Source organism: Triticum urartu, chromosome 3, assembly GCF_003073215.2.
Source record: "Triticum urartu cultivar G1812 chromosome 3, Tu2.1, whole genome shotgun sequence".
In the NCBI taxonomy this organism is placed as follows: Eukaryota; Viridiplantae; Streptophyta; class Magnoliopsida; order Poales; family Poaceae; genus Triticum; species Triticum urartu.
In genome coordinates this window covers 233,231,071-233,303,159 of record NC_053024.1, presented here as the reverse complement: position 1 = coordinate 233,303,159, position 72,089 = coordinate 233,231,071, and positions in this window count along the sequence as shown.

Below are 72,089 nucleotides of genomic sequence, written 5' to 3'. Positions count from 1 at the left end.
GTTCTGTTGCTAATATTTGCAACTCGAAATAGGGACTACGGATTAAGCGAAGATTGGCAAAGGACAAGGTGATGATGTGCGTGGGAAATGGTTCCAAAGTAGATGTGACCGCGGTCGGCACGCTACCTCTACATCTACCTTCAGGATTAGTATTAGACCTAAATAATTGTTATTTGGTGCCAGCGTTAAGCATGAACATTATATCTGGATCTTGTTTGATGTGAGACGGTTATTCATTTAGATCATAGAATAATGGTTGTTCTATTTATATGAGTAATATCTTTTATGGTCATGCACCCTTAAAGAGTGGTCTATTCTTTTTGGATCTCGATAGTGGAGATACACATATTCATAGTATTGAAGCTAAAAGATGCAGAGTTGATAATGATAGTGCAACTTATTTGTGACACTGTTGTTTAGGTCATATTGGTATAAAATGCATGAAGAAACTCCATTCTGATGGACTTTTGGAATCACTTGATTATGAATAACTTGGTACTTGCGAACCGTGCCTCATGGGCAAAATGACTAAAACGCCGTTCTCCGGAACTATGGAGCGAGCAACATATTTATTGGAAATCATACATACTGATGTATGTGGTCCGATGAATATTTAGGCCCGCGGTGGGTATCGTTATTTTCTCACCTTCACAGATGATTTGAGCAGATATGGGTATATCTACTTGATGAAACATAAGTATGAAACATTTGAAAAGTTCAAGGAATTTCAAAGTGAAGTGGAAAATCATCGTAACAAGAAAATAAAATTTCTACGATCTAATCATGGAGGAGAATATTTGAGTTACGAGTTTGGTCTTCATTTGAAACAATGCAGAATAGTTTCACAACTCACACCACCTGAAACACCACAGCGTAATGGTGTGTCCGAACATCGTAATCGTACTTTACTAGATATGGTGCGATCAATGATGTCTCTTACTTATTTACTGCTATCGTTTTGGGGTTATGCTTTAGAGACAGTTGCATTCATGTTAAATAGGGCACCATATAAACCGTTGAGAAGACTCCTTATGAACTGTGGTTTGGCAAGAAACCAAAGTTGTCATTTATTAAAGTTTGGGGCTGCGATGCTTATGTGAAAAAGCTTCAACCTGATAAGCTCGAACCCAAATCGAAGAAATGTGTCTTCATAGGATACCCAAAGGAAACTGTTGGGTACACCTTCTACGATGAGACCTTCTCACCAGTAGCGATGCTTAAGTCCGTCCGAATCATGTTAGCTATTTCCGCATTTTATGATTATGAAATTTGGCAAATGGATGTGAAGACTGCATTCCTGAATGGATTTCTAGAAGAAGAGTTGTATATGATGCAACCTGAAGGTTTTATCGATCCAAAGGGTGCTAACAATGTGTGCAAGCTCTAGCAATCCATTTATGGACTGGTGCAAGTTTCTCGGAGTTGGAATAAACGTTTTGATAGTGTGATCAAAGCATATGGTTTCATATAGACTTTTGGAGAAGCCTGTATTTACAAGAAAGTGAGTGGGAGCTCCGTCACGGATCATCATCTTTCTAAAGGGTGTATCTGATCTTGAATGCCTTCACGAAGATCTGCATGCCACCACGGGGATGTCTTCCGAATCCTTGCACCATGGGGGCAGTGGACTCATGGGTGATTCACTCCGTAGGTGTGGGGCGAGCTGCCACGACAAGGGTCTTGCCGGGTTTGCTAAAACCGCCTCCCGGCAAGGATCTTGCCGGGGGGGTCCACTTCGTCCCCTTTTCTCTTTGTGGTCTTGGTCTTGGTGTAGTTCTGCTTCTCCTGAGCTTCGGCCTTACCTTGGCTCACCTCCCTTGCCTTGCTCAGTGTGGTGGTGCCCGTGGCTCAGACTGCTCACCTCTTCATCTCCTCCTTCCTTTAGCTTCTGCTCTCCCCTTCCATCCGCCATGGAGAGAGGGAATCCTGGTCCTTCAACGGTGGCGGCAAGGGTCGCCGCTCGACAACGCATCCCTCCTTCTCCTACACCCGCGGTGGCAGAGCCAGCGGCGAGGGGAAGGGGGCGAGGCCGTGGGCGAGGCCGAGGCGCTCGGGGAAGAGGAGGACGGGGCGGCGCACCTGCCTCGCCTCCGCCGGCCTCGCCTTCGCCAGCAGTTCCTCCCCCCATGGAGGGCCACGTTGGGGATGACCCTTGCGAGTTCTTCGTCAGGCTGCGCCGGCCGCCTCGCCGTCGCCTTCGTCTCCCGACCCCATTCGCGCGGGAGATGGAGCTGGATCCACCAGAGTCGTTGTGGCTGCACATGAGGGGCTGCGGGATCAGCGGCACGCGGGCCCGCGTCGACTTCCCCGCCCCTCACGTGATGTATCTCCGTCGGGGATGGAAGACGTTTGCCCATATCCACCGCTTGACAGAGGGGCTCACTCTCCATTTTAAGCTGATGGAGGGTGGCCTTCTCTCCGTCAAGGTCTTCGGGTGCTTTGGGACCCGTGCAAGGTGCTGCGTGGAGAGCTCTTCTGATAGTGAAGACTCCTCCTCGGGTGGGAGTGACGAGGAGGACAGTGGCAGCGATGACGAGGGTAGTAGGCGGTAGGATGACGGGTCCGATTAGGTGTCGAGTGCCGCTCTATGCGGCACCGGCGACCCCATCATCCGCGTCGCCGGCTCCCTGAACTTCTCGGGTCGTCTCATTGGGCGGCTGGCATTGGGAGGCTGTGGAAGAGGAAGAGGGCGGGCGGCAAGGCCGTCAAGTCGGAGTACGCGGGCACCAACGCCTTCGACGCGTGCTGACGTCCTGCCACCTCGTCTTCGAGCTCTGCTTCCGGTGCCGCCATCACCATCCAGCCCTCGGACGGCCACCAAGATGTTCTCTTGGTGTCTTTTGCCACCCGTAGCTCGCCTAGGCGCCCCTTTTGCCCTTTTCGTCTCCTTGACCTACCTCCTGAGGAGAGGGACAAGAAAGGGATTACGGGCACCTTATCTCTTTTTAGTTTGTAAGCCTTCGGGCCTTAGCTGAATTGAAAACTTGTAATCCCATTATTCATGTTTTTCATTCCCTATGGACTGTACCTGAGTGGAATGTTTTTAATGAAAAAGGGATGTTTGCCGGGTCATTTGTTTGTGGGTAGAACCCACGACAAGGAGTAAATCCTTGATATCTTTAAGACAAACATTTCCTTGCCCGGCAACAGGCCTTGCCGTCTCCCCACTTCGCTCGACCTTTCTCACACCTTTGGCGGAGGCAGGGATGAGGTGGGTTCAGGCTCCTTGTTTCATCCTCTCGCTGCCGCGACTACGACCAAACCTGGCCCCAGGAACGAGCCCTAGGGCCTAGAGTTAGGGGAGCACGGTAGCTTTAGGAAAAATGAGGTTTCACATACCTCAGTCCATAAGGGAATGCATGATAAGGGATGAAGAACTTATCTGAAGCTGTAGCCCCCGGCAACTCTGGTTTGCCATGGGTGAATCCTTGCTCTTGCAGCCCCCGGCAATACTGGCTTGCCGGGGTCTAGATGCTGGTCTGTCCCTCTTCTCTTTTCCTCCCCAAGTGGTTCGGCACGAATATCCGTGTGTCCTGTGAACCAAAGAAGACAAAAGAAAGACAAAGAGCCGCACACTCGACCTCTAAGCTAGGGGTTAGTCGCCGCTAAGCACTATTAACCCTAACCAAGGACGAGACTCAACCTAGCATGCATGCTATAACTTAGGGCGCCAGTGCTTCATTTATTTGTGCTCAGGGTCTGTGCCTGGCTTTGTACAAAGGGTTACATGCATCATCGGCAATGCTTGTACAAAAGGTGGCTTGCCGGGGGGCCCGACAAGCCGCGCCTTACGGGTAAAACTTGCGAAGATGCTCAATGTTCCAGGAGTTACTCACCGGAACTGCATCTTCGGTCTCCAGGCGGACTGCGCTGGGCCTGGTGACTCGTATTACCCGATAAGGGCCTTCCCACTTTGGCATCAACTTGTTGGAATTCTTGGCCGATTGAATGCGCCGAAGGACAAGGTCGCCTTCCTCAAGGCTTCGGGCATGAACCTTGCAGCTATGGTAGCGGCGCAGGGCTTGCTGGTAGCATGCTGCTCTCACAGCCGGCCGAAGACGATCTTCCTCAAGGAGCATTGCGTCATCTTGCCGCAGTTGCTCTTTCTCAAGCTCATCATAAGCGAGCACTCGAGGTGACTCATATATGAGTTCAGTGGGGAGAACTGCTTTTGCCCCGTATACCAGGGTAAAGGGTGTCTAGCCGGTGGCTCGATTTGGCGTCGTCCTGATCGACCAAAGAACCATCGGCAACTCATCAATCCAGCGCCTTCCACTCTTGTGCAGCCTGTCAAAGGTCTTGGTCCTTAAGCCTCGCAGTACTTCAGCGTTTTCCCTCTCAGCTTGACCATTGCTTCGTGGGTGAGCAACGGAAGCGAAGCAGACTTTGTTGCCGAGGTCTTGGATATATTGCATGAAGGTGCGGCTTGTAAACTATGTGCCGTTGTCGGTGATGACCCTGTTGGGTACACCAAAACGGCACACTAGTCCCTTGAAGAACTTGACGGCTGACTGAGCTGTGACCTTCCTCACTGCCTCCACCTCCGGCCACTTTGTGAACTTGTCGATTGCAACGTACAAGTACTCAAAGCCCCCGACAGTGCGGGGGAAAGGGCCCAGTATGTCGAGCCCCCAGACCGAGAAGGGCCAGGAGAGAGGAATGGTTTGAAGGGCTTGAGCTGGCTGATGAAGCTTCTTTGAATGGAACTGACACGATTCACACCTGGTTACTAGTGTCGTCGCACCCTGGAGGGCGGTGGGCCAGAAGAAACCTTGCCGAAATGCCTTGTCGGCAACGGCCCTTGACCCGATGTGGGATCCACATATGCCTCCGTGTATCTCTGCCAACAGTTCCAATCCTTCCTCCCGTGGGATACACTTCAATTTCACACCATTCGGCCTCTTCCTTTACAGGACGTCATCGATGAACTAGTACATGGTAGAGCGATGGGCTACTTTTTCCGCTTCATCCTGCTCTTCAGGAAGTTCCCCTGTTTGGAGGAATCAGACGGTATGCTGTGCCCACGCTGGAGCCTGGGGCTCGACGGCGAGGACTAAAGGCATTTCCTCCGCTATAGGAGCGGCTGTCTCGACGGCAAGAGCTTGACGCTCCGCCGGAGCTAGCCGTCCCATGGCGGGCTCAGTGTCCCCGGCAACATCCTTGCCGGCGGCCCCGGGGAGCTCGGCGGGAAAGTACTTGCCGGGTCCTGATTTCCTCCTCTTGTTCTGCTCTGTTGATGGATCAACGGATGGCTGAGTTAGCTGGAGCACAAAGGTACCTGGTTCCACAGGTAGCTTAAGGGCAGCGCGTTTTGACAGGTAATCGGGATATCATTCTCCGCTCAGTGAACGTATTCAGCCTGTATACCGTCGAAACGCTCTTCCAGCTTTCTCACTTCATCGACGTAGGCCTTCATCAACGGGCTCTGGTAGTCCTTGTTGACTTGCTTGACGACGAGCTGCGAGTCGCCCCTGACGATGAGCTTCTTGATCCCGAGGTTCGCCGCGATCCTAAGACCGGCAAGCAGCCCTTCGTACTCTGTCGTATTGTGTGTTGACACCTCCTTGGGGAAGTGCATCTGGATCACGTACTTGAGGTGCTCTCCGGTGGGCGCGACAAGCAATACGCCAGCCCCGGCACCATGTAAGGAGAAAGCTCCATCAAAGTACATGATCCAACTGCAACTTGCCTCCTTGTCATGGAGAGCAGTCTCTTGGGCTTCTTCGTCAGGCGTTGCGGTCCATTCTGCAATGAACTCCGCCAGGACTCGGCTCTGAATCGTCGAAGTACTTTCAAACTTGAGGCCAAAGCTGGACAGCTCCAGTGTCCATTCCACAATTCTTCCCGTTGCATCTGGATTGTGCAATATCCGTTGCAGAGGGAGGCGAGTGACGACAGTGATCTCGTGTGCCTGGAAGTAGTGACACAGCTTCCTCAAGGCCATAAGAAGGCTTAAGAGCAGTTTCTGCACGCCGGAGTACCTTGATCTAGCTCCCTTCAAGAGGGAACTAAGAAAGTAGACCGGGTGCTGCATCATTTTCTTCTTCGGCGGCATTTCAACTTGCCGTGTCGTCTCTGCATTGGTGATATCAGGCTCTGTCACTGCCATTACCTCGTCGTCAACCTCTCTCTGCGCCACAAGTGCGGCGCTGACCACCTGGTTCGTTGCCGCCAGGTATAGTAGCAACGGCTCCTGTGGCCTAGGCACAACTAGTATTGGCGCAAAGGAGAGCTACTTCTTCAAATCTTGCAATGTTGCTTCGGCTTCTGGCGTCCACTCCATCGGGCCTGCCTTTTTCAGGATCTTGAAAAAGGGAAGGGTGCGCTCGGCAGACTTGGAAATGAATCTGCCCATGGCGGCGACGCAACCAGCAAGCCGACGCACATCCTTAATTCGCTTGGGTGCTTCAATCTGCTCTATAGCTTTGATCTTGTCCGGATTGGCCTCTATCCCACGCTGTGACACAAAGAACCCGAGAAGCTTGCCGGACGGGACGCCAAAGACGCACTACTCAAGGTTGAGCTTGAGATTGATCTTGCGTAGGTTTGCAAATGTTTCTTGCAAATCCGGTATGAGGGTTGCCCTGTCCTTGGTTTTAACCACTATGTCATCCATATAAGCTTCCATATTTCTATGGAGCTGGGGTTCAAAACCAATCTGGACCACCCTTGCAAACGTCGAACCAACACTCTTCAGCCCAAAAGGCATTCGCATGAAACAATACATACCACATGGGGTGATGAATGTTGTTTTCTCTTCGTCTTCTCTTGTCATGAAGATCTGGTGGTAGCCGGAGTAGGCATTGAGGAATGACAACAGATCACACCCAGCCATGGAGTCAACAATCTGGTCGATGCACGGAAACGGGAAGGGGTCCTTAGGACAAGCCTTATTGATATCTGTGTAATCAATACACAGCCTCCACTTCCCATTAGCCTTGCGCACTACGACCGGATTGGCCAACCACGTTGGATGGAGCACTCCTCTTACCAAACCCGCTGCTTCCAGTTTCCGGATCTCCTCTGTGATGAACTCTTGTCGTTCCAAAGCTTGCTTTCTGACCTTCTGCTTGACAGGCCGCGCATGAGGACAAACAGCAAGGTGGTGCTCAATCACCTCCCTGGGAACGCCGGGGATGTCGGAAGCTTGCCATGCAAACACATCGACATTCGCCCGCAGGAAGGTGACGAGCGCGTCTTCCTATTTGTCGTAAAGGGTGGACCTTATGGTGAAAGCCCCTCCCGTGCTGTCCTCATTGACAGAAACCTTCTTGGTTCCCGGCGGTATGGCCCTGGGCTTCTTGTTTCCGTTGGTGGAGCTCTCTGGCACGTCCTCGACGGGAGCGCTACACTCCGAAGAGGTGCGCTTCCCGGAGTGGGTGTCCGAGGTCTCACCGGTCTTCTTCTTTTTCTTCCCTCCCTGGGTCCCAGCGGCAGGAGCAAGTGCCCTAGTGGCGGCAGCTGCTGCAACTGCTTGCTGGTATAGTTGGTCAGCATAAATCAGCGCATCTTTCTTATCGGAGGGGATGGTGATGATCTTCATAGGTCCTGGCATCTTCAGGGTGTTGTAGGCGTAGTGTGACGCCGCCATGAACTTGGCCAGCGCTGGGCGGCCAAGGATCCCGTTGTAGGGCAAGGGGATCTTGGCAACATCAAACACGATCCTCTTCGTCCTGTAGTTCAGATTGCTTCCAAAAGTCACGGGCAGCATGACCTTTCCCTTAGGTTGGCTTCTTCCCGGGTTGACCCGCTGAAACGTGCCCGTCTCTTTGAGGTCTCCATCAGGAATCTGCAGTTTCTCGATCACGGCAGGCGAGATCAAGTTCAGACTGGCCCCGCCATCGACTAGCATCTTTGTCACCTTGAGGTTGCGTATTGTTGGTGAAACCAACAATGGCAAGCACCCGACCACAGTAGTGCGATCAGGGTGATCCTTAGTGTCAATAATGATAGGTGTGCTGGACCACTTCAGCGGCCTTTGGGCATCAAACGACGGCTCTGCCGCAGTAATCTCTCGCGCCCACTGTTTAAGCTGGCGGTGAGAAGTATGCAGCGAGGCGCCGCCGTCGATGCACATGGCCTCTATTGCTTTCTGAAACTCTTGGTCACCGGATTCGTTGTCCTCTTCGTGATCGTCGTCTTCTGGCTTTTTGTCACGGCCCTGGGCGGGCCTCTCCTGTTGTTTATCCTTGCCGCGACGGCCTTCCTGGTCGTCACGCTTCTTGCCGGACCCCTTAGCACCGTCTTGGCCCTTCTCCTTGTCCTGCCTCTCATATTCAGCCCTCTGCTTCTCAGCGAGGATCTCAACCTGTCGGAAGTCTTGGAGAGCATGGCCTTTGGTGCGATGGATCTTGCAGTATCGCTTGTCGGAGTTTCCTGGCTTCTCGGCAACCGCCAAGGCTCGGCAGGCGACACATCCGGCAATTTCCTTGCCGGGGTCATCTGCCTTGGTTTTCTTGGTGGAGTCGGTGTCATCAGATCCCTCGACGGCAAGCACGACTTTACCTTTGCGCTTCCTGTTGTGGCGCCGGCCCTTCTTCGCCGGGGCGGCAGTATCTTCATGTGAGGAGTCGGTTTCCACGCCGGCGTCTTCGCCGAGGTACTTCCTTCCCTCTTCAGCCCGGGCACATCTGTCAGCAAGAACATAGAGTTCTGCTACATCTTTCACCTTGTTCATTGCCTGCTCTTCGCCCATCTTGCGGTTACGCACGTTCTGATGGAACGCGCTGATGATGGCGGCAGGATGAACATCAGGGATATTGTACTGTATCCGGCTGAACCTCTGTATATACTTGCGGAGACTCTCGCCTCCCTTCTGAGGAATGACGTGCAGGTCGCTCGCTTGGCCATGGGCTTGGTGGCCTCCAGTAAAGGCGCCCACAAACTCATGGCACAAATCCGACCAGGAGGAAATAGAGTCTACAGGCAAGTGCAACAACCATGACATGGCGTTGGGTTTAAGAGCCAACAAAAAGTAATTCGCAAGCACCTTATCGTCGCGGGCTCCGGCAGCCTGCATCACAATGGTGTAGATGCTGAGGAACTCGGACGGGTGGGTCTTGCCGCTGTACTTTTCACCCACGTCAGGTTTGAAGGTGCGATGAGTGGGCCACTGGAGCTTCCGCAGCTCACGGGTAAAAGCCGGACAGCCTACCTCGTAAGGTAGGCCTCCAGGGCTCTCCGGTGCCGGGTGGTTCACAGCAGGCCCTGCTCGCCTGTCTGACTGGTGGCGCGCTCCGCGCCGGTGCTCGATAGTGGTTCGAGCGTCTTCATGTTCTCGTTCCCGAAGGACTTGGCACTGGTCACACTGGGTCCACGGGCCGGACGACACTATGGAGATTTCGTCGCCCATAACGTCGCAACGGGATGGCGTCCGCGGTACCGGGCGAGGAGGAGGCGAGTGCACCATCGTCGCAGCGCTGCCGGCTTTCCTGCCACTGGTGCGTGGGACTCCGTCGGAGCGTCGACCCGGGGGCTCCACCGGACTCGGTTCGTCTTTGTTGGCCACCGCAACAAGGCTTCGGATAGTGGCTCTCCATTCGTCGAGTTTCCCCGTAGTGGGAGGAAAATCGAGGAGCAACTGCGCGCGTGCCAGGGCTTCTGCTGGCGTTGGTGGCAGTGAAACCTGCACGGATCGCGGCGCGCTTCGACTTCTGACCATGTCAGAAGGAGCTCTATCACGACCCCGTGGTCGCATGCCATCTTCACCAGCGCTTCGGCGAGCGGGCAGGTCTTCTACCTCCCGGGAGTGGCGCTCGGGGCTCTTCCCGCGGTGATGCCCGAGGTCTTCGGCGTGATTACGCCGTTTGTCGCGCGCCGCTTGAGAGGAGCGCGCCGTCGGCGGCGGCGTGGGAGTCTTGGAGGCCCTCGCATCGCCTTCGGGCGGGGTGGCAGCGATCTTGGAAGGCCCCGCGCCACCCGCGGAGGGCCTGGCTCCGTCTTTGGATTTGGCGGCGTGTGGCCCGTTGCCAGGCGCACGAACATCGCCGCCTCCCAAACTCCGGCTGCTGGGACGGTATTGGTGTTCGCGAACGGCGCCCCGGGTCCTCTCTGTGACCGGTCCGCTGCAAGCCCGCGTCGGGACGGGATGCCCGGCTTCCGTTGGGCCAACCGCCACCGTCGTCTTCTTCTTGGGCGCCATGACGATGAAGAAGCGTTGAACTAACTGCTAAAGTCGATTCTCACAACCGCGCCCCTACCTGGCGCGCCAAAGATGTTGGTGGGAACAACACCTATGGGATCACAAGAATCCCTACTACGGTTGTGGGGCGCGGGGTTGTGAGAAGAGCGGATCAAACTGATAGCACACGGTTCGTTTATCCAGGTTCGGCCGCGAGGATGCGTAAAACCCTACTCCTGCTTTGGTGGATTGTATATCTGTGTTCTTGAGCTAGCTATGGGGCGTGAGGAGCTCCAAAAAGCCGAATCCCCCTCCTGGTCGCCTCGGGCCTCCTTCTATAGGAAAAGGGTTGCCACAGTGGCACACAAGAGGTGGAAAGGGTACAGTGATGTGAGGTTATACCTCGCATTATATGACAAGGCGCATTTAATGTGTCTTGCCCAGGTGTCCTTGTTTTATCAGGGACGGGGGAGAGCCCTGTCTCATCCGTCGCCGCTCCCTCTCGTGTCGACACGCGCCCTGGCCAGCAGCACCCGCGGTGCCATGTAGGCAGGCAGGTAGCTGAGGTGGCGCAGCGGTGGGTCTTCAAGAAGATCCGCATGCCGCCACACAGGTGCCTGCCCAGCTGGTTGGGTCGGCAGCTGCATGCGAACGACGGTGGAGGTTTGACTGGCGTGGGCCTGATGGTGGACCTACGGGTGTTCTTGGCAAGGGCCTTGCCGGGGCCCCGGCAAGGGTCTTGCCGTGGCGCCTTCTGTCATCCCCGGCAAGGCTCTTGTTGGGGGCCTTGTGGTCCTCCTTGGCTGGGATCTCGTCAAGGATCACCATCTTTCTAAAGGGTGTATCTGATCTTGAATGCCTTCACAAAGATCTGCATGCCACCACGGGGATGTCTTCCGAATCCTTGCCCCATGGGGGCAGTGGACTCAAGGGTGACTCACTCCGTAGGTGTGGGGCGAGCTGCCATGGCAAGGGTCTTGCCGGGTTTGCTAAAACCGCCTCCCGGCAAGGATCTTGCCGGGGGGTCCGCTTCGTCCCCTTTGCTCTTTGTGGTCTTGGTCTTGGCGTCGTTCTCCTTCTCCTGAGCTTTGGACTTAACTTGGCTCACCTCCCTTGCCTTGCTCAGTGTGGCGGTGCCCGTGGCTCAGACTGCCCGTGCACAGTTATAGGGGTACAAAAAGTGTACCCCTCTTTTTGTACACCGTCAAGGCAAGGCACCGCCACACTGAGCAAGGCAAGGGAGGTGAGCCAAGGTAAGGCCAAAGCTCAGGAGAAGCAGAACGACGCCAAGACCAAGACCACAAAGAGCAAAGGGGACGAAGCGGACCCCCCCGGCAAGATCCTTGCCAGGAGGCGGTTTTAGCAAACCCGGCAAGACCCTTGCCGTGGCAGCTCGCCCCACACCTACGGAGTGAGTCACCCTTGAGTCCACTGCCCCCATGGGGCAAGGATTCGGAAGACATCCCCGTGGTGGCATGCAGATCTTTGTGAAGGCATTCAAGATCAGATACACCCTTTAGAAAGATGATGATCCGTGACGGGATCCTAGCCAAGGAGGACCACAAGGCCCCCGGCAAGAGCCTTGCCGGGGATGACAACAGGCGCCATGGAAAGACCCTTGCCGGGGCCCCGGCAAGGCCCTTGCCAAGAACACCCGCAGGGCCACCATCAGGCCCACGCCAGTCAAACCTCCACCGCCGTTCGCATGCAGCTGCCGACCCAACCAGCTGGGCAGGCACCTGCGTGGCGGCATGCGGATCTTCGTGAAGACCCACCACTGCACCACCTCAGCTGCCTGCCTGCCTACATGGCACCGCGGGCGCCGCTGGCCAGGGCGCGTGTCGACATGAGAGGGAGCGGCGACGGACGAGACGGGGCTCTCCCCCGTCCCCGATAAAACAAGGACACCTGGGCAAGATGCATTAAATGCGCCTTGTCATGTAATGCGAGGGATAACCTGACATCACTGTACCATTTCCACCTCCTGTGTGCCACTGTGGCAACCCCTTTGCTATAAAAGGAGGCCTGAGGCAACCTGGAGGGGGATTCGGCTTTTGGAGCTCCTCACGCCCCATAGCTAGCTCAAGAACACAGATATACAATCCACCAAAGTAGGAGTAGGGTTTTACGCATCCTCACGGCCCAATCCTAGATAAATAAACCGTGTGCTATCTGTTTGATCCGCTCTTCTCACGACCCCGCGCCCCGCAACCGTAGTAGGGATTCTTGTGATCCCATAGGTGTCGTTCCCACCGACATCTTTGGCGCGCCTGGTAGGGGGCGCAGTTGTGAGAATCGGCTTTAGAAGTTAGTTCGACGCACCCAAGAAGAAGACGACGGTGGCGGTTGGCCCGTCGGAAGCTGGACATCCCGTCCCGACGCGGGCGAGCAGCGGACCGGTCGCAGAAAGGACCCGGGGCGCCGTTCGCGAACACCAACACCGTCCCAGTAGCCGGAGTTTGGGAGGCGGCGATGTTCGTGCGCCTGGCAATGGGCCGCACGCCGCCAAATCCAAAGACGTGAAGCGCTGGCGCCCTAAGTTATAGCATGCATGCTAGGTCGAGTCTCGTCCTTGGTTAGGGTTGATAGTGCTTAGCGGCGACTAACCCCTAGCTTAGAGGTCGAGTGTGCGGCTCTTTGTCTTTCTTTCGTCTTCTTTGGTTCACAGGACACACGGATATCCATGCCGAACCACTTGGGGAGGAAAAGAGAAGAGGGACAGACCAGCATCTAGACCCCGGCAAACCAGTATTGCCGGGGGCTGCAAGAGCAAAGATTCACCCATGGCAAACCAGAGTTGCCGAGGGCTACAGCTTCAGATAAGTTCTTCATCCCTTATCATGCATTCCCTTATGGACCGAGGTATGTGAAACCTCGTTTTTCCTAAAGCTACCGTGCTCCCCTAACTCTAGGCCCTAGGGCTCGTTCCTGGGGCCAGGTTTGGTCGTAGTCGCGGCAGCAAGAGGATGAAACAAGGAGCCTGAACCCACCTCATCCCTGCCTCCGCCAAAGGTGTGAGAAAGGTCGAGCGAAGTGGGGAGACGGCAAGGCCTGTTGCCGGGCAAGGAAATGTTTGTATTAAAGATATCAAGGATTTACTCCTTGTCATGGGTTCTACCCACAAACAAATGACCCGGCAAACATCCCTTTTTCATTAAAAACATTCCACTCAGGTATAGTCCATAGGGAATGAAAAACATGAATAATGGGATTACAAGTTTTCAATTCAGCTAAGGCCCGAAGACTTACAAACTAAAAAGAGAAAAGGTGCCCGTAATCCCTTTCTTGTCCCTCTCCTCAAGAGGCAGGTCAAGGAGACGAAAAGGGCAAAAGGGGCGCCTAGGCGAGCTACGGGTGGCAGAAGACACCAAGAGAACATCTCGGTGGCCGTCCGAGGGCTGGATGGTGATGGCGGCGCCGGAAGCAGAGCTTGAAGACGAGGCGGCAGGACGTCAGCACGCGTCGAAGGCGTCGGTGCGCGCGTACTCCGACTTGACGGCCTTGCCGCCCGCCCTCTTCCTCTTCCGCAGCCTCCGAATGCCAGCCGCCCAAGGAGCCGACCCCGAGAAGTTCAGGGAGCCAGCGACGCGGATGATGGGGTCCCCGGTGCCGCACGAAGCGGCACTCGACACCTAATCGGACCCGTCATCCTGCCGCCTACTACCCTCGTTGTCGCTGCCGCTGTCCTCCTCGTCAGTCCCACCCGAGGAGGAGTCTTCACTATCAGAAGAGCTCTCCACGCAGCACCTTGCACGGGTCCCAAAGCACCCGAAGACCTTGACGGAGAGAAGGCCACCTCCATCAGCTTAAAATGGAGAGTGAGCCCCCCCGTCAAGCGGTGGATATGGGCAAACGTCTTCCATCCCCGACGGAGATACATCACGTGAGGGGCGGGGAAGTCGATGCGGGCCCACGTGCCGCTGATCCCGCAGCCCCTCATGTGCAGCCACAATGACTCCGGCGCATCCAGCTCCATCTCTCGCGCGAATGGGGTCGGCGAGGCAGCCGGCGCAGCCTGACGAAGAACTCGCAAGGGTCATCCCCAATGTGGCCCTCCATGCAGGGAGGAACTGCTGGCGGAGGCGAGGCCGGTGCGCCGGCCCGTCCTCCTCTTCCCCGAGCGCCTCGGCCTCACCCACGGCCTCGCCCCCTTCCCCTCGTGGCTGGCTCTGCCACCGCGGGTGCAGGAGAAGGAGGGACGCGTTGTCGAGCGGTGACCCTCGCCGCCACCATTGAAGGACCAGGATTCCCTCTCTCCATGGCGGATGGAAGGGGGGAGCAGAAGCTAAAGGAAGGAGGAGATGAAGGAATGCGGGACGCCATCCCCCCTCCCGCTCCTCATAAAGGAACGGGGTGGGGGCTCGGCCGCCCTACTCAGCCAATCAAGACGCGGAAGGCGCAGGGAACTGGGACCGACCCGCCGCCCCAGCCCGCGGCGGCCCGGTTTCCTGCCTCCACCGTTCGCCACCCCAAGCGCATGAGAGCCACGTGGCAGGCGTGCAGGACCGAGGCGGCGGGTGAGGCGACCTCTCCCCACCCCGTGATCGTGGGCAGTGGATTCCTTGAAGACCACGCCTCGGCCCCGTTCAGTAAATGGGCCGCGTGTGACGCCCCACTACCTTTTTTTGTCGTTGCTAAGGTCACCGAATCCAGGGACGCCAAGTACCACGCCCGGTGAAGACCAAGACGGAGACCTTCTCGAGCAGGAACGTTTTGGGATCGTCAAGGCCACCTCAAGTACGCATACGTTTTGCCGCCTCGACCGAGACCAACAAGTACCACGACGACGCGTCATGTTCATCTACCGCCGTCTTCGGAACCGCTAAGAATGGCAAGTACCTCGGCTAGTACCGTGATGCCCGATGCATAGAACAAAGACCGTCGCCGAAGAGCCGGGTAGCAAAACGTCAAGTACCTACGACCGAAGAACGGACATGTACCACTACGCCCGGAGACTTCGAACCCGCCAAGTTCGACAACGATTGTGTACAACTACCGACGACATGCATGTTGCCAAGTACCCTCTTCGGATCGTCATGTTCGACTACCGATAAGCATGTACCACTACCGTCGCCGAGATCGCGAGGACCTCTACCGTCGACCCTAGAGCATGAGAGAACAACCACTTCAACTACCGTCGCGGAACGTCTACTTCCCCTACTCCGCATCAAACTCGAATCCCTCCGATAACGCACGCTTCGAAGGTATAACCGCCAGAACGACGTCCGTGAACGAATGCATGTGTGATGTATGAGTTGCTCGTGCTTGCTCCGTGCTCGAATTGTGGGTGCATGTTGCCCCTCTTTTGCCTTGTCACCATCGTCGACTCATGGGACACCCGGTATCCGGGAGCGCCCCACCTTCTTTTGCTCGCTCCCGCCACTTCCTTTTGCACCGGTATCTCTATGAGCTACCGTACCGATATATTGCCATGGCATCACTTCCGGATTCGTTGTCGTGGCACAACTTTCGTTTCCACCATGATGACAAATGCCTCATATCTTTTCATGCCAACATTTTCATAAATATTGCATAAAACTTTCTCATGTCATGCGCATCATGATAATAACATTTAAATGTATAAACTTGTTGTTGTACCAAGTTGATAAATGCATATGGGGATTTACCGGGTTGGTTGTTTATTATATCCGGCCCCATTTAAAATTGTTTAGGTGGTTTAGTCTTGTTATGTTTCACCTCTTGCCATGTTAACCAACATTTAATATTGTTGGGTACATAAACAAGATCGAACTAAATACGTTATGTGGTGTTTTGGCAATATGCACCCCGATGCATATTGAGCTCCACTTAATTTGTAGGATTGTTTGTGCACTTTGCCATGCCATGCTTCATTAAACCGGACATGCACCATACTTGATTGTGCATCATGCCATGATTATGTGATGGTTGTTTACCATGATTGTTTGCTTCTTTCCGGTGTTGCTTCTTCGGGTTGGTTCCGTTGACGTCGCGTTTGTGAGGACCCGTTCGACTACGTCTGTTTGTCTTCTTCATGGACTCGTTCTTCTTCCTTGCGGGATTTCAGGCAAGATGATCATACCCTCGAAATCACTTCTATCTTTGCTTGCTTAGTTGCTCGCTCTTTTGCTATGCCTATGCTGCGATACCTACCACTTGCTTATCATGCCTCCCATATTGTTGAACCAAGCCTCTAACCCACCTTGTCCTAGCATACCATTGTTTGGCTATGTTACCGCTTTGCTCAGCTCCTCTTATAGCGTTGTTAGTTGTAGGTGAAGATTGAAGTTTGTTCCTTGTTGGAACATGGAGATGTTGTTCCTTGTTGGAACATGTTTACTTGTTGGGATATCACAATATATCTTATTTAATTAATGCATCTATATACTTGGTAAAGGGTGGAAGGCTCGGCCTTATGCCTGGTGTTTTGTTCCACTCTTGCCGCCCTAGTTTCCGTCATATCGGTGTTATGTTCCCGGATTTTGCATTCCTTACGCGGTCGGATTATAATGGGAACCCCTTGACAGTTCGCTTTGAATAAAACTCCTCCAGCAAGGCCCAACCTTGGTTTTACCATTCGCCACCTAGCCTCTTTTTCCCTTGGGTTAGGCCAGCCCAAGGGTCATCTTTATTTTTAAACCCCCCGCCCCCCCGGGCCAGTGCTTGTCTAAGTGTTGGTCCGAACTGAGTAGATTGCGGGGCCACCTCGGGGAAACTTGAGGGCTGGTTTTACTCGTAGGATGTCTCATCCGGTGTTGCCCTGAGAACGAGATATGTGCAGCTCCCATCAGGATGTCGGCGCATCGGGCGGCTTTGCTGGACTTGTTTTACCATTGTCGAGGATGTCTTGTAGAACCGGGATATCAAGTCTAATCGGAATGTCTCGGGAGGAGGTCTATTCCTTCGTTGACCGTGAGATCTTGTGATGGGCTAAGTTGGGACACCCCTGCAGGGATTTGAACTTTCGAAAGCCGTGCCCGCGGTTATGGGCAGATGGGAATTTGTTAATGTCCGGTTGTAGAAAACCTGAAGTTGACCTTAATTAAAATACATCAACCGCGTGTGTAACCGTGATGGTCTCTTTCCGGCGGAGTCCGGGAAGTGAACACGGTGTTGGAGTTATGCTTGACGTAGGTTGCTATAGGATCACTTCTTGATCATACTTTTATCGACCGTGCTTTGCCTTCTCTTCTCGCTCTCATTTGCGTAGGTTAGCCACCATATATGCTAGTCGCTTGCTGCAGCTCCACCTCATACCTTTACCTTACCCATAAGCTTAAATAGTCTTGATCGCGAGGGTGCGAGATTGCTGAGTCCCCGTGACTCACAGATACTTCCAAAACCAGCTTGCAGGTGCCGATGAGTACGTGCAGATGACGCAACCCAGCTCAGGAGGAGCTCGATGAAGATCTTGTCCTTTGTGTTGTTCCGTTCTAGTTGATCAGTAATGGAGCCCAGTTGGGGTCGATCGGGGACGTTTGTCGCATTTGGGGTTCTTCTTTTATTTTTGGTTCCGTAGTCAGACCCTGATTGTATCTGGATGATGTAATGCTTTATTCATGTAATTGTGTGAAGTGGCGATTGTAAGCCAACTATGTATTTTTTCCCTTATGTATTACATGGGTTGTGTGAAGATTACCTCACTTGCGACATTGCTTTCAATGCGGTTATGCCTCTAAGTCGTGCTTGGACACGTGGGAGATATAGCCGCATCGAGGGCGTTACAAGTTGGTATCAGAGCCTTCCCCAACCTTAGGAGCCCCATTGCTTGATCGAATTAGCGGACGAGTTGAGTCTAGAAAAAATGTTTTGAGTCATTTAGGAATTATATATCGGAGAGTCTAGGAATTCTTTTTACTTCCCAGTCTCCTCATCACTCTGGTAAGGCATCCTGACGTAGAGTTTTGACTCTTCTCTTCTCAAATTTCACTAAATTTTTTTTAGGATCACGCGGGTATCTTGGAATCGTTCCAATGGTTTTGTGACGAGAACATTGTCTTGGTGCCTCCTGTCAGGGGTTTTGTGGCAGTGTCCCGGGGAGTTGAGCTCCAAGGTTTTCTCGTCACAATTTTATCGTTGCAGTTCTGGAATACCTGAGTTTAGTGCGCCGACATCGAAAATCTCTTTTATGCAGTTCGTTGGTGAGATAACCTCAACGCCACCCAGTACTGGGGCGGGAGTTCGGGAGTATTGCCATAACTTGTATAATAGATTCTTTTCGAAGGTTGAGGTAGATGATTTCCGAAGGTTTCTCTGTTATGTGTTGAAGGATGGATACAGCTGGATGTAGGATTTGTTAGTTTGGGTGAGATATTATGCTTCCCCTGTATCCCCAACACCTGATTGCATAACCGGAAAGGTTTGGGAGTTTCATAGGTGGGAATTCAAGTAGCTCTTAGGACATCTTTCCGACGGATATATGATATGAAATTCGGGTTCGACGTCTAGTGGTCCGCCTATTCACGGTCAGTTTTACAGTGGTCTCATTGTGTCTTAAAGAGTCCTTGGCTATGCCGACTCGGGGACGCTTCATATGTCATGTGCACTGCCTTGTACATGATGGTGCTATACGATCGAGCCCGTGTAGGCCCCACCACGAAAACTTCGGACGAAATCTCTATCATATGTTTGTTCCGGCTTATTCTGCAAGCCAACCCTTTGTTTTTGTTTTGAGTTGTGGTATTTGAGTTGCTTCGAAGTCAAATGTTGATTCCATACCTTTTCCAAGCGGTGTTCTCATATTTCTATGTGAACAGAAATCCTTCTTGATCACCAAGATTGTCATCTAAATTCCTTCTCTACCGGCATGTTTCTCTTCAATTGGATCCGATCACTTCAACATTTGCAAGATCAATTATCAGTTCTTCTCAACGGTGTTTGCTTCATCCATTCCAAGTTGTCTTTGTTTTCCCACCCTCCCACCCTTGTTTCTTCAAGGACTCAGATTTCTTAATCAAGTATCTTTTTATTCATGTGAAGTCTCTCCATTCTTTTCCTTCATGTTCTTACCCGGTGATTCTCATGAAGATTCTAACGGAGCTTCAAATTCGTCACTCATTCTCTTCTTCGGTGGTTTCAAGTCAAGCTTTGTTGATCATACCCTTCCTCATTTCAATGCTTTCTCATGCCGGTGCACCTCTTAATCATCCACTTCTCGCTATTCAATTGTTCCGAAGTGCTCAAGAAATCTCACAAGATTCGTGTTTCCATTCTGCTTTCGTAATCCTTTCAAGCTCTTTCGAGATTGTTCTCATTCTAGTCTTTTAATTCAACCGGTGCAATCTCTCTTTTCAAGTAATCTTTTCAACGGTGTATCTTTTGAGTGGGCCCTAACCCACAGGTCTTTTCCCAGGATCTTACCTGACTCTTCTAACTCTCCTAGAGCCATCCTCAAAAATTCTTTTTGAAGTTTGATGTAAGAATGAATTATCATCAGTTTTATGTTTTTCCCCAAGACCTGTCGAATTCTTTTCATCATTAGCTCAACCTCTTTGTTTTGATTCTTCCGGAGTGCCTCTACAATTATTGGTGGTGTTTCTCATCGTCATTCTCTGCATTTGAAGACCAAAAGAAGAGTTTCTCTTAAATCTTGCTCCATTCTCTTCAAGATTTGTGATTCTAGCTTGTCGCCATCCTCTCATAATTGTTTTCGATTGTGAGATATTCTTTTCATCCATCCGAAGCAATTTAGGAGTCTTTTCAGCTTGTGCCTCCGAAGGCCATCATTTCGGAAGGTTTATTCATTCTCAGCAAAATATATCATTCTCCAATCTTGCCGGTACATCGTTCAAGTGATCTCTAATCAGTTTGTGATCTCTTCGTTCTCATGTATCTAAATCCTAGCAAGTATTTTCGTTCATTTGCTAATTCCTCCCGGTGTTTCTTTATGTTCTCTTCATTCATTTTTTAATTCTTACAGTGGTTCGTTCAAGATTTCTCTTCCTTATCAATTCATTCGTTGTTTCAATTCTATCGGTGGTTCGTTGAAGACCTTCCTCAAGTTTGCACTATATCTATATTAATCCTTTTTTACGAGAATGAGTAGTATGCCAAATACGTTGATCGTCATCAATTTAATTGGTGAATGATAATCATAATGTAATTCTCATTCTTGTTTCATCGAGTGAACTCAATTTCCTATTCCGGAGGCTCATCAAATTCTCATCTTCATTTGTTTCATCTTTCTTTTCCGGAGTTCTAGTTTTCTGCTTTATTTCATCACGAAGTCCATCTAAATCATTACAAGGTTTCACCTTGTGTTTCGAACTTCTCTTTATTTTTGTTATTCTTTTGTTTTACCGGAGTTCTTCATGAAGGTTCTACATGATGGTTCATAACGGATGTTATTTCTTCTCCAAGTTTTTCATCGAGATTTTTCTAAGAAGCTCAAGCTTTCTTCATATCATAATCCGAAGTGCAATTCTTTCTTCCGTATCATTGGATATGGTATTATGTCATTCTTGATAATTTGAATTCATGTTTCATGATTCACATGTTGTCATGAATGAGGTATTTTAAATCCATCAATCTCGTCATTGGAGTTATCTTGGGTTCTATTTCACCTAAAGCCTTCTCTAAGGTTTGTTGCTATTATGGTGCTTATAAATGACCCAAGTTCTTCTTTCATCCTTCCTGTGAAATAAGCTTTCTCGTCTCCTTGTTCATACAAATCCAATTCTTTTCCCGTGAGTGGCAGGTTGCCACCTCATAATTTGGGATGTATTCCTTAAGACCATATCAAGCTCATCTTTTCGTTGTTGGTGTTCCAACAACTCCGCTCGACCCGTCTCCTAAGGATGCCTTCTCAAGCTCTTTTGTGGCATAAGATGGCATTTTCTTCTCCATTCTTTTATTTCAATTATCTATCTTCTATTCTTTGGTTCTGGAGGCATTGAGATGTTGTTCTTTTCACCCATCATCTCGTTCTGTCAAGATCATGTTCAATTTCTTCCATTTACAGTCGAAGTGCTGTCCAAATTATATCATTCTTATCCCTTCTCTATATTGTTTAACCGGAGTGTCGTGTCCTCTGCTCAAGTTCTTTTCATCGTATCAAGTCTTGCAAACCTTCTCAACAGGAGTACTGCCCAAAGTTATTCTTCCTTGTTCCTCTTTGCTAACAGAGTGTTTTCAACTTCATTTATCTCTGTTGTATTCTTTCCTTGAAATGGTTTAACCTTTTTCAAGGTTCTTTGGTCTCACTCGTTTGTCAAAGGAGCAACTTAGTTTTACCTCTTCTCTTTCTCCTCCGTTTTCCCTCCGGTGCCATTCTAGATCTCGGGACGAGATCCTCTCGTAGTGGTGGAGTGTTGTGACGCCCCAAGTCCGGAGCTTCAGATGCCTTCCAGGGTTTCCGGGTTTCGTCATGTGTTTTGTTTGGTTCGTTGGATCATGTCATCATGTCATCATCTCACAAATCTTTTGCAACTCAACTAAATAAACCGTATGGATCTTCGATCCATTTAAACCGAGGGAATTCACATGGTGAGTTCTCTTTATAACATATCATCCCAGTATTTAGGGACCTACTATAAATATTCCATTAGTTTGGAATTAACCGCAAACACACTTGCAATCTAAACTCTCAAGTGTCTTCTGCTTCAAGTTTCACCTCCAAACTTTGCCAACAATTCTTTTCCCTTTTATCGAGACTCTTCCTATTTTCCCGACATTTTTGGACTCTTAAAAAACCTTGAGTTTATTCAAACCATTTGAATTAAATTCAAATGTATTTGAATTTAAATCTTTCAATCATGCCACTTTCATTTTCCTAGATCGAGCCCAGTTTTGTGACTCTGAAAAAAATACCCCTTTGCCTAAGTCCCTTCTCTTCCCCTTTTTATTTTCCTTTCCTTTCTTTCTTTCCTTTTTTTCTTTCTTTCTCTGGTACGAGAGAATGAGGGAGAGAGTAGAACCCTAGTGCAGCCCAGTCAGCCAGTTGGGCCTCCAGCAGCCTCGTCCCACTAGTGGCCCAAGGCCCATGCAGCGCCCGACCCACCTCCCTCTCCTTCGTTCCCCTACTCTCATCTGTTCCTCTGCTCTGCCTCCTTGCCATGGCACCCCGTCGGCCGGCGAGTCCACCTTGCCGCCGCGCCCGCCGCTGCAGTTCACAGCGCCTCCGTCTCCGGCGTTCACCAGCGTCCGGCCATGCCCACGCCTTGTGCCCCGCCATCACTGGAGCGAGCTCGTCGCCCCACCTCCTGCGGTTGACCTCGGATCGCTGCTGCTCTGTTGCCGACGAGCTTGCCTCCACCTCTACTCCTGCTGCTGCTTCCCTTGCTTTGACGCCTTGCCTCGCCTCCTGCCTCCAGCATGCCCCGCTGGAAGTGTGTGTGCCCGCGCCCAGCGCCAAGACCTCCCCTGCCTCGACATGTCTAGGACGAGGAGGAAGAACTGCATCACCTCCTGCCTGTGCTTTGCCTTCCGTTCGCTGCCCCGCTGCCTTTTTTTGTCGTTGCCAAGGTCATCGAATCCAGGGATGGCAAGGCCGCCTTCGGAGATCCTTTTTGCCAAGTACCATGCCCGGTGAAGACCAAGACAGAGACCTTCTCGAGCAGGAACATTTTTGGGATCGTCAAGGCCACCTCAAGTACGCCTACGTTTTGCCGCCTCGACCAAGACCAACAAGTACCACGACAACGCGTCATGTTCATCTACTGCCGTCTTTGGAACCGCTAAGAACGGCAAGTACCTCGGCTAGTACCGTGATGCCCGATGCATAGAACAACGACCGTCGCCAAAGACCCGGGTAGCAAAACGTCAAGTACCTATGACCGAAGAACGGACATGTACCACTACGCCCGGAGACTTCAAACCCGCCAAGTCCGACAACGATTGTGTACAACTACCGACGACATGCATGTTGCGAAGTACCCTCTCCAGATCGTCATGTTCGACTACCGATAAACATGTACCACTACCATCGCCGAGATCGCGAGAACCTCTACCGTCGACCCTAGAGCATGAGAGAACAACTACTTCGACTACCGTCACGGAACGTCTACTTCCCCTACTCCGATCAAACTCGAACCCCTCCGATAACGCACGCTTCGAAGGTATAACCGCCGGAACGACATCCGTGAACGAATGCGTGTGTGATGTATGAGTTGCTCGTGCTTGCTCCGTGCTCGAATTGTGGGTGCACGTTGCCCCTCTTTTGCCTTGTCACCATCGTCGACACATGGGACACCCGGTATCCGGGAGCGCCCCACCTTCTTTTGCTCGCTCCCGCCACTTCCTTTTGCACCGGTATCTCTATGAGCTACCGGAACCGATATATTGCCGTGGCATCACTTCCGGATTCGTTGTCGTGGCACCCCTTTCGTTTCCGCCACGATGACAAATGCCTCATATCTTTTCGTGCCAACATTTTCATAAATATTGCATAAAACTTGCTCATGTCATGCGCATCATGATAATAACATTTAAATGTTTAAAATTGTTGTTGTACCAAGTTGATAGATGCATATGGGGATTTACCGGGTTTGTTGTTTATTATATCTGGCCCCATTTAAAATTGTTTAGGTGGTTTAGTCTTGTTATGTTTCACCTCTTGCCATGTTAACCAACATTTAATATTGTTCGGTACATAAACAAGATCGAACTAAATACGTTATGTGGTGTTTTGGCAATATGCACCCTGATGCATATTGAGCTCCACTTAATTTGTAGGATTGTTTGTGCACTTTGCCATGCCATGCTTCATTAAACTGGACATGCACCATACTTGATTGTGCATCATGCCATGATTATGTGATGGTTGTTTACCATGATTGTTTGCTTCTTTTCGGTGTTGCTTCTTCGGGTTGGTTCCGTTAACGTCGCGTTTGTGAGGACCTGTTCGACTACGTCCGTTTGTCTTCTTCTTGGACTCGTTCTTCTTCCTTGCGGGATTTCAGGCAAGATGATCATACCCTCGAAATCACTTCTATCTTTGCTTGCTTAGTTGCTCGCTCTTTTGCTATGCCTATGCTGCGATACCTACCACTTGCTTATCATGCCTCCCATATTGTTGAACCAAGCCTCAAACCCACCTTGTCCTAGCATACCGTTGTTTGGCTATGTTACCGCTTTGCTCAGCCCCTCTTATAGCATTGTTAGTTGCAGGTGAAGATTGAAGTTTGTTCCTTGTTGGAACATGGAGATGTTGTTCCTTGTTGGAACATGTTTACTTGTTGGGATATCACAATATATCTTATTTAATTAATGCATCTATATACTTGGTAAAGGGTGGAAGGCTCGGCCTTATGCCTGGTGTTTTGTTCCACTCTTGCCGCCCTAGTTTCCGTCATATCGGTATTATATTCCCGGATTTTGTGTTCCTTACACGGTCGGGTTATAATGGAAACCCCTTGACAGTTCACTTTGAATAAAACTCCTCCAGCAAGGCCCAACCTTGGTTTTACCATTCGCCACCTAGCCTCTTTTTCCCTTGGGTTAGGCCAGCCCAAGGGTCATCTTTATTTTTAAACCCCCCCGGGCCAGTGCTTGTCTAAGTGTTGGTCCGAACTGAGTAGACTGCGGGGCCACCTCGGGGAAACTTGAGGGCTAGTTTTACTCGTAGGATGTCTCATCCGGTGTTGCCCTGAGAACGAGATATGTGCAGCTCCCATCAGGATGTCGGCGCATCGGGCGGCTTTGCTGGACTTGTTTTACCATTGTCGAGGATGTCTTGTAGAACCGGGATACCGAGTCTGATCGGAATGTCTCGGGAGGAGGTCTATTCCTTCGTTGACCGTGAGAGCTTGTGATGGGCTAAGTTGGGACACCCCTGCAGGGATTTGAACTTTAGAAAGTCGTGCCCGCGGTTATGGGCAGATGGGAATTTGTTAATGTCCGGTTGTAGAAAACCTGAAGTTGACCTTAATTAAAATACATCAACCGCGTGTGTAACCGTGATGGTCTCTTTCCGGTGGAGTCCGGGAAGTGAACACGGTGTTGGAGTTATGCTTGACGTAGGTTGCTATAGGATCACTTCTTGATCATACTTTTATCGACCATGCTTTGCCTTCTCTTCTTGCTCTCATTTGCGTAGGTTAGCCACCATATATGCTAGTCGCTTGCTGCAGCTCCACCTCATACCTTTACCTTACCCACAAGCTTAAATAGTCTTGATCGCGAGGGTGCGAGATTGCTGAGTCCCCGTGACTCGCAGATACTTCCAAAACCAGCTTGCAGGTGCCGATGAGTACGTGCAGATGACGCAACCCAGCTTAGGAGGAGCTCGATGAAGATCTTGTCCTTTGTGTTGTTCCATTCTAGTTGATCAGTAATGGAGCCCAGTTGGGGTCGATCGGGGACCTTTGTCGCATTTGGGGTTCTTCCTTTATTTTTGGTTCCGTAGTCGGACCCTGATTGTATCTGGATGATGTAATGCTTTATTCATGTAATTGTGTGAAGTGGCGATTGTAAGCCAACTATGTATCTTTTCCCTTATGTATTACATGGGTTGTGTGAAGATTACCTCACTTGCGACATTGCTTTCAATGCGGTTATGCCTCTAAGTCGTGCTTCGACACGTGGGAGATATAGCCGCATCGAGGGCGTTACACCGCGTGTAACACCCCGGATGTAACTTTCCCAATTTGTACTCCAACTCTTGCCGTTTTCGGTGTTAAGTTATTTTATTTTCTTGGGTTCGGGTCTTTTTCTCCATGTGTTGTTATTGTTGTCATGCATCTCATATCATGTCATCATGGGTATTGCATTAGCATACGTGTTCGTCTCATGCATTCGAGCATTTTCCCCGTTGTCCGTTTTGCATTCCGGCGCTTCGTTCCCCTCCGGTGGTCATTTCTAGATTTCTTTCGTGTGTGGGGATTAAACATTTCCGTATTGGACCGAGACTTGCCAAGCGGCCTTGGTTTACTACCGGTAGACCGCCTGTCAAGTTTCGTATCATTTGGACTTCGTTTGATACTCCAACGGTTAACCGAGGGACCGAAAAGGCCTCGTGTGTGTTGCAGCCCAACACCCCTTCAATTTGGCCCAAAACCCACCTAAGCCTTCTCCATCTTCTAGAGCGTTCGATCATGATCGCATGGCCGAAAACCGCACCTCATTTGGACTCTCCTAGCTCCCTCTATGGCTATAAATAGAACCCCCACGAAATTCGGATGTCCTTCTCCCCCCGAAACCCTAAAATCGCCCCGCCACCGACGGACATGTCCGCCGCCTGATCGGACGCGTCCGCCGCCGCGCCCCTCTCCGCCACCTCAAGGTCCGGCCACCGCGGCCATCGATGCCGACGAGCTTCCCCGGCGAGCAGCGTCGCCACGTCGGTTCGCGTGCCATGTACAGTAAACCCTAGATCCCGGAGGTTGTTTTTCTTCTAAGTCCTCGAAATTCCAGATCCATGTGCTCATGTTCATAGCCTCATAAATTTGCATCCGTAGCTCCGATTTGGACATATAGCATATCAAAATGTTCATATCAGAGAGTACATCATTTCATTCCATTGCATCATTTTCATTCGAGTTCATCTTGATGCCCGAAATGCTGTTAGAAGAGGGATACTTGAGATAATTCTCAGGTCTGCTACTCCATTTTGGTTTTTGTCATTTTTGCCATGATTAATGTGTGCATGATATGCCATGATGCTCTACATATGTTTTGTTAAGGGTTTTGTCATCTTTCCAGAGGTGCAACCCATGTTTTTTTATGTTTGTGGTGACTAGCACAAGCTTGCAAAGTGGTGCACTTGGTAATTCTGTTTTGAGGGACTTAGCAATTCGACCAAGTCCTTGAGCTGTTTATCTCATATTGCCATATGTTCATGTTGTTTCCTAGTGATCCGTGCCTCTTTTGAGGATGATCAGTAAGGATGTTTTGTTAATCTTGTAGTGCTATTTCCATCCATGTCTTTGTTTGCAATTATGGAGCAATCTAGCTTGAGTCAATCGAGCTCTACTTTTGCTACTTTGTGAATCTGGGCAGATTGTCAACTTGTTTGCAATTTTGCCGATGATGTTGTAGTTGATCCGTGCATGCTATGCTATTGTTCTTTCCATGTCTAGCTTGCATTTTGTGTGTTCTTGATGGGTGTATGCTTAGATTATCATGACTTGCTCCGTAATGAGTGCATCGAGCTCGTAAACATGCCTACTTGAGATCTGTTTTCAGCATGTGTCAGTTTTCACTAAGTCTGAAAACTGATTATGTTTTTGCTATGTTCGCATGCTTGCAATTGTATTTTCTGATCCCTTTTGGCTCAAGGTCACTAAGAGACTTTTATTAAGTTCTTTGAGTATCTCCATGCCATGCTTTACTTTGCCATGTTCAGGTGCTGTAGCATGTAGTTTTGTTGCTCCGAAGAGGGCTATCTGATCTGAAATTCCAGACAAGTGTTAATTTCACTAAGTCTGAAACCTGTATTGCCATATGCATTTTTGCCATGCTTGTCCGAACCTGTTAATGGATCAATTGGCCATAGCTCAATGCTAGACTTTTGTTAAGCATCTTGTATGCATCCCTGCCATGTATTTTGTTGTCATCTTTGGGTGCTGTAGCATGTTCATTTTGTTGCATTTAGATGGCTACTTGCTGTAAATCGCAGACCGATGTCATATTTGAATTGCTTGCCATTTCCAAACCGTAACTCCGATTCCGGTGTTCTTTATATCGTTTTCAAGCGATTTCATCTCATCTTTCCAGCGGCACACTTGGATTCCCAAGTTAAGGCCAGGTTCATGCATTCCTTGTCACATCTTGCATATGCATCCCACATCAGATCCCGCATAGCATATCATCCTTGCATCATATTGTTTGAGTCTTGCACATGGTGGATTGTGCCCTTGTTGTTTGTTTGTCTTGTTTGGGTAGAGCCGAGATACAAGTTCGTTAATGAGGAGCCCGTTGAGTTTGCTTTCAAGGATCCAGTCAACTCTGAAAACTGTGCAGGCAAGATGATCATACCCTCGAAATCACTACTATCTTTGCTATGCTAGTTTGCTCGCTCTTTGCTATGCCAATGCTACGATGCCTACCATTTGCTTGTCAGCCTCCCAATTGCCATGTTGAAACCTCTAACCCACCATTGTCCTAGCGAACCGTTGATTGGCTATGTTACCGCTTTGCTCAGCCCCTCTTATAGCGTTGCTAGTTGCAGGTGAAGATTGGGGGCCGTTCCTTGTTGGAACATTTATTTACTTGTTGGGATATCATTATATTGCTATGTTATCTTAATGCATCTATATACTTGGTAAAGGGTGGAAGGCTCGGCCTCTCGCCTAGTGTTTTGTTCCACTCTTGCCGCCCTAGTTTCCGTCATATCGGTGTTATGTTCCCGGATTGTTGCGTTCCTTACACGGTTGGGTTATAATGGGAACCCCTTGATATTTCACCTTGATTAAAGCTTTTCCAGCAATGCCCAACCTTGGTTTTACCATTTGACACCTAGCCTTTTCTTTCCCTTGGGTTCTGCAGACTCAAGGGTCATCTTGTTTTACCCCCCCCCCGGGCTAGTGCTCCTCTGAGTGTTGGTCCAACCTAGAGCACCGTGCGGGGCCGTCCCTCGGCAACTTGGGTTACGTTGGCTCCCGTACGCTTAGCTTATCCGGTGTGCCCTGAGAACGAGATATGTGCAGCTCCTATCAGGATTTGTCGGCACAGCGGGTGGTGTTGCTGGTCTTGTTTTAACCTGTCGAAGTGTCTTGAGTTACCGAGATACCGAGTCTGATCGGAACGTCTTGGGAGGAGGTCTATTCCTTCGTTGACCGTGAGAGCTTGTCATGGGCTAAGTTGGGACTCCCCTGCAGGGATTGAACTTTCGAAAGCCGTGCCCGCAGTTATGGGCAGATGGGAATTTGTTAATGTCCGGTTGTAGATAACTTGAACCTTAATTAATTAAAATAAGTCAACTGAGTGTGTTACCGTGATGGCCTCTTCTCGGCGGAGTCCGGGAAGTGGACACGGTGTTGGAGTAATGTTTGCGCAGGTTGTTCCTCTAGATTCTCGCTCGTGCTTTGCCTCCTCTTCTCGCTCTGTTTTGCGAATAAGTTAGCCACCATATATGCTAGTCGCTTGCTGCAGCTCCACATATATTTTTGCCTACCCTTCCTATAAGCTTAAATAGTCTTGATCGCGAGGGTGCGAGATTGCTGAGTCCCTGTGGCTCACAGATTACTATAACTCCAGATGCAGGTCCAGGTGATTCCGCTCCAGGTGACGAGTACGAGCTCAAGTGGGAGTTCGACGAGGACTCTCAGCGTTACTATGTTTCCTTTCCCGATGATCAGTAGTGGTGCCCAGTTGGGGGTGATTGGGACCGTGTCGCATGTTGGGTTCTCTTCTATTTTGGCACCGTAGTCGGGCCATGAGTGATTTGGATGATGTAATGTTATTTATGTTCTTGAATGACGTGGCGAGTGTAAGCCAACTATGTTCTTCCCTTTATTATTCACATTACATGGGATGTTGTGAAGATTTCCTAACTTGCGACATATGCCTTCAATGCGATTATGCCTCTAAGTCGTGCCTCGACACGTGGGAGCTATAGTCGCATCGAGGGTGTTACAAGTTGGTATCAGAGCCTTCCCCGACCTTAGGAGCCCCATTGCTTGATCGTTTTTAGCAGCCGAGTTGTGTCTAGAAAAATGTTTTGAGTCTTTTAGGAATTATATAACGGAGAGTTTAGGAATTCTTTTTTACTTCCCAGTCTCCTCATCGCTCTGGTAAGGCATCCTGTCGTAGAGTTTTGACTCTTCTCTTCTCAAATTTCACCAAATTTTTTTAGGATCACGCGAGTATCTTGGAATCGTTCCGATGGCTTATGATGAGAACATTGTCTTGGTGCCTCCTGTCAGGGGTTTAGTGGAAGTGTCCCAGGGAGTTGAGCTCTGAGGTGTTGTCATCATAATTTTATCGTTGCAATTCTGGAATACTTGAGATATGTTCGCCGACATCGAAAATCTCTTTTATGCAGTTCGTTGGTGAGATAACCTCGACGCCACCCAGTACTGGGGCGGGAGTTCGGGAGTATCGCCATAACTTGTATAACGGATGCTTTTCGAAGGTTGAGGTAGATGGTTTCCAAAGTTTTCTTGGTTATGTGTTGAAGGATGGATACAGCTGGATGTAGGATTTGCTAGTTTGGGTGAGATATTATGCTTCCCCTGTATCCCCAACACCTGATTGCATAACCGGAAAAGTTCGGGAGTTTCATAGGTGGGAATTCTAGTAGCTCTAGTTCTTCTTCCACGAATATTGGTTTGAGATTGGGATTTCTTACCGATTATTCGTTCTTGATCCGTACCTTGTTGATTTATTTCTCTACCTTAATTCTACGTGGCTTCTCAATTTATGGATATGTGACCATTTGAAGAGGAATGCATTCGTTCATTTTGTTCGGATGTGAAGACTATATGTTGCAATTTTCATTCTGTTGGATTCAGCTTCAATATTTATCTGTCAATGTGCTAATGGTGGTCAACCTCTTCAGGATGGCTCCTCCAACGCGCACGACTCCGAATCCTGATCCGCCACCGCCTCCACCTCCTCCAGAGGCATGGCAAGCTGTGATGGCCGCAACCAATGCAAACACACAGCTGATCATGCAAATTCTCCAAGAGCGCAATCAAGGCAGTCAAGGGAATCAAGGCAGCAATCAGAGTCACTTTGCTACACTCAACCAGTTCCTTGCTAACGGGCCAAAGACTTTCAGCAATTGTGTTGAGGCAACCGATGCTGACGATTGGCTTGTGGATCTGTGTAAGCATTTTGAGTGCAGTAATGTCAGGCCTGAGGACTTTGTCAAGTTCGCTTCCTTCCAACTCAAAGATCAAGTTGCAGAATGGTTCCAGCAGTACAGGGACTCCAGAGGTGGACGTTTTGATCACTTGGGATGATTTCCGTTGAGATTTCCGAGCTCATCATATTCCGTAGAGCGTGGTTGAAAGCAAGCGTGAGGAATTCCGCAATCTGAAGCAAGGCTCTTTGTCTGTCTATGACTACAACAAGTTGTTCCAGAAGCTTGCTCGCTTTGCCAAGCAGGACGTGCCTGATGAGAAGAGCATGATATATCAGTTCAGGGGTGGTCTCAGAGAAGATATTCAGCTCGCTCTTGTTCTCTTTGAGCCCTTGAGGTACGATGAGTTCTACAACATGGCACTGAAGGCAAGAGGCTGCTCAGTTGAGGTGTGATGCTTCCAGGAAGCGAGTCAGAGATGTTACTCCTTCTTCCTCTACTCAAGTGGCCAAGCAGCAGAAGTTTTGGCTTCCTCCTCCTCCGTTCCGTCAGCCGTATCAGCAGAAGAGCAAAGGTGGCAGTGGTTCTTCCCACCCACCCAACCCTGGCTTTCAGAACAAGACTTCGTCTCAAGCTCCAAGATCGAGTGTTCCATATCACCGTCCACTTTCAGAGGTCACGTGCAACAAGTGCCAACAGAAGGGTCACTATGCCAACAAGTGTTTCAACCAGAGGAGTCTTCCTCCTCCTCCTCCTGTCAGATCGGCAAGTACAGCTGTGGTCAAGCATAACCCCAAGCATGCCAAGGTGAATTTGATGAATGCAGCTCAGGCAGAGGACTCGTCAGATGTGATCATGGGTAACTTTCCAGTTAACTCTTTTCCAGCAAAAGTTCTTTTTGACACTGGTGCATCGCATTGTTTCATGTCAAGATCATTTGTTTCCAAGCATGACTTCGTTTCACAAATGTTGGGTAAACCTATGGGAGTGGTTTCTCCGGCTAAGTCTATGAGGGCTACTTCAATAGTTCCGGATGTTTCTGTCATGATGGGTGATTTCAAGTTTCTGGCTTCTCCAATGGTTCTCGGTGACTCGGATATTGATCTTATTCTCGGAATGGATTGGCTTTCTAAGCACAAGGCTCAGCTTGATTGTGCAGCCAGGCAGATTCAATTGACTCATTCGTCTGAGGATGTAATTGTCTTTGCCGCTCGGGATAATACTATCCGTCTGTTTTCTCTCAATGAGAAGGCTGAATTGGATGCCATCTCTCAAATTCCAGTCGTTTGCGAATATCAAGACGTCTTTCCAGAAGAGCTCCCAGGAATGCCTCCGCACCGGCCAGTTGAATTTGTTATTGATCTTGAGCCTGGCACGGAACCTGTGTGCAAACGTCCTTACAAGCTCGGACCTGAAGAGTTGAAGGAGCTGAAGAAGCAACTCGATGAGCAAGAAAGAATGGGTCTCATCCGGCCTAGTTCTTCTCCGTGGGGTTGTGGTGTTCTTTTTGTGAAGAAGAAGGATGGAACGGACCGACTTCGTGTTGATTACCGTCCGGTAAACAAGAAGACCATCAAGAACAAATACCCACTTCCCAACATCAATGAGCTGTTCGAACAACTCAAAGGTGCTCAAGTATTCTCCAAGCTTGATCTCCGTATGGGTTATCACCAGATTCGCATTCGTGAAGAAGATATTCCCAAGACAGCATTCAGAACAAGCTTTGGTTCATATGAATACACTGTCATGTCTTTTGGCCTTGCCAACGCTCCTCCGACGTTCTCTCGCATGATGAACTTCATCTTCAACGCCTACACCAATGACTTCGTTTTGGTCTATCTCGACGACATTCTGGTTTTCTCGAAGAATAAGGAAGATCATGCCAAGCACTTGCGTTTGGTTCTTGATAAGCTCAGGGAACATCAATTCTATGCCAAGTTCTCCAAGTGTGAATTTTGGCTCGATGAGGTTCTTTATCTTGGCCATATCATCTCTGCCAAGGGCATTTCCGTGAATCCTGAGAAGGTGTCCGCAATAGTGAATTGGGAACCTCCTCAGAACGTGAAGCAACTCCGAAGTTTTCTCGGTCTCACAAGCTATTGCAGGAGATTCGTTGAAAACTTTTCCAAGATCGCGAAGCCTCTCTAAAATCTTCTTCAGAAGCACGTCAAGTACGTTTGGCCTCCGGAGTGTGATATTGCTTTCAACACTTTGAAAGAGAAATTGATCACTGCTCCAGTTCTGACTCCGCCTGATGAATCCAAGACGTACGAGGTCTTTTGTGATGCCTCTCTCCAAGGTCTTGGCGCAGTTTTGATGCAAGAGAAGAAAGTTGTTGCTTATACATCTCGCCAGTTGAAGCCTAATGAGAAAAACTACCCCACTCATGATCTCGAGTTGGCGGCAGTTGTGCATGCTCTTTTGACTTGGAGACATCTTCTATTGGGAAGAAAAGTGGACATTTTCACTGGTCACAAGAGTCTCAAGTACATCTTCACTCAGCCTAATCTCAACCTAAGGCAGACTCGATGGGTCGAAATGATTCAAGAGTATAATCCGAGTATCGAGTATACTCCAGGCAAGGCCAATGTGATTGCTGACACATTGAGCAGGAAGGCTTACTGCAACAGTCTGATTCTTAAGCCTTATCAACCCGAGCTTTGTGAAGCTTTCCGCAAACTTAATCTGCAAGTTGTTCCTCAAGGTTTCCTCGCCAACCTTCAAGTCTCTCCTACCTTAGAAGACCAGATTCGCCAAGCCCAGCTTCTTGATGCTATGGTGAAAAAGATGAAGATTGGGATTGCCAAGAGTCAGTCCAAGCACAACTGCTACCGCCTTGATGACAAGGACACTCTCTTCTTCGAGGATCGTATTGTTGTACCCAAAGGTGACCTCCGTAAAGTGATCATGAACGAGGCTCACAATTCTCTCCTCTCCATCCACCCTGGGAGCATGAAGATTTATCAGGACCTCAAGCAAGTTTATTGGTGGACTCGAATGAAGCGTGAGATCGCTCAATTCGTGAATGAATGTGATGTCTGCAGAAGAGTGAAGGCAGAACACCAAAGGCCAGCAGGTCTCCTCCAACCTCTTGCCATTCCAGAATGGAAGTTTGACCACATTGAAATGGACTTCGTGACTGGGTTTCCAAAGTCCAAGCGTGGCAATGATGCTATATTTGTTGTCATCGACAAGCTCACCAAAGTGGCTCACTTTCTGCCTATCAAAGAGTCGATCACTGCAGCTCAATTGGCGGAACTCTATACCTCTCGAATTATCTCTCTGCACGGTATTCCTCAAGTGATATCTTCAGACCGTGGCAGCATCTTTACCTCAAAGTTTTGGGATTCTTTTCAGAAGGCCATGGGCACTAACATCCGCTTCAGCACTACTTTCCATCCTCAAACAAGCGGTCAAGTCAAGCGTGTCAACCAGATTCTTGAAGATATGCCCAGGGCTTGTGTGATCTCCTTCGGCATGAAGTGGGAGGATTGTCTTCCTTATGCTGAATTCTCATACAACAACAGTTTTCAAGCAAGTTCGGGCAAGGCCCCTTTTGAAATTTTGTATGGCAGGAAGTGCCGTACCCCTCTCAACTGGTCTGAAACCGGTGAACGTCAGCTTTTGGGTAATGACTTAATCACAGAAGCAGAAGAAATGTGCAAAGTCATTCGTGATAACCTCAAAGCAGCCCAATCCCGCCAGAAGAGCTACTATGATAGTAAGCACCATGATTTGGCTTTCGAGATCGGAGATCATGTTTACCTCCGTGTCTCTCCTATGAAAGGTACTCGTCGCTTCGGTATCAAAGGGAAGCTTGCCCCTAGATACGTGGGACCTTTCAAGATTGTCAGCAAGAGAGGCGACCTCGCCTATCAACTCGAGCTTCCTTCAAACTTTGCAAATGTTCATGACGTGTTCCATGTCTCTCAGCTTTGAAAGTGCTTCAAGACTCCTGACCGCACCGTCAACTTCGAGGACATTGAGCTCCAAGAAGATCTCTCTTATCGTGAGCACCCAGTTGCTATTCTTGAAGAGACTGAACGCAAGACTCGCAACAAGTCAATCAAATTTCTCAAAGTCAAGTGGTCACACCATTCCGACCGTGAAGCTACCTGGGAACGCGAGGATCACCTCCGTTCTGAGTACCCGGAGTTCTTTCAGTCCTAGATCTCAGGACGAGATCTTTTCGTAGTGGTGGAGTGTTGTAACGCCCCAGATGTAACTTTCCCAATTTGTAATCCAACTCTTGCCGTTTCCGGCGTTAAGTTATATTTATTTCTCGGGTTTGGGTCTTTGTCTCCGTGTGTTGTTTTCGTTTTCATGCATCTCATAGCATGTCATCATGTGCATTGCATATGCATACGTGTTCGTCTCATGCATTCGAGCATTTTCCCCGTTGTCCGTTTTGCATTCCGGCGCTTCGTTCTCCCCCGGTGGTCAATTCTAGCTTTCTTTCGTGTGTGGGGTTTAAACATTTCCGGATTGGACCAAGACTTGCCAAGCGGCCTTGGTTTACTACCGGTAGACCGCCTGTCAAGTTTCGTGCCATTTGGACTTCGTTTGATACTCCAACGGTTAACCGAGGGACCGAAAAGGCCTCGTGTGTGTTGCAGCCCAACACCCCTCCAATTTGGCCCAAAACCCACCAAACTCTGCTCCATGTCCTAGAGCGTTTGATCACGATCGCATGGCCGAAAATCGCACCTCATTTGGACTCTCCTAGCTCCACTTATGCCTATAAATACACCCCCTTCGTTTTCGGATCTCTCTCTCCCCAAAACCCTAGTAAAAAAAACATCTCCACGCCGCCGACGGACATGTCCGGAGCCTAGCCGGACACGTCCGCCGTGCCCCCTCGCCCACTCCCCAAGCGCCACATGGCGGGCGGACCACTTCCCCGCCGCTGGCCCGCCGAAGCCCGGGGCAGGCCCTCCCGCGCCGCCACCCGGGCCCCGACCTCGCCTCCTCCCCGCATCGTCTTCCTCCGGGACGGCCGAGCTCCGCCGCGGGAGCTCGCCGCCCAGCCGCCGCCGGCCGCCCCGACCTAGCGTCCCGGTGCCACCGCCGCCTCGGGCCGCCGCCGCCTCGGGCCACCGCCACCGACCCCGCGCGCTGCTCCGCCGCCTCGGGCCACCGCCGTCGCCCCACCTACTCCGGCCACCGACGAACTCCGGCGAGCTCCAAGTCCGGTCAACCTCGGGAGTCGCACCGTGAACAGTGCCAGATCCAGATCCAAAATCCCCCTGGTTGACGTTTGTTCCCCGAACCCTAATTGTCGAGCAAACTTTGACCTGCCGTAACTTTGCATCCGTAGCTCCGATTTGGACATATTATATATCAAAATGTTCGCCCCTGACGAGTACATCATTTCATTCCATTGCATCAATTTCATTTGAGTTCATCTTGATGCCCGAAATGCTGCTAGAAGGAGGCTTCGTGAGTTAATTGTCAGATCTGCTAGTTCATCTTAAACTTTTGTCATTTTTGCCATGTTTATTGTGTGCATGCTATGCCTGTGAGTCCTTCATATGTTTTGTTAAGGATTTTGTCTTATTTCCAGAGGTGCAACCCATGCATTTTTAGGATGTGTGTGGTGACTTGTGCAAGCTTGCAAAGCTAGAATTTTGTGCCTTATTAATGGATGTATGCTTGCCTTCCCATGACTTGCACCGTAGTGAGTGCATCGAGCTCGTTTACATGCCTTTGCGAGTTATATTTCAGCATGTCTCAGTTTTCACTAAGTCTGAAAACTGATTGTGTTTGAGCGATGTTCGTGTGCTCGTTTATATATTTTGTGATCCATTTTGGCCCCAGGTCACTTAGGGACTTTTGTTAAGCTTGTTGAGTAGCTCCATGCCATGTTCTTATTTATCTTAATCAGGTCATTTATCATGTTTATTTGCTGCTCCGAAGAGGGCTTCGTGATCTGAAATTTCAGACAAGTGTTAATTTCACTAAGTCTGGAATCTGTTTTGCCTTTTCGTTTTTGCCATGCTTGTTTGAACCTCATAATGGATGAATTGGCCATAGCTCAGTGCTAGTCTTTTGTTAATCATCTTGTGTGCATCCCTGAAATGTATTTTGTTGTCATGTTTGGTGGCTGTAGCATGTTCATTTCATTGCATTTAGATGCCTACTTGTTGTAAATCACAGACCGGTGTTATATTTTAAAACGCTTACCAATTCCAAACCGTAACTCCAATTCCGTTGATCTTTATATCGTTTTCAAGCGATTTCATCTCATCTTTCCAGTGGCACCCTTGGAATTCCATGTTGAGGCCAGGTTCATGCATTTCCTGTCATATCTTGCATTTTGCATCCCGCATCGCATCCCGCATAACATACCATCATTGCATATTATTGTTTGAGTTTGCACGTGGTTGATTGTATCCTTGTTGCTTGTTTTTCTTGTTTGGGTAGAGCTGGGAGACGAGTTCGCTAACGAGGAGCCCGTTGAGTTTGCTTTTGAGGATCCAGTCAACTCTGACAACTGTGCAGGCAAGATGATCATACCCTCGAAATCACTACTATCTTTGCTATGCTAGTTTGCTCGCTCTTTGCTATGCCAATGCTACGATGCCTACCATTTGCTTTCAAGCCTCCCAAATTGCCATGTCAAACCTCTAACCCACCTTGTCCCAGCAAACCATTGATTGGCAAAGTTACCGCTTTGCTCGGCCCCTCTTATAGTGTTGCTAGTTGCAGGTGAAGATGGGAGGCCATTCCTTGTTGGAACATTTATTTACTTATTGGGATACCATTATATTATTTTGTTATCTTAATGCATCTATATACTTGGTAAAGGGTGGAAGGCTCGGTCTCTCGCCTAGTGTTTTGTTCCACTCTTGCCGCCCTAGTTTCCGTCATATCGGTGTTATGTTCCCGGATTTTTGCGTTCCTTACGCGGTTGGGTTATAATGGGAACCCCTTAATAGTTTGCCTTGAATAAAGCTTTTCCAGCAATGCCAAACCTTGGTTTTACCATTTGCCACCTAGCCTCTTTTTCCCTTGGGTTTCCGGAGCCCGAGGGTCATCTTATTTTAAACCCCCCCAGGCCAGTGCTCCTCTGAGTGTTGGTCCAAACTGTCAGCCGCCGGTGGCTACCTGGGGCAACTCTAGGCTGGCCTACCGGAAGTTTGGACAATCTGAGTGTGCCCTGAGAACGAGATATGTGCAGATCCTATTGGGATTTGTCGGCACATTTGGGCGGTGTTGCTGGTCTTGTTTTAACCTGTCGAAGTGTCTTGAAGAACCGAGATACCGAGTCTGATCGGAACGTCTTGGGAGGAGGTCTATTCCTTCGTTGACCGTGAGAGCTTGTCGTGGGCTAAGTTGGGACTCCCCTGCAGGGATTTGAACTTTCGAAAGCCGTGCCCGCGGTTATGGGCAGATGGGAATTTGTTAATGTCCGGTTGTAGATAACTTGAACCTTAACTTAATTAAAACGAATCAACTGAGTGTGTTACCGTGATGGCCTCTTCTTGGCAGAGTCCGGGAAGTGGACACGGTGTTGGAGTAATGCTTGCGCAGGTTGTTCTCTAGTTTCTTGCTCGCGCTTTGCCTCCTTTTCTCGCTCTCTTTTGCGAACAAGTTAGCCACCGTACTTGCTAGTCGCTTGCTGCAGCTCCACATATGTTACCTTGCCTTACCTATAAGCTTAAATAGTCTTGATCGCGAGGGTGCGAGATTGCTGAGTCCCTGTGGCTCACAGATTACTATTACACCTGATGCAGGGCCTGATGATTCCGCTCCAGGAGACGCGCTCAAGCTCAAGTGGGAGTTTGACGAGGACTCTCAACGTTACTATGTTTCCTTTCCTGATGATCAATAGTGGTGCCCAGTTGGGGGTGATCGGGACCGTGTCGCTTGTTGGGTTATCTTTTATTTTGGCACCATAGTCGGGCCATGAGTGTTTGGATGATGTAATGTTATTTATGTACTTGATTGACGTGGCGAGTGTAAGCCAACTATGTTTTCTCCCCTTTTATTATTTATATTACATGGGATGTTGTGGAGATTGCCTAACTTGCGACATATGCCTTCAATGCGATTATGCCTCTAAGTCGTGCCTCGACACGTGGGAGATATAGTCGCATCGAGGGTGTTACACCGCGCCTCCACGCCTCCCTCCGTTTATGGGAAAGGCGCGAACCGCCCCCTTTACTATGACGTGACGCATGCATGTAGAGCTCAGCCCCACGCATGCCGCCCACGTCACACACGCCTCCCCACGCCGCGCCACGTGCCAGAAGCATGGGAAGCGCGGCGCGTAAAGAATCTTACCGCGGTAAAAACTGCCCCGCCTGCACGCGCACCGTTTTTTGGGCCTAGCCCAATGAGGCGATTGCGCTTACGTGAGGCCCAGGCCCGGGGGCTCCTGTCGGTGTACAAAAAGAGGGGTACACTTTTTGTACCCCTATAACTATGCACGGGCAGTCTGAGCCACGGGCACCACCACACTGAGCAAGGCAAGGGAGGTGAGCCAAGGTAAGGCCGAAGCTCAGGAGAAGCAGAACGACGCCAAGACCAAGACCACAAAGAGCAAAGGGGACGAAGCGGACCCCCCCGGCAAGATCCTTGTCGGGAGGCGGTTCTAGCAAACCCGGCAAGACCCTTGCCGTGGCAGCTCGCCCCACACCTACGGAGTGAGTCACCCTAGAGTCCACTGCCCTCATGGGGCAAGGATTCGGAAGACATCCCCGTGGTGGCATGCAGATCTTTGTGAAGGCATTCAAGATCAGATACACCCTTTAGAAAGATGATGATCCTTGTCGGGATCCCAGCCAAGGAGGACCACAAGGCCCCCGACAAGAGCCTTGCCGGGGATGAAAGCAGGCGCCACGGCAAGACCCTTCCCGGGGCCCCGGCAAGGCCCTTGCCAAGAACACCCGTAGGGCCACCATCAGGCCCACGCCAGTCAAACCTCCATCGCCGTTCGCATACAACTGCCGACCCAACCAGCTGGGCAGGCACCTGCGTGGCGGCATGCGGATCTTCGTGAAGACCCACCGCTGCGCCACCTCAGCTGCCTGCCTGCCTACATGGCACCGCGGGCGCCGCTGGCCAGGGCGCGTGTCAACACAAGAGGGAGCTGCGACGGACGAGACAGGGCTCTCCCCCGTCCCCGATAAAACAAGGACACCTAGGCAAGATGCATTAAATGTGCCTTGTCATGTAATGCGAGGGATAACCTCACATCACCTTACCCTTTCCACCAAAGCAGGATTAGGGTTTTACGCATCCTCGCGGCCCGAACCTGGATAAACGAACCGTGTTCTATCTGTTTGACCCGCTCTTCTCACGACCCCGCGCCCCGCAACCGTAGTAGGGATTCTTGTGATCCCATAGGTGTCGTTCCCACCGATAATCTGTAGATGACATATTGTTGATTGGAAATGATATAGAATTTCTGGATAGCATAAAAGGATTCTTGAATAAGAGTTTTTCAATGCAAGACCTCGGTGAAGCTGCGTACATATTGGGCATCAAGATCTATCGAGATAGATCAAGATGCTTAATTGGACTTTCACAAAGCACATACCTTGACAAAGTTTTGAAGTTCAAAATGGTTCAGGCAAAGAAAGGATTCTTACCCGTGTTACAAGGTGTGAAGTTGAGTAAGACTCAATGACCGACCACTTCAGAAGATAGAGAGAAAATGAAAGATGTTCCCTATGCTTCAGCCATAGGCTCTATCATGTATGCAATGCTGTGTACCAGACCTGATGTGTGCCCAACCCAACATTATAATTAGAATCAGCCTAGCAAAATCATGTATATCGAGGAAGTGCAAATGGTCTGTAATTTTTTAGGAAAAAAGTAAATGGGCCGCATGGATGCTACATTATTTGTTCACCCAACCCAACAAATGGACTGTAATCCAAAAAAATATCGAATTGACTATAAATTCTGAAAAAATGGGTTGAATACGTGCCACATTTTTGGAGGCTGAAATGTGGGCCAATAGGTCGAAGCCAATGCAAGTCGTTGTCAACTTAGTCAACAAATGACTGTGATATTGTTAGCCGTTGGATTTACATCCAATGACTGGCATCCATCTTCAATCTCTCGTCTTCTTCCTCCAGCGCCGTCGGGACCACCTGCTCCCGCCTCCTGCTGCTAGCAGCTCTACTTAGCACGCTTCGATGTGAAGTGCTACCCCATCATTAGCCAGGCCATCCCAGACCCCTCCACACCTCCTATTCTTCTCCATCGACTGTCGAACCACACCGCACCAGAACCGGTTAACCCTCATACACCTCTCCGTCTGCGACTCTACTCCCGCGTCTTCCCATCTCTGGCTCGTTGCTGTCCGGGGCCTCGCCGTCGTCGACCACCTTGGATGCGCTCGGTGTAGAGTGGTCAATGTGGTCAATGAACGACATCCATTAGAACTAGGCCGTGCGTGGAAAGGCTGATAGCTGGGTCCACGGCCGCATGCAAGGAAATGCCTCCTTATTACGCGCAAAATAATGATTTCTCCACCTGACAGCTGGGACCCACCAGAAGGGCCTCTGTATTTACGAAAAAACGTTCCCCCCGCTGACAGGACGGACCCACCAGCTATATCGTCGCACGCAAGGAAGTGCCTCCTTATTACGTGCAAAAAATGAATACCCCCTGCTAGCTAGGACCCACCATAGTGGGAGGCTGACTTGTGGGCCCACTAAGTTCACGGGGACGGAGGGCTTTGTCAACTTAGTCAATATGAACGATTCTAGCTCCAGTGACCGTACGATGTCCATCCAACGGCCCTAGTGCTTCTTCAACCTCTGGTCTTCTTGCTCCAGCCCCCCAAACCAGCGCCGGTCATCCCGCGTGCTCCTGCCTCACCGCCCCCTACTACTCCCACCGCTGGCCTGGCCATCCCTCTACTCACCCATACCCCATGTTATTTTGCGACGACGGAAGCCTCACACCACAGCCGAACCAGTGAACCCTCATACTCCTCTCCGCGTGGGCAACCACTGCCGCATATTCCCCGGCTCCGCGTCGTCCCCTTCCTAGGCCTCGCCGTCATCCACCGCCCTGGTGCTCTCGGGGCGGTGTGGTCAACGTGTCAAAGAATGACATCCATCGGAAGAGTACTATATGTAGAGAGGCTGACAGCTGGGTCCACGGCCGCAGCAAGGAAGTGCCTCCTTATTACACGAAAAATAATGATTCCTCCACCTGACAGGAGGGACCCACTGGACCGGCCACCGTATTTCACGAAAAAATGTTTCCCCCTGACTGCTGGGACCCACCAGCTACATCTTCGCACGGAAGGAAGTGCCTGACAATCGGGACCCACCTGGTCGAAGCGTACGTAGCGTTTTCATTCTGGTCGCAAACGTGTACGTACATACTGGTTGATGTAGAGGCGTGCATGTGTCGTAGTAGAGGCGCACACGTAGCATGTACACCTACATTCAGCAGCCAGGTTGCAAGAAAGAAAATACGGCCATGTACGTACATACGAGCGGGGTCTTGAACGCCTACTCGCGCATACGTACGGCCAGGGTTCGTGTACATGGCTGGGTCAAAACAGAGAAGCTGTGCCATCGTCGTGATCATGGGAGGCAACCGGCTGGGTCAGAACGGAATGCGTCGTCGTGTTCATCGGGAGCCAACCGGCTTGGACGAAACAACCGATGTAAATGAGGCCTGGCGTACCGCAGAACGGAGGAAATAGCCTTGTGTTTGACCAGCCACGGTGGAAATGAGATCATGTTCATCGGGAGGGGTCTGGCGTACCGCAAAACGGAGGAAATGGACCTCCTACGGTTGAAACAAGGGCCGTGTTGATCGGGAGGGGTGCGGCATACTACAAAACCGAGGGAACAGACATGTGTTGGAGCGCTACGGTCGAAACGGGGGTCCTGTTCATCGGGAGGGGTGTGGCGTACCGCAAAATGGGACTCCATGGGATACTGTTCATCTCCACCGTCGACTGCCTCCACGGGCTACTGTTCATCCACCGTCGACCTCCTCCAGCCCCCATATAACACCCATGATGCGGCTATATCTCCCACGTGTCGGAGCATGACATAGAGGCATAACCGCATTGTAGGCATGTCGCAAGACGGGTAATCTTTACACATCCCATATACTGAACAAGAAAGAGATAAAGAGTTTGCTTACAATCGCCACTTCACACAATACATGAATATAGCATTACATCATCCAGATACAATCAAGGTCTGACTACGGAACCAAATAAAGAAAGACCACCCCTAATGCAAAAGATCCCTGATCGCCCCGACTAGGCTCCACTACTGATCAGCTGGAAACGAAACAGCACAACGAACATGATCTTCATCGAGCTCCTCCTTGAGCTCGGTTGCGTCACCTGCACGGTATCATCGGCACCTGCAACTGGTTTTGGAAGTAATCTGTGAGTCACACGGACTCAACAATCTCACACCCTTGCGATCAAGACTATTTAAGCTTATGGGTAGGAAAAGGTAGTGAGGTGGAGCTGCAGCAAGCGCTAGCATGTATGGTGGCTAACTTACACAAATGAGAGCGAGAAGAGAAGCAAAGCACGGTCGTGAACTAGAAGTGATCAAGAAGTGATCCTAAAACTACTTACGTTCAAGCATAACACAAGAACCGTGTTCACTTCCCGGACTCCACTGGAAAGAGACCATCACGGCTACACACGCGGTTGATTCATTTTAATTAAGTTTAAGTTTCAGGTTTTCTACAACTGGACATTAACAAATTCTCATCTGCCCATAACCGTGGGCACGGCTTTTGAAAGTTCAAAACCCTGTAGGGGTGTCCGAACTTAGCCCATCACAAGCTCTCACGGTCAACAAAGGATATTACGTCTCCCAGGAAGACCCGATCAGTCTCCGAATCCCGGTTACAAGACATTTCGACAATGGTAAAACATGACCAGCAAAGCCGCCCGATGCGCCGACATCCTGATAGGAGCTGCACATATCTCGTTCTAAGGGCAACACCGGATGAGACATCCTATGAGTAAAACCAACCCTCAAGTTTCCCTGAGGTGGCCCCGTAGTCTACTCAGTTCGGACCAACACTTAGAGAAGCACTGGCCCGGGGGGGGGGGGGGGAAAATAAAGATGACCCTTGAGTCTGCAGAACCCAAGGGAAGGTGATAGGTTGTTAGTGCATATGGTAAAACCAAGGTTGGGCCTTGATGGAGGAGTTTTATTCAAAGCGAACTGTCAAGGGGTTCCCATTATAACCCAACTGCGTAAGGAACGCAAAATCAAGGAACATAACACCGGTATGACGGAAACTAGGGCGGCAAGAGTGGAACAAAACACCAGGCATAAGGTTGAGCCTTCCACCCTTTACAAAGTATATAGATGCATTAAAGTAAACAAGATATAATAATGATATCCCAACAGTATCCATGTACCAACATGGAACAAACTCCATCTTCACCTGCAACTAACAACGCTATAAGAGGGGCTGAGCAAAGCGGTAACATAGCCAAACAACGGTTTGCTAGGAAAGGTGGGTTAGAGGCTTGACATGGCAATATGGGAGGCATGATAAAGCATGTGGTAGGTATCGCGGCATATGCATAGCAATAGAGCGAGCAACTAGCAAGCAAAGATAGAAGTGATTTCGAGGGTATGGTCATCTTGCCTACAAAGTTCTCCAAGTAGACGAGAGCTTGATCCTCGTAAGCGTACTCAACGGGTTCCTCGATCATGAACTCATCTCCCGGCTCTACTCAAAGAAATAACACAAGCAAAGGAAACGGCAATCAACCACGTGCAATGCGCAAGCAACATGATGCAAAACATGGCATGATATGCGGGATGTGATATGCAATGCATATGCGAGCTCCGGAAGGAAAATATTGATCAAGGCATCAACTTGGCAAACCAAGAGTGCCACTGGAAATATGAGATGATTTCGGTCGAAATCGATAAAAAGATCACCGGAATCGGATGCACGGTTTGGAAATGGCAAGCAAAACAATAATGGCACTATTCTGCGATTAACAGCACGATGCCATCTAGAATGCAACAAGAAACTAAGCTACTGCACTCCAACATAGCAACAAAGCACATGGCAGTGATATACTCAAGATGCTTGACAAAAGATGAACACTGAGCTACGGCTAAAACACACAATAGCAGGCTCAAACAAGCATGACAAAAGGGCAAAAGATATCAGCATCACATACTTAGTTAAAATAACATGCCAGGAATTAACATCAGGAAGCAATGTTTAGAGCAAGATAACAACATGCTACAGGATTAGAACATAGCAATACAAGGCATGGCATGAATCTACTCAAAGCATATAACAAAAGTCCCTTACTGACCATAAGCCAAAAAGGATCAGAAGATATGATGGCACCCATGTAAATATAGCAAGTTTTGTTAACAGATTCAGACTTAGCAGAAAACTGGGGATGGCATAAACAGAATTATGAAGGCATGTTTGCGATCTCAATGCACTCAACACAAGGCATTGCATGACAATCTAAGCATACTACCAGCAAGAATACATGATCAAGAAGCTATCCATGGCAAGATCAATCTCATAGCATGCATGGATCAACTACAACAACCTTGGCAAAATTGATTAACACGTAAAGAATCTGCCAGGAACATTTTATAGCAAAAGTAGAGCAAGATTGAGTCATGCTATGGCACTCCATAAATGCAAACAAAGGCATGGATGGATAGAGCATAACAATATCTCAAAATCATCCTTACTGAACATGCTCAAAATAAGCATGGATCACTCTGTAGCAACATGAATACATGGCATAAAAATAACATATGGGAAAAGACAGAAGAATTATAAGTCCCTGAAATCAGCAACATCACGAGAGCTACTTTGCATGCTTGTGCTAGTCACCACATTGATCACAAAAATACATGGCATACACCCCTGTAAAGATGGCATGGCATATAACAAAACACATGTAGAGCTCAAGTTCATAGGAAGCACACAACAATCATGGCAAAAATGACAAATGCTCATAAACTGATAAGAAGCAGAAACTAACATTTTATAGCACTCTTGCAACAACATTTTAGGCATCAAGATGGACTCAAACAAGCATGGTGAAATGGAACAAAATGAAGAGGACAACCAGAAGAACATTTTGATATCTCACATGCCCAAAACGGAGCTACGATGGTAGAGTTATGATGCTATGAACATGGGCACAAAATGTCACAGACTTAGGGACTTAGCAGAAAAACAGGTGAGCGTAAAATAGTTAAAACTTGCATCGGGCGAAGATCTGGGGTTTGTTCACCCATGGGCTCGGCCCAGGTCGTGCAGAGGAGGAAGTGGGCTAGCTAGCTGGCCCGGAGGGATGCGATGGCCCACGGGAGAACGAGCGGGGCCCAAAACGACGCTCGTCCTCCTCCTGCCGCTCGAATAGGAGAGAGAAGCCCATGGCAGGGGCGGCGACGGCGCATAGGAACTCCGACGAGGGCTCTGAAGGCAGGGGACGCACGGGAGGCACCGGAAACAGGTAGATCGGCGGCGGGGCATCCGGATCTGGACCGGAGGCGACGTGCTCCGGCGTTGGACGGGCGGCGCACCTATGAGAGAGGAGTCCCTGGATGAGATCCGGCCTCGGAGAGGAGAAGGGAGGCGCGACGAGCGCGGTGAAGGAGCTTGCCGGCGGCGGGGAGCTCTGCGGCGAGGAACGGTCGCAGGCGGCGGGGCGGTGAGCTTCCGGCGAAGACGCCGGTGATGTACGGCGGCGGACGACGCGCGCGGGGCTCGGGGAGCCCGCGGACGAGCGGCGGCGCGGTCGGGCCTGTGTGGGCCCACGATGGGCTCGGCGGGCCGCGTGGTGGAGGGGCGGGGTGCCGGGACGTGTGGCGGCGCCCGGTTGGGCGAGGGCGGCGGCCGGCTGACGTGGCATGCTTGGATTAGACAGAGCGACGTGGAGGCTGGACATGTCCGGCGGTGGTGGAATTTGTCCGGCGGCGCGGAGAGGAGTGGATCTAGGGTTTGTACCGCGCAAAATTTTCGGAGGAGAGCACATATATAGGTAGAGGGAGCTAGGAGAGTCCAAATGAGGTGCGGTTTTCGGCCACGCGATCGTGATCAAACGACCGAGAGGATGGAGGAGGTTTGGATGGGTTTTGGGCCACTTTGGAGGGGTGTTGGGCTGCAACACACATGAGGCCTTTACGGTACCCTGGTTAACCGTTGGGGTATCAAACGAACTCCTAATGGCACAAAACTTGACAGGCGGTCTACCGGTAGTATACCAAGGCCGCTTGGCAAATATCGGTCCAATCCGAGAACGTTTAACAACTGCACACGAAAAGAGGCAAAAGGGGGGCGCCGGAGGACATAGGAGTGCCAGATTGTAAAACGGACAACGGGGAAAATGCTCGGATGCATGAGACAAACACGTATGCAAATGCGATGCACATGATGACATGACATGAAATGCATGACACACAAACAAATGACAAAGAAACAACAACGAATAACTGGAAGACACCTGGCGCAACGGTCAGGGGCGTTACACTCCACCTGTGACTGTTCATCCACGAGCTCCTGTTCTTCTAGCCTCCACCACGCGCCCCTCCACCGACTATTGTTCAACCAGCCCTCTCCACTGGGTCCTGTTCAACCACCCCTCCATGGGCTACTGTTCATCCAGCCCTCCACCGTCTACTGTTCAACCAGCCCTCCACAGGGTCGTCCTGTTCATCCAGCCCTCCACGGGGTCATGTTCATCCACCGGCTCGATCGATCGTGGTACTGTTCATCCAGCGGCAACGACCTCTACTACCACGGGGTCCTGTTCATCCAACCCCCCACCGGGAACTGTTCATCCAAATCCCCCCACCGGGAACTGTTCATCAAGGGAAGGAGGCAACAGTGTTCGATCGGCTTCAGTTAGCAGCAGTAGCGAAGGAATCACTCGGGTTCAGTTAACAGCAAGGCAAGGGATCGATTGATCGCTCGGGTTCAGTAACACGTAGCCTGCAGTGCAATCGCTCGGGTTCAGTAAGAGCACAACGTCTCGCACATACGTGCATACGTATGAGAGAAACGCGCATCGCTCGCCCCCCCGACCACCCACCGTAACCAGGAACTCCCTGATATTTTCCTCACCCTCGCTTCTACCATGGTTTTTTCATCATGGACGTCCCAAAGAATGTCCTGCAGCTGCGTCTCCTGCCGCCCAGGACGAAAAGCCCATTTTCTATCATGATTTTTTGTCATAGAAGTAGGACCCCACCACATCTATGATGATACCGGGTTTTGTCACAATCATAGTCATAGAAGTGTCATTAGTATGACAGAATTTTTTTCGTTCAGCCCAAAATGTCACGGATGTGTCTTTTTTTGTAGTGCATGCCATGTTTTTTTGTGGGAGTCATTGGGATTTAAATCATAATTGTGTCATGTGGCTTTGGGGGTAAGGTCTTTTGGGATTTAAAGCAGTGTTGGTAGTACAGAAATAATGCAGCCTTAGTCACCTTACCTCTCTCCACGTAGTATGTTGGGTCCCACCAGTCAGAGGGTGAAACAAACAAATTAATAAGAAAAATGTTAGTACGTGAAATACAAATTAATATATCTTTTGTGACATGCATGAACATTTTGTTAGTTCAATCTATGGTCAAAATTTGACATGAAATACAATGGGGACCAATAAACCAGGACGGAGGTAGGGGCTGTTTGGATTGTGACATGATTTATGCCACACTTGCCTTAGTTGAGTTACTCAAATTGTTAGCCACACTTTGGCTTGCCTAAGGGAATCTTGCCACACTTTTGTGTTTATGACATGTGGGGTTCACTACTCATAAAAATATTCTTGCCTTAGGTGTGGCTAGAACCAAACACCTACCTAACTTGGTCAAATTTGCCTAAGGTGAGGTGTGGCAACATGTGGCAAGGTGTGGCTGGGAACCAAACAGCCCCGTAGTACGCGAAGTTTGCCGTCGGAAGCGAGCTGATCTGGCTCTCCTGAGCAAGCAAGGTTTTTTAGCCCACCCAAGCTAGCTGGCCCACAAAAGCTAACATATTTTAACAGTTCCAAACGCCTAACTTGCCCGGCTGGGCTATAAACTGTTCTTGCTAAGGATCCAAACGCTCCCTAAGTAACTCGCACGATATTCCTATTCTATGAACATGTGTGTGTGCGTGTGTGTGTGTTAGAGAGAGCGACACATCGACCTACTCCTACATAGAGTTGGTGTATAGTGTATGATTTAGCCGCGAGAGTCGGTGCATCCTCTCGTTGCCGGGTGTCTGGTCGGGATAGGCAGACCACTGCCACGCCCGCTCCTGACCAGCCTGGCCCACCCAAAGCCCCTCCATCGCCCGCGCGCGCTTCCCGCCCGAAACGGTCAGCGCCGCTCCGAAGAATTGGCGCCGCATTCATGCACGGGTAGAGTAGACACAACCTCTCACTGGCGCCTACATTGAAGAGAGAAGCGGATTCAAGAGTGATGGTTGCTTCATCCGTCCAACTTACGCCTGGGTCTATGTGATTTGACGGCTCATTGGTCATTATTACTGAGGTGGTAGGACTGCTGGATGTCCCACGCTTTCGGCGAAAGGAGGTACTACTAGATTACAATTTTCTCCATTCTTACAGCGGAGGAGTGCGAGAGCAGTGAAAACATGCAGGCTCAGTGATTACATGGCCCACCTCACATTATCACCATATTTTCTGGACACCGTGTGACACCTAACTCTACATAGTACTCCCTCCATTCCTAAATACTATAAGTCTTTTTAGATATTTCAAATGGAATAGAACATACGGATGTACGTAGACATATTTTAGAATGTAGATTCACTCATTTTACTCCGTATGTAGTCACTTGGTGGAATCTCTAGAAAGACTTATATTTGGGAACGGAGGGAGTACTAGTATAGTACATACTGTAATTTATCAGCGAGATAAATTAGTACAATGCTATGAAGCTTACAGCTTCCACCTTTCTCTATGTTTGACCGACGAAGCATCCATCATTTCACTCCTCGTTGAATATCCATCCGCTGCTACCTCCGCGGATAAATAAAAGTCTGCTTCTACCTCTGTAGCATGGTTAATAATATAGCCATGTCAATCACGACGTAGAAATATCATTCACTGATACAATAGGGCTGGATCTAAGGCTAGTGATTTTTTTACATTGTATCTTTCTCTTTTTGTCTCATTTACTCATTTTACATAGGAGCACGTGTAGAGGATGGCTATTCCTTTCGATGGGACTTCTTCATGGGGTTTAAGACTAAGGCTGGTCATAGTGGGGAGTAACTTAGACAAGTAACATGCTTTTGTTACTAGTCCATGTTACTACCTTCATAATGGGTAGTAACATATAGATGGTAACATACAAACCTTCATTAATTGAGACATAGACTCATTTTACCTCGGTGCGTGTTATGTTACAGTAACATATTATGTTACCACAAGCATCTCTTCCCTCATTAACTCCATGCCACATAAGCAAATTTGTCTCGGGATGTGTCATGTTACTACATAAGTTACTCCCACTATGACTAGCCTAAGCAGCTCTGAATTATGCCCGCTGCCCACCACTCTGAATCGTGCCATCTATGATAGGGAGTAGTCCCGTTGCAACAATGAGGTCCACTAGGTCTAGCACGTCCTGTAAGAAGAGACTGTCATGCAAAACATACATCTTGTTGCCTTCTTCCTCGTATAGTACGTACCACTGGTACGTACTACTACTACTACTACTACTACTACTACTACTACTACTACTACTACTACTACTACTACTACTACTACTCGTTCTCCTATAAACCTTGCGCTTGGCATCTCCAAAATATTAACCTTGCGATTGGCTCTTCGCCTCTTCGGGAAGTCGAGCAATAATGGTACTGCAGTATATATCATTCTGGCTATATGAGACCGAATGAATTGCTGCACGTCCACCACGTGGGCGAGTGAGAGTGCGTACTATTACACCCGTTTCAATATTGACTACATACGGAGCAAAATGAGTGAATCTACACTCTAAAATACATCTATATACATCTGTGTTTGGAGTATGTACTAGTAGTTCATATTGAAATCTACTAAAGGATATATATTCCAAACAATATGATAATCTCTCTAACCAAGGTAGGGACGAGGAGTAAACAGAGGGAGTAGTAAAATTTTCTCCTCGTCCCGCAAGCCACCGCGCGCGTGGGCGAGGGAGCAGGCGTAAGGCGTAGTAAGCAAGCCTCACCTCGTCCTGTGAGCCACCGTGCCCGTGGGCGGGGGAGACGGTGTACTAAGCAAGCTTCTCCTCGTTCTGCGAGTTGATGAGACACATCAAAAGTAATACGCACAGAGCATCCCGAGTGTATAGAGCATTGCCTCTAAGGTAGCCCCCCATGGTTTGCCTCCTTTTTAACATAACGCGTCAAGTCACAATTTGTTTTTTCACCCGTGGTAGATGATCCTCCATCAAGTGGACAACCAATACACATGTCAAATTACCACGTGGGCTGCCTTTTCATATAGAAATGAGCTCCACCGTGTACGCACGGCGTGTGTGGTTGGGAAAGAGACGGGAGTACGTGCGCCATGCGTGCACCTCTTCTCTTCGTGCACGTCCCCCACCTACGTGGGTGTTTGTGAGAGAGATACAAACCTAGACAGATGGCGTGTGCGTTCGTGAGTGTTTTTTGTTTGGGGGTGATTTCTTGAATGTATTTGTGGTAATATGTGTCGATGACATCTCAAACAAAAATTTGACACATGCATTGTGTGTGAAATAGAGGCCTATCGATATCATGTATAGAGGGGGAGATCCACGAGAAGAGAGGGAGGGATCATAGATATCAATAGAGTCGAAGAGAGGATCAAGTGGGTGGGTGCGAGATCGATGAAGAGAGCCATCGAAATTGTGTGTTTGTAAGTCAAAGATATAGTGCGACTAACCTACCAGAACGTCGGAGGGCACAGGGCAAGTTTGTGTGTGGGAGGGAGACATTACTAGAGTGCTCGATGTATTGGTGTGTGTGGGGGGGGGAGGGGGGAGGCAGAGGCCTAAACTAGAGAGGTAGAACGACTCGTATATGTGTTGAGAAGGAGAGACCCAACTACGTCTTGAGGGATATTAGTCAACATCCATACATAACCGAAGGACGGGAAATAGGTTGGACACACACACAGAGAGAGAGAGAGAGGAGAGAGGGGGGAGAAGGGTAGAGTGCGGGATGGGTGATGGAGTTGCTTCTCGAAGATGGTGGGAGAGGCCTACTAGAAAAACTGAGGGCATAACTGCAATATTATCAATAAGAGAGGGGATGTGTTTCTGTGTGTGCCTGTGCATGATAGATGTGTCGGGACACATGCATGGATGATGAAGGGGAACCATGTGTTTGGTAAGCAAACCTAACTAGATTGGTAGATCAATTGTTGTTTGTCGGAGGAAGGGAGAGACATAACTAATGAGGTAGATCGATCGACGCATGGGGAAGAATGAGTTATAAGGACCTAGCTAGCTATATGTATAGCGGGAGATCGGTTGGTGTACATCCATTTGCTAGAGGCAAATAAGGCCCAGCGAGATCGATAGACAGAGAGAATGGAGCTACGAGGTGGTGCAAGATGCCGAGCTACTAGCTAGATAGGGGGAGGAGTCTGCGATTGTGAGATCGATGCAAAGAGGGGCGAGAGTTTACACGTGTGTGGGACCATATGAGAGACACGAGGCATGGACACAGAAAGGAGGAGATGGAAGATGCGTGTGTATGTTGTAGGCAGACATCGCTGGAGAGGTTTATCGATCTGTGTGTGTCGGAAAGGAGTTGTGGAGACTGTGGGAGAACGACCTAAAAAAGAATGTGCGCGATGGATGGAATGCTGAGGGAGGGGAGGGCATGGAGGGCGTGTGCATGCACGAGTGAAAGTTAGTGCTAGCTACAAAGGTTAGAGGATTGTGTGGGTGTAAGAGACTAACAAAGATGATAATTTGATATGAAAGTGGATTCATATATTTGAATAGGAGATCATAGTGTTATAATCATATGCATGCATGAATATAGCGGTGATACGCGTGCTGTTGTTTTGCACATGTTATACCATAACGTGATAATGCATGGCGTTTGCAACTCACAGCGAAATGTCGAACAATCTAAACCATACTATACATCGAACAATATCACATTTTATTTGAATTTGTGATAATGTGTGGCATTTACAGCTTAGAACTAAATATCAAACAATCTAAACAACACTATATATCAAACAATCTCACATTTTATTTGAATTTGTGGTAATGTGTGGCGTTTGCAACTCATATCTAATTACTTGTAGGAGTAGGGGGCGGTGCACCATACAATATGTGATAAACACATTCTACATATGAGACATGGTTTAGATTATGAAGATCTAGCTAGAGCTTGAAATGTACTGTGATTTGAAATCAACATAAAGTGGATTCAAAAAATCAAGTTCGAGTTCATATGCTACACATAGTTCATATCTAAATCGACAGTAATCATGTGGTGCGCTGTGAAGATAATACACAAACGATGGTTTAACTTGACAATAATGATGATTGTAAATCTTATTAAAATAGAGAAACGAATTCAAATGGTTTGACTTCACAACAATCATTATTGCAGATCTTATTCAAATAGCGAAAGGAATTCAAATTTGTTCATATTGAAGCGGTAGTATATACGTTTGGAATGCACTAAAACGTTCATTTGAGTAGCACGTTGCATGCATTATACACGTAGCAAAATATTTTAATTGGACATAACATGATTCAAAGTTTTTAATGGCATTTGTAGTGCGAATTGATTTGGTACAGTACACGGGACTAGACTCTCTTGTGTGGTGCGAATTGATTTCTTTTAGTTTTTTCGTCGATGGAAGGGCGAATTGATTTGGTACAGTATACATTAGGCTTGTCCGGAAATTTCAACCCGCATCTTGTTACCCCAAAATATTTAAGATACTTCATTGTCTCGTTGTGCTGCGAAAACTCCCTCCATCTCAACCCGCACCTTGCTATCCCAAAATTACAACGCGCGCGAAAACTCCCACCTCCTGCGAAATCCCGACACACGAAATGCCCGTGATACCCCTGAACCGAAAGAATCGCCTATCACAAATCAATGAGGGTACTTCCGTAACTTACCCCACATTTCGGACAAGCGGGTCCCTAAGCCATGGTTCCCAACTCCCATCCCAGCAGCCCACCCATTCGTACACCGAGGCCGCGAAAACCCGCGAAGCCCCACACCCTCCTTCGTCCACCACTCAGCCGGAGCCTCTTCCCCGACGACGTCGTCCACAGCAACACCTCGACGTCCCTCGTCCACCATACCGGATGAGGATCTGTCGTCGATCTCGTCGTCCCGCCGGTTCAGCCACCCCGTCCTCCACCTCCAAGGAGCTGCCCCGACGTTCCCCTTGTCTTTCGCGCCACCTCCATTCCCACACTGCCGTTTTCACCTGCACCACCGGAAGAGCAGCATCATCACCATTCCCTCGAATTAAGCTGAGGCCTAATCGGCGCCAGCAAAGAGGTTGTACACTACTCACCGCATTTTCTTCTTGATTCGATCTCACGGTGCTGCCGGTGCTCGGTCCCGAGCCGACATGGCGCGACTCCATCCACGACGGCGTCGCTGACCACTTCCTCCATGGCGCCGCTCCCTCGGTGGTGACGTCCACATCAGTAGGAGCTGCTGCTGCTTTAGCTCTCGCTCGCTCTACTGCTCTTCTCTTGCTCTCGGTCCCCTGCCTGGTCTGCTCTTGCTCTTGCTTGCGCTGCTGCTCCGACTTGACTACACTTCAGTCGACTGAATCAACTTTTGGATGAGTGAATTTTCAGGGGGTGGGGGGGGATCGCCAGAGTTAAGGAAGAACCAGCCACAGTAGGGAGGGGGCTCACCGAAAAGGTACCCCACTATCTATCTTAGGGTTCAGGGTGGGGGCGGTGGTCGCCGGCGATGGTGGGGCGGTGGCATGGGGATCGCCGGAGAAAAAGCTTGGCGAAGGGCCGAGAGGGATGGCCGGGGCGGCGGCGGACCGGCGGTGGGGAGTGATTTCAGGGCAGGCGGGGCGGCGCACCGCCGCCCGCGGGGGCGGCGGTTTGGCCGGTGGTGTCTGTCAACTGATGTTGCTACACGACCAGCTGCCCCGGCTCTCACACACGCTGCTGCTACTACTTTTTTGCTACTAGTCCATTAAGTTTCCACAGTAAAATTCATTTTCGACAGTTAAGTTCACTTTCGATAGTTAAATTCAGTTTCGATAGTTAAGTTCATAGATGAGCGGCTGATATATTTTACATCTAGCACTTTGTGGTTATGTATTTTACGTTATCTATTGGAGATGCTATTAGAATTCCACTCAGGTTAATGTTGTCTGTCTTGTCCTGCTTCAGCCTAGGCATCGTACAACTCACAGGAGCTCCTCCAACAACGAAACCCTCCATCACAGTGTACCAGTACCCCAGGCTCCATCTCCAGACGCCTAAGATCTTCTTCCTCTCCTCCGACTGCCAAGTCAGTCGGAGCATCCTCACCGACCAACCCAATGACGTTGAGATCGACATGGCTTTGCCAAAGAGGTTGTACACTTGTTGCATCTCTTTTTTACTCCACATGTTATATATATTGTCCACTGAGCACACGTAGTAACGTGAAATACGATTATTTTTCTCCTACTATATGACAAGCAGTGAGGTACCAGGAAACTTAGCTATCCGTGATGGACTCTCTTGAATGCCATCATTATTTATCTCTGCGCGTTTGAGCTGTACATTTGTCGATGGGCCTGGGAGTTGAGCTAGTAGGGTAGTGACCTGGGTCCAAAGTAGTAGAAGTAGCACAAAAACATTTTTTGAGTGTAGGCTTTTCCTTGCTCAAGCCTGCCTACTAGAATCGCCAGTGCTTGAAAGGAAGAGTGAAGGAAAAACATAGGAATTGGAAAGTTTCCTATGGTACTACTATTCATGCATTTGGTTCAAAGGAATGGAGCAAAGGAAAACTGTAGGATTTGTTCCTTTAGTGTCTCTTTGAAAGAAAAACCGTAGGAATTTTAATATCCACTTCTCCTCCTTTTCAAATTCCTATTCATGAAGCACAAGACTAAGAGATAGTAGCGTAATCGCATTATAACCGTACATTTTCTTGTGGTTTGAAATCTCACCATGCTTCTTTGCATCCTGTGATCTTCCAATTCTTGGGAACCAAACACCCTGATTGGCAGAAATCCTGTGTTTTTAAATTCACTATTTTGCACGTGCATTCCTATCCTATTACTGTGTATTTCATATCCATGTGTTGTTAGAATCCTCCAATTCAAATGAGACCTTACATAATTACTTCTCTTACAGATAGTTGTCAAAGAAAACCTTGTGTGGTTTGTCCCGCTCCTACTGCGCCGTCGTCCACCCCAGCTCGGCTGCTCCAACAACAGAAGGGTCCAGCACAGCAGGGATCCGGCCTCCAGACTATCTTTCGCCGCCTCACATCTTCTTCCCCGCCGCGGACAGCCATAACAACTGCATTACCATTATCAACCGAGCAGATGACCTCGAGGACTACATGGGTCCGCAAGAGAGGTCACACTCTTTCGTGTCTGCTGACGTTATGCATTGCTTAATATTACATGCTACTTTATCGTCCTGTTCACCGATTAGACTCTGAGTCAGCTCCAAACTAATGGTCAAACTTGAGTTTTTAAAATGGTTGCGGTGTACATATCGTGGCCACAATCAATAGTATCTATCTACTATCTGGTTAATCTCTGGTGTCTACTATGAGTTTCATGTTGGGTGGGAAACAAACAACAAAGAAGCCATTATCTGTATTTTTTAACTGTAGACATTATCTGCCTGCTATCATTGGTTTTGGGTCTATCCACAGGTTGCTACCACCTTCAGAAGAATGAAGCATAGATAGATATAGAGCCTTCGTTCAAATCTATCACTCTGGATTTCTGCATGCACTCCTTACATAACCTGACTATATTTCATTCCTATGCATGTTAGCTATTGTACACAATGGAACTGAACATGTAGAGCAAAGGAGACGAGCCTTGCGTGGCAATAAAATTTCATGCAGACGTCGCTCCATGGTAGGCGCAAAGGCAGCACCCCTCCACCCATTTCGGATTGTAATCGAGATGAAGATATCTGTTCTGAGGGGGGTTCAGAAGGATAGGACCACTCCTATTTACTCCCTGAGGTCTTCACTCTAACTTGGCATGCTGATGTTGGTTATATCATGCATATGGTGCCTTGCATTGCTTACTTTATACATCAAATATGTCATCTCCTTAGTTTAGACATGCTTTGTGTGAATGCCATCTGTTTAGTTTATTCATTGTTTATGTGAATTATGCAACGCCATCTTGTTTAGCCAGGCATCATGTATGTGAATTTTGCAATGCCATCCTACTTAGCGAGTCATCTTATATGTGAATTATATCAGGCCATCCTTTTTTCATTACATATTACATTTGTCAACAATGTTAGTACATTCAACTACTCTCCGTGTGCATCAACCATTTGACACGGTGATGGAAAATTCTGGAGTGAAAACAAGGTCTTCAGAGCAGACTATGCTATCTGACAAAGCGCATATCACGCTGGTTACAGATAGCTCCTCAGAGGAGGATTCAGAGACAGATCACCAGTCCTACCCCCGCCCCCCCCGTGTTGTATGCTCTAACTTGGCAGGGTTATGTTGCTCATATCATGCGTATGGTGTCTTGCATTGCTATGTCATTTGATTAGTCTAGACATGCTTTGTGTGAATGTCACCTGTTTAGTGTCTAATTACCATATATGTGAATTATGCATTGCCATCTTGTTGCAAGACATTATATATGTGAATTATGCAATGATATCATGTTGCAAAGGCATTATATATGTGAATTATGCAATGCCATGTTGTTTAGCCAATCATCATGTATGTGAATTATATCATGCTATCATTTTTTTGTATTACGTGTTCCATTTGTCGACAATGTTTGTATACTTATCTACTCTTCCTGTGCATCAGCCATTTCAAGCGGTGATGGAAGTATCTGGAGTGAAAACAAGGTATTTAGAGCAGACAATGCTACCTGCTGAAGCAGACATCTTGCTGCTTACAGAGAGCTCCTCAGAGGAGGATTCAGAGACTGATGACCAGTCCTATTTCCCCCCTCAGGTGTATGGTCAAACTTGGCAGGGTTATATTACCCATGTCATGCATGCTGTCTTGCATTGCTTAGTTTTTACATCATATATGGATTTCCATCTGCTTACTTGATTACTATATAAATCATACATTTCAATTATATCATGCCATCATGTTTACATACACAACATCTATCTGAATTATGGCATGGCAACCCATTTAATAAAGACATCATATAGTTATATCATCTCATCATGTTTAGTGTTTATAGTCATCATATTTTGAATTATGTCATTCTATCCATGAATTATATCATGCTATCATGTTTCCATAGGCGGCATGTATGTGAATTATGGCATGCCAACCTATTTAATAAACACATTATATAGTTATATTATGTCATCCTATTTACATAGTCATCATATTTTGAACTATGTCTTTCCATCTTTTTTAGTTAGCCATCATAATGTGAAATCGTGTCATGCTATCCTGTTTAGTTAGCCATCATATATGTGAAATTGTGTCATGCTATCCTGTTTGGTTAGACAACATAAATGTGAATTATTTCATGCCCTCTTTTATTCCGCACTATCCATTGCACCTGTCTATCAAACAATGTCTATGCATTCAATTACTTTTCTTGTTTATCAGCCATTTGAATTGGAGAGGGTGATGGCAGTATCTAAGGGAGTAACAACACGGTCTTCAAAAAAGATAGTGCTACCAGTTGATGCAGATAGAACCACGGTTGTACTTGCCCAAGAACCAGCCCCACCACACATAATCCAGACTCTCGCAGATTGTACCCCTACCCAGTTGGACAGAGAACCAGCTACACCCCTTCTAACCCCAACCCCAGCAGATAGTAACCCAGTTCCAGTTGACACTGCACCATCTCCACCACAGAGCACCCAAACACGAGCAGTTAGTAAGGGAAATGCAATGCCCAAAGCACAAGGACCACCACTCTGAATCCCAACTCAATGCTTAAAGGAGAAGAGGAATTTTTCTCAGGTCAGGTTCTGTAGCTATGGTTCATACTCCTTTGCTCTTGCATCACTGTATTTACTCATACCAACTATTTTCAAATTTGAAGGATGGAACTGAAACTCTAATGGCGGAACAGGTATGTTTTAAACCTGTTTCTATAACTGGCTTGCTGTTGTAACTTGCTCTATGTTGATTTCAGTTTCAATTGAATAAACAGTTATGTTCTCATGTCATGCACATTACAAGTGTTGTTAATGCCCTATAGTTTCCCACACTTATATTCTGTCTATTCTGCTTTGTCTTGAACGACTATTATTTGAACTATGTCTCTATCTTGATTTGGCAACAAAAACTAGAATGATATACACCATAAAGTGACCATGGTACATAGATATATGTTTGTTTCATGCTGTTATCCTGTCCACTTTACTACTAAACTGATTTGCTAAAATGAGTTTCATATACAACATGGTAAACCTGTGATGTGTCTGCTTGTTTCTCTTTTAGAATGCGGAAAAAATATTGGAGAACAATACCCTGTTATGCAATGGTAAAGGAAGTAATGCAGATAAGGTTCAAGATAGTGAGACCTCCCCGTCGGTCTCCAACAAAGCTGATAAAATCTATCTTGATGATAGTTAGAGAACCCAAAAGTCCTGTCTTGATGTAGTGTTCGAGTTACTGGCCACTACTGCTGGCACAAGCTCTTCGAACTGGCTGCCTGAATCAGTTCGTCTTCTTGAGTCTCAACTTCAAGTTGAAAGACATCGATCAGATGTGCTGTGACAGGAAGCTGAAGGACTAAGGAAGTCCATTCAGAATTCGGATGCATACTTTATGGTGCAACAACAAGTGTTGTTGGATTTAAGCGCCAAACATGAGAAAGTTAATAAGCTTGCTAAGCATCTTGCCAGCATTATGGGTACCTAAGATATTGTTTCTTGAGCTCTTCGGAAGTGGTTTCAATTCTGCACTTGTTTTGCTGCGCCGTTTATTTGCACTGGTCGCCAACTTTCACAACCAGTGTATATGATATGCTGCTTTGTTCCCTATATTTGCACTGGTGGTGAACTTTGATGCTTAGTGGATGTAATATGTGTAGCCGTGATAGCCTAGCGTAAGTTGCTTGCTTATTTATTTCCTTGTTGTCTTGTTTATTTGTTTGCTTGTAGTTAGTGCAGTTTTTTTCCGCGGTTTTCTAGTGGCCGCAATAACCTATTTTTTAAAAACTAGGCCACAATGGGCTACATATTTACTGTAGTTACCATGGGCCTCCTACGGGTCGTAGAAACAATGGGCATTCTAAGGGCCATAGAAACAATGGGCCTTCACGGGCCGTAGCATCAATGGGCCTTCTACGAGCCGTATGATCAATAGGCCAAACATGGGCCGATAACATACCACATTATGGGCCATATACGGGCTAGATTTGGAATCGTCCATTCATGGACCGACAATAACGTGTCGTCGTTAATAGGCCGTTTTTTATGACACTTTGAAAATGGCGCAATGGATTAACGGGCCGCAAACGAGCCGATTGTAACCACGGGCTGAATTTGGCCCACAAGCGGAAAAGGACAGTAACGGGTCATAAGTAACCGAATGCTGGAAATGAGCCCAAGAATAAATGGGCCCTGAGAAGGCCGAAAGATAACACGGGTTGGAAACGGCCCAATGGAATAACGGGCCGTTGATGGGTATAAAGCGGTGCACTGTTCATTGTGGGCCAGATTCACCACGGGCCGTTAATGGGCCAAGAGTTACAAATGGCCTCATATGGGCCGAAAGACATCATGGGCCATACATGTGCTGGAAGTTACAACAGGCTGGAATCATATTGGACGGCCTAGATGAAGCTACTGGGCTTAATTCCGATAGGTCGTAATGGGACGTGAGTTAGCGGGCATAAATGGGCTATATACAAAGAGGCCATTAACAAGCTTTCCGTGGGCCGGCCCGTTACCTTTTGACCAAGTCAAATGGGACGGCCTTTTCACCGGAATGGGCCTCTGTTGGGCTGTGCCACGTGTCGACGTATCATAGGAGGCTCATGTCCAATTAATGGATGACATATGTCCCAATGGTGAGCTAACACGTGTTTCCTCTGGCCAATGAGAATTTTACACATGGAAAATCCTCATTTGTTCGGGCTGTTAGCAGGTTATCGGATCCAAAACCGGACCCGATAGCTTAACGGCGACCCGTTACGGTGGATGCCACGTGTCAGTCACCCTTGACGAAAGCACTTCCATGATGTGCGATTTATCATCATGGAAGTGGACACTTCCATGATGATAATTTTGGTAATGTCATGGAACACTTCTACAATAGCACAGGTATGACTATCTTGATTCTGTCATAAAATTGTCATGGATGTACATGCATGATAGAAAACGTGACGTACTGTGACAAACACGTATCATCACGGAAGTGTCTTATTTTGTAGTGTTAATTGCATGGTGCATTGTGAATGTTTATATTTTCTCCTAAAATATTAGTCACGGGAAAGAGAAACAAAGGGCATATCTCTCCTTGTCTCCACCAGACACCCCCTCTTTCTACACCACTTTCACATACGCACACAAACTATCTCTCAGCCCTCTAAAAGTATGCATGCCCCTGACACATTCATGCGTGAAGGTCACTGTATTTCAAGCGAAAGCACTAGCAGTAAATGGACACATTCTCGTGGTGACCATACGGAATCTAGCTCATGATACGTCTTCGTATTTTGCTGATGACACTGACGGACATTGTATTTGATGCGTGCTCCGTATTTTGTTGACGAAACTTACGATCATTGTATTTTTAAGCGAAAGCACAATATGGTCACTGGACTTCAGAATAAGCTCATCACAGTCACCATATACATTTTGTGGTGCTAACCAACCTGTGGTTGGATGGTTAGGAGGACAGTGAGTTTCCCCAGCCCACCATGGTCCTGGTGCTCGCATTTATCCTGGATTAATTTCAGTATTTTCCGGTGATGTGCGTTCAGTGGGAGGAGACGTTCCCTTCAACTACGAGGCACCTATGGTGACTTCGTAAAATATCAAGATCATATGCTGGCTCACTTTCTCGAAGGTGGTCATAGGGGTAGGGTCTACGTGTGTGCGCTTATAGCGGTGAGTGTTTGCGCGTATATATGAGCGCTTGCGTCTGTACTGTGTTAAAAAATTACATGTCGTCATTATACGGTCACTAGCTCACCCGTACATCTCCGTAATTTGTTGATGACATGATCAATTGACTAGTCAAATGTACCACGTGGCGCAACTACTGTTGCACCATCAACGCGCGTAACCATGGGGCCCACCTTTCAGCGCGTATATTAAAAGAAAGAAATGGTAGTTTGAGTCTATATTGTGTTAATAAAATACATTTTATGGTGATCATACGGTCACTGGCTTACCATACAGCTCCGTAATTTGTTGATGACACGATCAATTAAACAGTCAAACGGTCCACATTCACCAGCGCACATTACCGTAGGGCCCACCCGTCAGCGCGTATATGAAAGACAAAAATGGTAATAAATTAGTGGTTGGTGGGGATTCGAAGTTGTGAGACCTCTGGTTGGCAGCCTGCGCCCCCTAAGCACAACGGACAAGGATCGCCTTGTGATGATATGCTGAGCCGGCCGTTTTAATTGCACGCAAGCACGAGCCACTATGGTGAATACAAACACATCACACATGCGCACAAACACGCCTGCAACGCCCGCATGCATGCAATACTCACACTACACATGCACGCACGAAACACTCACACGAACACACGCACACATGCAGGCATGCAACACTGAAATGTACACTTGCACTCACAAACACACGCACGCACACATGCATGCAACAATTAAATGTACACATGAACGCATGCAACACTCACACGCCTGCATGACACAAAACATGACGCAAGACACACGCTCAACCTATACGTGCATGCACCCTTTGTTAAGGACATGGATTGTTATGGGTATTAATCAATCTTATCCATGATAAGCACAACATTGATGTTTGCAGCGGTCTTTATGAATCACAACGTATCGAACGGGCTATCAACGTATATATATGCAAATTTTAAAATTCTGTTACATTATATAATAGGCTTATCTGCATGAAATAGATGACGTCACACTCAATGAACAATCATCGGTTTATGAAATGCCCACTTCTGATTGCCCTGGCCCACCAAAAGCTCCTCTGCTGTGCGCTGCCTGCGTTGGGTCACTGACATGCAGGCCAGGTACCCAACGAGCTCACACGTCAGTGGAAGAATGGCGCGGTGTCGTACGTCAGAGTCGAGGGCGCCGCTTGCTACACGCCCGACTGAACATGCCTCCTTGCCGCATTCAAACGCCACCACGAAACCCGTGTGGAAGCCGAGAAACCCACTCCGGACACACATCCGTTCATGACCGGGTTGGCATCAAACACAACGGCGGCCGAGCTCCTCCCGTCTGCCATCTATTTAATCTCCTATTTAAGCGAGGCCAGATGCCGGCCAAGAATCACACACCTCTGCCGCTCCCCTATCTCCTCCTTCACCATTTTCGCCACCCTTACAATGGCTTACAAAGAGTAGTTATTCGGCATCCAAGCTAGCTGGGTGGCCCGTCGAGCCCTCCGGATACGAGCTATGCAGCTCGCTGATCCACCTCCCTCCCCTCGCTCGATGGAGCCAGTTGCCACCCCAAGCCGGCGCGGTTCAGAAACTCGCCGCTCTAGGCCAGCAAGACAAGGAGTGGCGAGCTGCTCAACGCCGGCACGACGGGGAGCATGGGCGTCGTCGCTCTGTCCATGCCATCGCCTCGTACCGCGCCTCCCGTGTCTACGACCGCGTCTCCCGTTTCTGTGGCCGAGACTCCCATGCCTGCGCCGCGCGATGCAAGCAGAGACAAAAGCCGGGTGCGCGGAGGGCGACGAGTCGGTGGCTAACGCCTCCGTGTCTGCCGCCAGCATCGAGGAGAAGTAGAACATGGGAGGCCGACGCCGCTTGGGTCCCATGAAGGCCACCACCGAGGCAACACCAGCGTACACAGCAGGTGTCTTACCGGATCCTTCTGTTACAAGGACCTTTGTGGACCCCGCATGGGCTCCACAGAAGCGACGAAGCCCCTTCAGACTCCATCTTGGGCATTAGCCAACGATGTCAGTTGAGCAGTGGGGAACCGAGCCGTCCTTTGCGTTGAAGCATATACCTCCGGGGCTCCCGGCAGTCTAGTGATCGTGCTGCCAGACATGAGGAAGACAAATGGATCAGCGGGCGACCATTTAAGCTAGGTATTATTATACCTGTGCTGTTCAGGAGTAGCACCGCTTACTTGATTTGAATGTAATGAAATCCATCATGTTCGCATGAAAATTCGGCATTTTATATGAATTCTGCCATTGTTTATATGAAACATCGTCGTGTTTGCATGAATTTCGTCCGGTTGGTTTAGTTGCTGTCAGAACGTGTGCGGCTACAGTTGGATGGCGTAATTTGTGGGTCATCGGTCGGTCTGTGGCCGGCTCGGCGGCGTGGTGGGCCAAAAAAAGCACAGCTCGTGCGAGCTCGTCTCCAACGCGCGCGCTAGAGGATGCATGAGCACCCGAGCTCTTCCTTGTTCATCGGTGGCAAAGGCACGGGTGGAAAAAAGGGTCGCCATTATTTTGGCTACCCCGGGCAAGATCCAAACAACCCCTCCCATCCCCACCCCTCCCAGCACATTCAAATCCCTCATTCGCCATGAAATTTTGCCATGAGTTGTTTTCATGGATATTTTGATGTGTGAAAACAAATTCAAATATGAACGAATAATCAGTGCCCGCGGTCTTCTACCGGGACACAGTTGGATGGCCTCATAGTAGTAGTAGTGTAGAGTATTACTAGATAATGAGTGTTTACTACTGTATCTACATACTAATTGCAATGCATGCATGTGTTAGCAGTATAATGACCATGTACGAACTTGATGGTAAGATTTGTGTAAGTTGGATGTCATATTATTGCTCTAACATGTGGTCAAAGTTAGCCTCCAAAAGGCATTTTAGACCCTATATGGATTGAGGGGGTGTGGCACCCCGTCTCAGAGAAACCAGAAGGCCCTATGTTCCAGCACAAAGATCGAGGAGAAGTCTTCTGGATTACGGCACTGCTTAGCATAGAACAAATGAGCTCTTTATTACAATCCATATGGTTACAAGGGAATTACATTGGCACAACGACACTATGTATGCCACGGTTGCTCCATGCAAGCAGCAGAACAACACGAAGCGGCGGAATAACTCTAGCAGTACAACAACGACGACGGTGATGAACTCCACTCCACAGGGACTCTCACTAGAACTCTTATCCTAGCTCGCAAACAAGGAATCCATGGAAAACAAGCAATCAACTCCGGCATGACCTGCAAACTGGAATAAAACACCAAGTCAGTATATTGAATGTACTTGCAAGCTCACAGCAACCAAGAGCAATCAAGACAGACAACAACATGGCGATTACAGGTTAATAAGGATTAACATGGTCCTATCAGATTAATCATAACATGAATAAGATGAACATGATACAGCTAGAACAATACGACCATGGCATGAACATATGAACATGATGATACTAGCATGCAACATGATGACACTATCATGCATTAACTTACTCAGCTCGGGTTGCCTCGTAACCATCACATGCACAAGCTTACCGTCACAGACATCACACGATCATCTCAGGATCCAATCAAGCTTGGTATTAACAATACCATAGTAATCATTCATGACCACAAGGAGCTTGACCTTTACCCTTGACTCTCGCATAACACCACAAATATCCAACAACTCGGTATCCTCGATACCACGGTGATCATCTCACGATCACATAAAGATCAACAAACTTTGGTACCCATGATACCTTCGTGATCCTCTCTCGATCACAACCAATCTCTTTCTCATCATTGAACCAGGGTTGTTATTAAACAAGTTATTATTATTACTGTTGACTAACGGTGTGACCGACTATGAACTGGGCCCATATCCACGGGCGTGGCTATCAATATATTTAACACACACTTTGCAGAGGTTAGTACACTGTACCCACACCACGGAACCCATGGCCTCACTCTCCATTTGGGTGGACCAACGGCATTCCGACAAAACCGATCTATTGCCATCACACTCTCCCGGCCACTCCGACCAACTCCCCTCTGGGCTAAGTCATGGGTGGCCCCGATGTCTACCAAAGACATCCAACGGCCACCATCGTGGCAAAACAATAAACGGTCCCAAACGGGGACATGTGCACATAACCAAACTCGAGCTCACAAGGCTTATGCCATCCTACCCGGCCAAGGTAGCGCCCATGCATAACCTTCCCTCGTTGGAGGCACCGGCGAGAGGCATGACAATATACCCAGTTAGGACCTTCCCATAAAAGGAAAATATGGTTGCACTGGTCAGCTTGACTTGGTGGCACCATGACTCAGCCAATAATTGTCCAAGTTCATTTAAGTCCGGCTAAACTTGAATGCAATAAGCTGAGCCATATGAAAATAACATGATACAACTACAATGCATGATACCAACATGAGCATGGGTGTGCAACATAGTCCTCAAGCATATCAACAACCATACGTCATATATCTAAATGAGCATGACATACAGACGAGCATGAATAACACAAGCATAACTCTACCATAAGCATAGCATGACCACTAGCATCATAAATAAATACCGTGGCAATAACACTACCAAGTAAGCATTTAACCAACTAGATGCAAAGAAACATGCATGTTAATGGTACTTGGTAACCGACCATAGTCATGCAATGAAGAACATTACCAACACCAACATGTACTACTACCAAGCATGACATATGACAGAAAATACTAGCTACTAGAACATGATAACCAGGTGCATAAAAACATAGCATGAAAGTGAACACAAATCAATAAGCATCATCGAAACAATGATAACCGTATCAAAATAAGCAAACATTTATTAAATATTCAAGTTGAAAACCATGGCTAATGCATGGCCATCATGCAAGTAGGTGTTGTGGCTTGCCTGGGGAGGAAGAAACCACCGGGGCACGGATCGCCGAAAAAGTTTCTCTCTCAAAAGGGGCTGATTAGGGGCAAGTGCAAAAAGGTCATTTCTAGTATGTCAACCCATAGTGAAAATGATAGGAACAGAATGGGATCGACGAGACAGATGTGGGCGTTGGAATCACCTCAATCGGAGTCTCGATTGAGAAGATATAGCCCGACAAAGTCCATGGACCAATCTGTAAAAAGATTTCTACAAAAAGGCCACTGAATGAGAAAACAGAAAACGCCTTTGATGAAATACGTCTTCTGCATAGGGAAAATGCATTCTCGAGCACAATAGAAAAGGAATATGCTTTCGGAACAGGGAAAACGCATTCTGGGCAGAGGCCGCGGTGCTTTACACTTTCACTTACCGAAAACGTAAACCCTGGAAGTACGTTTCGACTTAAACACGTGGTAGAGGCGGGGCCAGGCGTTGTTTCATTGACGAGTGGGGCTGAGAGGAGAGGCGGGGCCTACCTGGCCAGCTGGACGGGCGTCGTCCTTTTCCTCTTGCTCGCCCGAGGAGTAGAGGGAGGAGCGCGGCGCCAGCGCTCGTCCGGCCGGCTCTGGCCACCTTCGGTGGAGTTCGGACCACCGGAGTGCTCGTCGAGGTGCGACGCATCCATCCATCCCACGCACGGACTCCGACGGCGACGGGAGAGATAGCGAGCTCCAGCACGGCGGACGGCAGCGGCGGTCAGATTTGGGTGCGGTGCCACTGTCCGATTACGTGTTTCGGCAAACACTTGAGGTTCGAACTCTGGGATGCGCACGAAGATTTCTCTCCCCCTAGCTCACACTCTCACCATGATCTCAAGGCCTAGCACGCCGAACCCACGATACAAGGAACACAAGAGTTTATACTAGTTCGGGCCACCGATGTGGTGTAATACCCTACTCCAGTGTCATGGGGTGGATTGCCTTGTAGGTTGGGGATGAACAAGTACAAGGGAAGAACCACCTCCCGAGGAGATGCGTTCTCGAGCTCGATGAGGTTGTGTGGTTGGGGATGATCTGAATGATCCGTCCTTGCATATGGTGGTGGCCAGTGCTATTTATAGAGGCCCTGGTCCTCTTCCAAAATGTTTAGGCAGGAAGGGATCCCACAACGGCCAATTTGAAGGGGGATAACTAGTAGAGGCTATCTTGACAAAAGGTGGTCTATGTCTGCCAAAGGCTCTGGTGGTGACACCGTCATGGGCTCTGTGATGACCTCCCTCCTGCTGGTCTTGGTCTCCTTGCACCAATATGGAAACCTTTGCCTGATGCCTCGGGACTCCTCATCTGCACCTGCCCCTTTAGCACCAAAGAGGCAACCAGTACTCTGCGTGCGCTGGCGCCCGCCTGGCCTTGGTTGTCATGGCTCACGTCACGGAAACCTCGCGAGGTGCCCCTCGCCTTTATTTCTCCTCTCCTCATGAGCCAGCCACCTGAGGCTGCCCCTGACGAGGTCTTGTGTCGTCCGCCTCGCGAGGCTTGGCCCCTCACGAGGGTCTTGAGTGTTTGCTGATGAAGATGGGTCGTACCAGGCCGCTGGATGAGCCACGCCCTGGGCCGCAGGCAGGCAAGTCTGGGGACCCCCGTTCCCACAACGCCGACAGTAGCCCCCGAACCCATGGCATGCTCGGACTTGGCTTTGAAGCGTAGACAAGGGTCAAGTGCGGAGCGCCAGAGGCCCCAACAACCTGCAGCCTTTATTGACGCGTGGCGATTGATAGGACGTGGGCATCTCCGCTTCCCCATGCTGCCTCGACAACTGCCCAACTTGACGAGTCCATATTGCATGCATAAAAGGTCATCATTACCTTAGATCATGGAGGCCGGCGTTTGGCCTCCCCTTGGCTATAAATGTGGGGAGGATCAGGGCCCCCGTTTCTCATCTCTTCCTCCATTCCGCTCGCTTCTTCTTCCTCCTCCTTGCTCCGCCGCCTTGCAGCGGCACCCATGGTGCCAATTCGGAGGTTCTCCGCTGCTGAAAAGGGGAAAGCTCCCCGCGAAGAGCCGGTGCCGCTCCTTCCGAAGAAGAGGCTGGCTCACTCGCGTCATGTCGTTGTGAGGCTGGAGGTGACAAGGCCTTGGCACGAACGGCGTCCCCCGGCTATCTGTTGCCTTTGTATGCCCAGGCAGAGGGCACCGGAGGAGGAGGCAGGGACCGACGCCCCTCACGCCACGGTCGTAGTGGCCGTGCAGTGGTGGCGCGCGCTGCCTCCCCGCGAACCCACGCTGAGGGCTCCTCGCGTGAACTCGTGGTGTGGGCGGCGATGCCACCGCGCACCTAGATCTGGTTCCCTCCGTTCTTCACCGAAGAAATGCCGCCGAGGGGGCGACTAGAGTTGTGGCTGTAGCACGCTGGGTGCGACAGCCCGGCGACGGGGGCCGAGGTTGAGGTCGTCTCCCCAGGCAAGGTCTTCATGACCCGCAGATGGGGTGAGGTCACTCGCATCTGCCGTGCAGAGGGGGCGCTCGCCATCCATTTCAAGTACGACGGCGCCTCCACGCTGTTCTTCAAGGTCGTCGACGAGGAGGGCAATCGCCTGGAATGCTGCCCTAGAGGGGGCCGTCAGGACGGTGCGGCAGTAGGTGCTCAGCCCGCCCTTGTACCTGTCGACAGTTCCTCCAGCAGCATCGACGGCTCCTGGGGGTCTAGTGACTCTCCCGAGCCTGACGAGACTACGGACACGAGCGACGACAGCTACGTACCCCCGAGCTCTCGCCGTGCCCGGAGCGCAGCCGCGGTGTCCGCCCGTCGCTAGCGTTGATCTGGATGGGGTTGGCGTCGGCCTCCCGTGGCCCAATGTTGATGATAGCGTCGGTGGTGACGCCTGTACATAGGGCTCCTAGAAACCTTCTTCTTTTGTTCCCTGCGAGGAGTCAAGATGAACCCCATGGGGGCGTGTAAAGGATCTGTAGTGTCTTTTGTTAATATTTTCCTTATTATGAAGATCTACGACTGCGTATCTTGCTTCGGCTCAGTCCCCCCTTTCCAACCTTGCGGTAGCTTGGTGCTCTACACCAATAGGTCTTGGTCCCCAGGCAGGCTGCAGCCGTCACTGGTATGCCAGATCGCATGTCGTGGTCAAGGCCAGGAGGTGAGCGGCCCGAGGTCCAGTAAGAGCTCCTTAGGAGCGATGCTCGAGAGGCCCCCTTTAGCGTGCAAGCAACTACCTGAAGGTAGGAAAGTAAGGTGGCGTTGCCGTAGCAAGGCTGCAAGAAATGGGAATCCTGTGTCGTAGAGCTTGGCTGATTCGAGTGCAAGACTTATCTTAGTGGTCCAAAGTAGATTCCTTGTGTCGCGCCAGCTTCATGCGTCAACTGAGTCAGCCTGGCGCGAGCTTCCCCCTCCTTTCACGTCCTTCTATGTGCTTTGCATTCTCGGGTCCCGGCCCTCGAATGAGCTCAGCCGCCGCTGGTATGCCAGGTCGCGATGCCATGGTCAAGGCCAGGGGGTGAGGGCTGGTGAGCCAGTAAGAGTTCCTGAGTCGTGATGCTCAGGAGCCCCCTTTAACGTGCAAGCGAATTGTGTGAAAAAGAAGGAGCCCGTGGTGCCGCCCGCCATCAGGCTCTGGAGGTTCCTGTAGGTTAGCGCGAGGGAGGAATACAGGTTGCAACCGCCCTTGCCGGTCCGCCACTGATCGTTTCGCAAGAAGATGAAGGCACTGAGGGCCTGGTGAGGTGACGTGCGTGGGGTGTGCCACGAGCCAGAGCTCGACCGCTTAGATTTGTCAGCGTTGCAGGGATGAACCCGAGCACAAGCGTTGTACCAGCATGAGTAGCCCCTGTTGCGGGATGAGCAGGGTGCCGATGGGCAGCGTGGGTGGCCGCGATGGATAATAGGCAAGCAGGTGATAATCATGAAATGACTCAAGGAGAGAGGCAGGTTAGCTCAGATAGATGCAAGAACGATACATGCCACTGGGACGGACCCGAGCGGCCTGGGGATGATGCAGCCCGAGAGGCGTTCCCAGCAGGGTAAGCTAAAGGTGCAAAAAGGATACACGTCGCAAGGACAGACCCGTGCGACTTGGGGATAATGCAGCCTTAGGGGCGCCCCCAACTGAATGAACTGGAAAGAGTCACCTGATACCGTAGCCGGAGTGGTGTTGGAGTAGCTGAAGGTGCGCGTTGAAGGAGTCCTTCCTCATGAACCGCCAGGGCCCTGAGCCTCAGGAAGCTCCGGGGGCTCGGGTGGTTGCTTGAGGACCGTCACCCTCTCCGCCAGGATAGCGTGATGCCTGATGAGGGAGTCCTGGATTAGGTGGTGTCCGGATAGCCGGACTATACCTTCGGCCGGACTCCTGGACTATGAAGATACAAGATTGAAGACTTCGTCCTGTGTCCGGAAGGGACTTCCCTTGGCGTGGAAGGCAAGCTTGGCAATACGGATATATAAATCTCCTACCATTGTAATCGACTCTGTGTAACCCTAGCTCTCTCCGGTGTCTATATAAACCGGAGGGTTTTAGTCCGTAGGACGAACAACAATCATACCATAGGCTAGCTTCTAGGGTTTAGCCTCTCTGATCTCGTGGTAGATCTACTCTTGTACTACCCATATCATCAATATTAATCAAGCAGGACGTAGGGTTTTACCTCCATCAAGAGGGCCCGAACCTGGGTAAAACATTGTTTCCCCTGCCTCCTGTTACCATCCACCTAGACGCACAGTTCGGGACCCCCTACCCGCGATCCGCCGGTTTTGACACCGATATTGGTGCTTTCATTGAGAGTTCCGCTGTGTCGTCACTTTTAGGCCCGATGGCTTCTCCGATCATCAACGACGATGCGATCCAGGGTGAGACCTTTCTCCCCGGACAGATCTTCGTATTCGGCAGCTTTGCACTGTGGGCCAATTCGGTTGGCCATATAGAGCAGATCGAAAGCTACGCCCCTGGCCGTCAGGTCAGATTTGGAAGTTTAAACTACACAGCGGACCTCTGCGGAGACTTGATCTTCGACGGATTAGAGCCGCAGCCGAGTGTGCCGCACTATCACGATGGGCATGATCTAGCTCTACCGCCGAACAGTGCCCTGGAGGCCGCACCCGCATCAGCTCTGACCCTTAATTGAGAGCCAACTGCGCCAATCGAGGATGGGTGGTTGGACACCGCCTCGGGGGCTACAATATCTACGGCGATCGAGCCGAACACCAGCCCTAT